The 72,089-nt window shown below is 39.0% G+C and overlaps 1 long non-coding RNA gene across 2 annotated transcripts; it reads right to left on the minus strand.

Moving 5' to 3' along the window:
• Window positions 1–10,111: 10,111 nt before the first annotated feature.
• Window positions 10,112–53,762, minus strand: LOC106557750. 2 transcript variants are annotated; one of them, XR_005378480.1, is made up of 8 exons: window positions 53,629–53,762; window positions 35,610–35,652; window positions 34,324–34,466; window positions 13,731–13,856; window positions 13,332–13,475; window positions 13,013–13,232; window positions 12,395–12,731; window positions 10,112–11,702 (listed from the first exon to the last, which is right to left on the minus strand). It is a non-coding gene; the product is annotated as an uncharacterized LOC106557750 (long non-coding RNA). The 2 variants fall into 2 exon arrangements; XR_005378479.1 differs by lacking the exon at window positions 13,332–13,475 and having other exon boundaries at window positions 10,115–11,702.
• Between the last annotated feature and the right edge of the window lie 18,327 nt (window positions 53,763–72,089).

Consider the following 72,089-nt stretch of genomic DNA (forward strand, 5'->3'; position numbering starts at 1 on the left):
TATTTATTCATGAGAGACACACACGCACAGAGAGGCAGAGACATAGGTAGAGAGAGAGGCAGGCTCCATGCAGGGAGCCTGATGTGGGACTCGATCTCAGGACTCCAGGATCACGCCCTGGGCCAAAGGCAGGCACTTATCTGCTGAGCCACCCAAGCTTCCCTGGTTTTACTTTTTAATAAAAATTTCTATTTTTAAGCGGAACAACATGCTCATGTGATATACACATACATAATGAAAAATTATTAGTCAAGCTAATTAACATATCTTTTCCTCACATAGTTATCATTCATTGTATGTGTATGATTGAAAGCACCTGAAATCTACTCTCTTAGCAAATTTCCAGGGCTCAGTACGGCAGTATTAACTATGGTCATCATGTTGTATGTACTGTAGATCTCTAGACATCCATCCTTCTTAACTGCAACTTTGTACCCTTTGACCAACAGTTTCCATTTCTTCTAACTCCCCACTCCTGGCAACCACCATTCTACTCTCTGTGCCCATGTATTTGACATCGCCACTATAATTGCGATCATGCAGGTTTTTTCTTTCTGTATCTGACTATTTCACTTAGCATAATGTCTTCCAGGTTCATCTATGTTGCTGGAAATGGCAAGATCTCTTTTTATGAGGCTGGGAGCAGTCCGTTATGTGTGTATAATACATCTCACATTTTTCTTCATCCATTCATCCATTGATGGGCATGCCCTTCATGTATTCCCACTGGTCTTGTTTTCACTTTTGTTGCCTGTGCTTTTGGTACTGTATCCAAAAAAGAAAATCATTGTCATGGCCAATGTCAAGGAGCATTTTCCCTATTTTCTACTAGGAGTTTTATGGTTCCAGGTCTTATGCTTAAGTCTTTAATCTATTGTGAGTTGATTTTTGTACATGGTGGAAGATAAGGGTCCAATTTCATTCTTTTGCAGTGGGTATCCAGAACATTTATTGAAGAGACTATCCCTTCTCTATTGTGTTCACTTGGTGCCCTTATCAGAAAGTAGTTATTCGTAGATGCTTGGACCTATTCCTGAGGTCTCTGTTCTGTTTCATTGATCTACATGTCTCTTTTTATATCATACCATGATGTTTTGATTACTATAACTTTGGAATAAAATTTGAAAGCATAAAATGTGATGTCTCTAGCTCCATTCTTTCTCAGATTGCTTTGGCTATTCAGGATCTCTTCCGGTTCCATACAAATCTTACAATTTTTTGTTCTATTTCTATGAAAATTTTCATTGGAATCTTGATACAGATTGTACTGAATTTGTGTATTGTTTGGGGTGTTATGAACATCTTAACAATATTAATTTTTCCAATTCATGAACATTTGATATGTTTCTATTTATTTTTGCCTCTTTCAATTTCTTTCACCAATGTCTTATAGTCTTCAGTGTACAGATTTTTTACCTCCTAGTTAAATTTATCTCTAAGTATTTTATCTTTTTTGGCTTCTCTGTCTGGAGTTTATTAAAAATAAAAAATATCTCAACAAAATTGAGCAAGATAAGCTTGCTTTACTTTTCCATGTTATCATAAAGTGTATTACTTTTCTGATTACCTTCTCAGATAGATCATTGCTGGTATAAAGAAATGCAACTAATTTTTGTATGTTGATTTTCTATCCTATAACTTTACTAAATCCATTTATTAGTTCTAACAGATTTTTTTTGTGTGGAATCTTTCGGGTTTTCTGCATATAGAATCATGTTATCTGCAAATGGAGATAATTTTATGTCTTCCTTCCCAGTTAACATGCTTTCTTTTCTCTTCTGATTATTCTTGCTAGTATGTCTGACACTGTGTTAAATAGAAGTGGTGAGAGTGGGCATCCTTCTCTTATACCAAATCCTAAAAGAAAACCTTTCCCTGTTTATTTTGATGTTAGCTATGGGCTTTTCGTGAGTGGCCTTTATTAGGTTGAGGAAATTTCCCTTTATATCTGTTTTTTTGAGAGTTTTTAATAATGAATGGATGCTGAACTTTTCCAAATGCTTTTTCTGCACCTATTGAGACAACCATGCAGTTTCATCTTTTATTCTCTTGATGTGGTGCATCACATTGACTAATTTGCACAACTTTGCATCCTAAGGATAAATCCCAGTTGGATATTATTTGACCAATTGAAATTATCTGTAGTAATGTAGAATTCTTGGTGATGAGTTTTTAAAAATAGACATGATTTATATTATTGTCTATCAATTGAGTGAAACTTGCATGCTTATTGTCTCAACAAATTAGTTTGCTGGAGAGAGGATCTATATTATCCTAAACCATTTTTTTATCAAATATTAATCCAAACTTACATGCTGGTTTGTTAAGTAAAAGATGGAATCCAGTGCCAAATATTATTGGGGGCTATAATTCACAAATTCTCCTAAATCTGACTTTAGGAGAATGCACTTTGAGCAAATATTGGGCACAATGAGTGCTTATTTGATATCATTATAGCCTAATAAGGGAAAAGGATTTTCCCTAGGTAAAGTCAAAATCAAAATGTTCATTTAAACACACACTTTCATGAAAAATAGAAGCAACATCAGAGCATTAGAAATAGGATATAGGATTCCACACTCTAGAGACTTTTCTCCCACGGATTTGTTGAACTTTAAAGTCAGGACAGTGGTACCTATATAAGTAATAGATAAAGCCTCTAAACATGAGGCAGCCTGGTCTTCATAGTCCAGAAAATTGTTTGTGGACTTAAATACAAATTCTGGCTTCACATCTAGGATGAATAGGTGGCTTAACAAATGACAAGACTCCAGTATTTTTCTTCTGCAAACAGGATCTTGATGAAAATCAGTGTTCCAGAAAAAAAGATATACCTAAGAATTTTCTAGGTTTAATGGGCACAGAGGGGGTCAATACTGGACACACCAAGAATTTACCAAGAGGCAAATACACAGAAAGGAGGACAAGAATGCAGTGACAGAGACACAGAAATAGAAACACAAGTCAGAGGCAGCCATAAAAAGAAGGAAGTTATATGAGCACAGTCCAGGAACTGAAGGTCACCTCACCACATATCACTGGCCCTGGGCTCCCTTGATAGCACGTATTCGCAAAGCTGCACTATTACCAGAATGGAGCATGAGAAAGTGATGTGAAGTAGTTGCACATGGTAATGAGCGGTTATAGGCGTCATTCCCCTCTACTGGCTGAGCTAATGAACTACACCACTCATTTCCATTTTATCACATAAAAAATACAGGTTTGTGACCAAAAGAAATAGAAAAAGAATATTAAAAATTCAGTTCATTTCTGGGAACTTGAGGTTACTTTCTGTTACTAACTTTTCTTCATTTTTTTCTTGGTTTAAAAATGCAAACAAAATAAAAATACAGCTTAAGCAGACATGGTTAATGTCTCCACCAACCGAGTGAACTCCACACACCCCCAAATTCCTTCCCATATATCATTGCTCTTCTCACCTGTATAACTGATGCATTTGGATTCAGTTAAGCCTCAACATAACTTTGAATTTTTTTTCTTCCACACAATACCCACAGCAAAAATGGATGGTCCTCTTGCAACTTAACCTAGAAGTCAGGTGGTTTATGAATAAAATGTTTAAAAGGACCTGTATTTAAAAGTGTCTTATCCTGAAAGAAAGGAGTGCCAGCTAGAGAGTTGTGCAACTGTTAGTACAGTCCCAGCGTCCTCAGTATTGAAATCAGTAGCATCCGAGATCACATCCCAGGATGGCCCAGAATTGGCCTTCTCCACAGCAGGCCTAATGCTCATTGCCAAGTCTTGGCAAAGGCAGAACTCAACCTAAAAATGTAAGATGCTAATCTTTTCCTCCCTCACAGCAATTATAATGAATTCATTTTCTTTTAGTGTTCAGAAATACCTTCTCCATAGTATTTAAGAGACATTATTTATACTTCTAATAGTAATTTTAAAAAGTCCTTGATCTTCACTTTATGCAATGACTTACTAGATCTTAAAATAAGTCCAGAAAAATCATGAGAAGCTAAAATAGACTATAATAATTGGACAGAAAGTGGTTGTAAAAGGGGTTATGCAAAGTTGTCCTGTTTTATATATCTCCAAGACAACTTTGAATTATATGGCGTAAATTATCTGGACAGTATCAGAGTAGTTGACCCTGTTAAAGAAGATGAAATACAATTGACATTGTAGTAAGGATTACTTATTTTTTAAGATTTTATTTATTTATTCATAGAGACACAGAGAGAGAGAGAGAGAGAGAGAAGGCAGAGACACAGGCAGAGGGAGAAGCAGGCTCCATGCCGGGAGCCCAACGTGGGACTCGATCCCAGGTCTCCAGGATCACACCCCAGGCTGCAGGTGGCACTAAACCGCTGCGCCACTGGGGCTGCTTAGGATTACATTTTTTTAAATGTAATTTTTTTCTAAAATTTATTTATTTGAGAGAGAGAGAGACAGAGACAGCAGAATAAGAGAGAAAGCATGAGCTGGGGGGAGTGGCAGAGGGAGAGGAAGAAGCAGTCTCCCCAATGAACAGGGGCCCAATACAGGGGCCAATCCCAGGACCCTGGGATCATGACCCAAGCCAAAGGCAGACTCTCAACTGACTGAGCCACCCAGGTGCCCCAAGGATTAGATTTATTTTAATCTGAGTTCCCCTTCACTGTACAAAATTAAGAATAACTAATATTCATGCAAATAAGTAAAAATATTACTATTGGATGTACATTTGTGATTGGAAATACTACAATGAAGATGTAGTCAGTTGACAGATATCTAAACTTATAATGTGTTCCAGGAAATATGAACAATGAACGTGTCTGCACGTGTTCTTCAAGGTTCTCAAAAAAGTGCCCTTAAGAGAGGCATACAAATTGATAATGCCTATAAGGATCTCCTTTGAGACAAAAGCCCAACAAAGGATGTTTTTTTGAACTTCTGGTGGACTCAGGGATAAGGCAACATGTACACAACTTGCTAGTGGCCCAGGTGGTAGCCTAGCCTAAAAATTTCAAAGAGGATAAGATTTTAAAGCAGTTGAAAATATAATGAGTTATTATTATGCAAAAACAAAAAACAAAGCCATGGGCTTTCTTTATCAACTCCCTGGGGGGAAGTCAAATCCACCCTACAAAGACTTCAGGCCCTTAATGGATTCATTCCATAATGTTTTTAAGATTTGCTCAGACTCTAGGTTTGAGACAATGCAAAGTTTATATCTACAGCTTTCCAAGGTTTCAAACTAATTCATGAAGTTCAGATCTATGATACAACATATTTCTAGATCATATGTCTGAGTCAGCCAGTATCAGACATCAAATCTTAAAATTCCTACCAGGAACAGTTAAAATATTTAAACCACACTTACATGTAATCACTCATTCATATAGTCATTCAACAAACAGTCACAGGACATCTTCTGTACTAGGAAATGTAGAAAGCATAAAGAGAAATCTGACATAGACCTTGTCTTTAAAGAGCTGACATTGAATACGAAATAAACTACAAGGTATGAAAAGTAGTGAGAGCTCCTGAAGAGAAATAATTTAGGACTGTGCAATCTCAGGGGAGGACAGATTCTTTCTGCCAGACATTGTGTCAGCCTACAAATGCCACCTCATCTAATCCTCACATTAAGGACTATTTTTCCATTTGACAGTGAAGGACACTAGCAGATTTATGTGATATGGCCATAGTCACTGAGACAGCGAGCAGGGAGGGCTGAGCCCCAAGCTCTGTCACCACCCATGGCTGTAGCCAGCAGCCTTGCACTCTGAGATAGCTCCCCAGAGTGTCTTCTTCCTGAATCCTGCTTCTGCACACCGACAAAGATGCTTGGATAAAATCTGTTCATTTCTAGGCTTCCTGTCAATTTAATTTGCTATTATTTCCTTTTTGAATTTGTTGTCCTCATAGTTAGCAAAAAACAGTCTAAATGAACATTAGCCTTAAATCGAAGTCAGTGTTTTTGAGGAAGGAATTCTCATCCCATATGTGCCTCACCATAAATTCTTCATGGACAAAGGTGAAAAATACTTACATTACTAAATAATACCCAATTATAGTCTGGTAAGGGTTATTTGAGGCTTAGGTGTCAAGATCTTTATGGAAAAAAATCAACTCAGGAGATCAGTAGGGTATAACGGGATTTCATCCAATAGCTAAAACCAGTGATAGCATAAACTAGGAGCTTTTCTTTAAGTTCAAGAACACACCAAATGAAATCAATGGGTCTAAGACACTGCACTGAAGGGATGAAGATCTCTCTATCAGGACAGAAAGGCATGGAACTCTGTAAGCAGCTCCACTGATAGAAATTAGAAAATATTTTTCAAAAGCAATACAAGAGATGAGTGGCCAAAACAACATTTGAAGACTGGCATATTGTATGGTTAAAATGCAATGGCATAATGATAAAGAATTGACTAAAACAATAAAAGAATGAGATGGTTGTAAGAACCAATAGATAAGAGAATTGTGGATCTCTTCGCACAAATCCATGATGTTCCAGTCCATTTTAGCTCAAGAGTTTAACACATATGTTTTCAAAATACTGAACTAATGCTCCTCTGGTACCATAGACCAATATTCACACAAAAACCAGGAAACATTATGGGGAGGATTTTTGTTTTTCTTTTTCCATCCAAAGTCAGGGCTGGATTTGGGGACATTGGAGATTATATTGTGTTGTGTTTTATTTTGTTTTATATCTGAAAAATAAAGAAGTAAATAACTGGTATAATTTCCTAATCGGTTCAAAAGCCAAAAGAGGAGCTTTAAGATAGTGAAGTTATTACCTGCTATTCAGTCTTAGGCTAAAGCAGTAATTGTATCAAGCTTATCTCTATTGCATGTAGCCATATCTTCTATCTACTCACATACACTCAAAATACTCATATACACCTTTAAAAAAAAAATCTGCTTATAAATAGTTTGGCCTTACAGGTTTTCTTTGAGATATTGCCCAATGATGTGAAGAGGAAGCAACTTCCCTATTTTAATTTAATCCTTGAGGTTTAAATACTTTCATAAATACTCTAAATTTAAAGTATTTAAAGTAAATACTTCGATAAAAACTTTCATTTAGAGACAAGCAGTCATGAAATAGCCTTCTCAAGATAACACAGGAGCAATATTTTTGCAAAGTAGTTATACGGTCTCAAAGACTAAATGCTATAAACTGGTAATAATTATTTTCCTATCATGCATTTCACTAGTATATTACTTTATATTTTTAACCTTAAGTTCTTTTTATTAATTGTTTAACAAAGCTATCATTTATGTAGCAATTTACAACTCAAAAGCATGTACTTCTTCCAATACAATGCCAAACTGAAAGCTACTACCATTATAATCTCCCTCTTGCAGGTGGGATATGATTGGTTTGCTGTAATAGGTCTCCCAACACCCCAGCTTTCTCCGTTGTCCCTGTTCTGAGTTCCTGCATCCAGCCCTATTGTAGCAATATGGCACCACCACACTTATTAGAGGATCCCGGGTATCTGCTCTCACCAGCTGGGGCTCCTGGAGGATGGGGGCCCTGTTCCCTTTGCTGCTTCAAGCTTCACGCAGCACCTGACACCCACCAGGCATTTCATAAATGTTGAAGAACTGCCCTGACACAAGGGGCTGATCACCCCAACACAGACAAGTTGGAATGGAAATAATAGGGAACAGAGAAGACTTTGACAAATGTCAAAGGACGAGGGTTTCTGAGAAAACCTATGGCAGGAACAGTTTCTTGACTAAGGGTTCACAAATCCCTTAAAAAGCATAGTCTGAATGTTAACCTCTGTGCCCACTATTTGCAGATGTTGTTTTTATGGTTGTCTATACACTGGAAATAAATGTTTATAAACAGTATATGGTTCTCGGTCATAGTGTGGTTTTGTCATCATTATAAAATCCTGAGTTAAAGAATGTGTTTAGGCGTTATTAAGATAGATTCCTGAACAAAGAGGACACAGTTGAAAATTGCTGGCAAAATCCAAGAGTTCAAAGAGAGCCAGAAAAGTCAAAATACTCCTTAAGACATGGCTCCTTGAAAAGGCTTATTATCCTAATTTAGCATATTACAGGTTGCACTAATAATCATTTCACTGCTCTTCAGAAATGATGAGAAATCAACTAGCAAATAAGAACAGGAAAATATCTTTACTCCATAAACCATGTGGTTTGTTGACATAACTGTAGAGATTGCCTTTCCCATAAAAGGCACAGAAAAAAAAGTCTAAAATCAACATGATAAATACAGTGTCTAAATAAATCCAATACAGATAAAAAGAGGAAAAAAATAATTAGCAACCCAAACAGAAAGATCTCAACTTCTCCAAATTCAAGGCAGTCATGTTAAAGAGTCACTTTTTGTAAACACAGCATCACAGAGAATTCAAAATCTCAGCCAGTGAAAGAAAATCCTTCACCAAACTACCTCACAATTTGGAGCAAAAAGTCATACACATAAATAGTTCATATGCCCCATTTTCTTCCTGGATGAATGTCACAATTTTGGCAAAAATGAAATTCATAGCACCAGCTATTTTTGCTATGCAAACACACTAAAAAGGATTTTGGCTATTTTTCATATTGAATCAAAGTATGTTTTCCATCTTGGCGTAACTTTATAACTAAATTAACTTTTTCTTCTCAAATCTTACTAAGCTACCTAATAACATGTGAAAATAAAAAATAAAATTCAAGAAAAATTCAAATTCAAGGCAAATCTCTGAGATACTGACTTTACTAGGTGGCAAGTAATTCCATATATATGCTAAAATACTCTATTCTGATTCAATGCACTTAACTGCATTCTAATATGTCACATATTATTTTAGAGGCTGCATTCCCATCAGCCCCAAATTATATTAAATTTAGAGATTTGGAAACAATGACCTTCCCATATAAGGTGGAATTCTTACTCACTTTCATGTTCTAAAATAGGGTTGTTGCCCACTTAACAAACAAGGTATTCACTTAAGGTCGGTCTTCACAATAATTTTATAAAAGGTCTTTACTGTAGCTAATCTCAGAAAACATTATTTGGTCCATAGTAGATTCCTATTTGTGTGGCTTAACTGTACTACATAATGTTAAAGAATGATTTTTAAAACTAGAAACTGAACACAATGTTCTTCCAGATTCTTTACCAGCTTAGTCATTTATAGTGAAAAATTTCTACTTCTTTCAAGCAATGATTTTATTTTCACAGTTAAGATTTTCTGACATTATAATTTTATGCAAAAAAAGAAAAGAAAAGAAAACCCTTTCTGATGGAGTGAAAGGGCATGAAAATTTTAACAAAAGTTTTAAAAAATCTGTAACACAAAAGGAAAAGCTGAACAAACCATCTCTACTACACAGTGAAAAGAGATACTCAGGCAAAAGACCTGCTCTTCCAAATATATGTAATCATCATTTGAAGATTTGTAACATTCAGAGACATTTCTGTATATAGATATGATCACATATGCACTTTGTAAATATTGGCAATATTCCTTGACTTATCAACATTCCTAAGTAGAAAAATGCAATGTGGATGTGAAACTAAGTATACGCCGAGAACTCAGCTAGGCTTTATATCTGCTTCGTGGTTTACAATATCTGCTTAAGTGCACAAATGTCTAATGGGTAGTCTCCGATTCAGTAAATCCAGTCTATAAGAATGTCTGTCCTTGCCATGGTTTGATCTTATGTTGCTCCCACCAGAGCCCATGGACACGAGTACAGATCAAATAGCACTCTGAACACCTATCAAGGCAAGGCAGTGTTACCAAAACATCAAAATAATAATTTTTGAAAGAACTTGATACTTGAATATTTTTTGAAGCATAGAAAAAAATGATAGAAGGAAATCAGAACTTTGGCACTTTAGAATTTAGAAATGTTTTTATTTTGATTTACACATTCCTGCCAAAAGGGAATGTGTAAAAGACTGGACATCAACCATAATCTCCTCACTACTTCAGGCCTCTCACTAATTTCTCACTGGAACAGGAAAAGCTCGTGATGCATTGTTAGCCTTGACCCTCAACACCAGGATTCCATCACTTCCCACAAGGAGCAGCAATATTTATTAAATGCACCAGAGATCATTCATCAGATATGAGTGGCAAATTCCATATACCTTAGATGACAATCACACCTTTACATTCTACCTACTGGGTGGAAAGAGAACTAAAATTATAATATTGATTTATTTTTAAAATATCACAACTCTGAGTCAATTTTTGAAAAGTATTTCCCATTAAACTGTTATTTAAGCAGCAAATACTCTTAGGATACATTTGAAGCCGTTAGGTATATTGAAAACGTCTGCTTCCCACTGGATAGAAGATACATAGAAACACTCACACATATACACAGCAAAGAAACAGCAAAAATAGTCTGATGTATTGCCATAATCTTTGCTAACACATTATAAATTACAGTAGTGATAATACACAAAAATTAAAGGTCTTTGGATCTCTACAACTACTTCAATTTCCTTCAGGTATAATTTTTCTAAAGCCAGTATTAAAGTAACTGACATACTGAATAAATTGTCAACATAAAGAAGCATAGCACTGAAGCTCATCAAATACATTCCATTTTACAGACAAGGAAACAGCCACAGAACTGAAGTGGCTTGCTAAAAGTGGCACTTAAATTACAGACAAGAATTGTGGAGGACTGTTAAAGTTTCATTGTAATTACAATTTTTGAATCTTCAAAAAATTCTCCTAATCATAGAATACATATTCCTTTCATGAAAAAATTTTTTTAAAGTTTAGAGAGCTGAAATAACTGGGAACTCCTCAAATTCCATTCCTTGTGATAGAATTGGAATGGACCTTTTACAGTGTATTACAAATTCCAGAGGCAGAAACAAGGGAAGAGCTAAGACATCTCAGAAGGAAAAGGGAAAAAAAAACAGTCTCCCAAAAACAAGCTACAGTCAACATGCCATTTAGATAAATTAATATCTTCACTCCCCAAAACTCAGCCAGATATTTTTATTTTGTTGGGGGGGGGGTGGTAATTTCTGATTTATGGAGAGTCTCAAGAATTTGTTGCTTAATTCTACTTTAGTAATAAAATCTTTGGATATCACTATTTTGAAATATTTTACATAGTCCATCATCAAAAGCCCTCACCTCCTAAAAGGCATTCAGCCATTTCCTACTTCTTATGTTTTGCCCTTAATCATCCCTCCGGAAGACTTTTGAACTGTAAACAATCAGGATTTAAGACCTTTAACATCAGGGGAAACATCAGTATGCAACACACCCTAACAGATATTTAAACTCTCATGTGCTTTCTATAATTTTCCTAGCTACTGCCTAGAGCGGTTATCTAGGACAACTGTAGTGTTTAAACAAGGGTGTGCAATATGGGGTCAAGGGGAGTCGGATGGGTTAATGTTTGTTCAGCACTTTGGACTAGACAAACTTGACACTGGGCCTATTGTACTAAATATAAAAGGTGCTTTATTTGACACAGGAGGCCAAACAATAGTAAAGCAAAATGTTAAGTGGAAGAGTTGAGGGAGAGGAGGAAAAAGACTACATCACTACACAATTGATGTACAGATCGCTCTATATTTAAAATGATCCACACTGAGTAAGCCTTTGGCTGCTGCTTTCCATCCCATGGAAACAGGCTCCAATTCTGCTTTCTGAACAAGACATTTACAACTTCAACTCTTGATGCTGTTGAAAATCTCTCACATTTTTGAAGTCATGTTGAAATCGTAGAATTTGCTGCACAGAAAGGACATTCTAAGATGTAAAGCTAGAATGTCAAATGACTAACTTGGATTATACCATTGCTCAGACCCCTGCCTCTGCTAAAAGTCTATGACTTACCTGGAATAATAGAATATGACTAGCTCTGTTTCTAATATTTCTAGACATCGTTCACTCACACATGTCATTTCACAAGTTCAGCAAACATCCATTAGGACCAGTGTGAAAGGGGCAGTGCGTGGTGCTAGAAGGTATGTGAAAAAGCTAGTGTCTACACTGGAGCTGATTGGGCCTTGCAAAAAGGATGGGCAGGATCCATCTCAGATTTGTCTGTGATGAGCCATTGAGGAGAGGTACTATCCCCACAAGTATGACAGAAATTCAGAAGAGGAAGGCATTATGAACTGAGAGAATCAGAGAAGCCAATGAACACAGAAACATTTTAACTGGACTTTTAAAGATTTCAATGAAGAATGATAAGGACTCTGTTCAGGCTGCTGTTAAAATCTTATGGGAGACGTAGTTCTTTAAATAAAACTCAATGTCTTCTAAAGTGAGGAAAGAATAACAAAGAAAGGCCTTCATTTTGCAAGAGAATATCAGAATGCAGCAACCCCTCTGCCAGAGAATGGGGGAGTGAGAAAAAAGCTATCCTCATTAAAAAGAAACAGCTGGGCCAGGAGTGGTCCAGAGCCTATAAAACTCACACTTTGTTACTTTCAGATTAATATTCTCTTTGGATCTAAGTCTTCAGCCAGCAAAAGTCCATCTTTAAAAGAAAAATAAGCAAGAATGTTTTCTAGCCAGAGAAAGCATTTCACTCTCATTGTCACATGAGGCTTTTCCGAACAATGTCGCTTCTGGTCCTCCAGTCTTCAGCTATGAGCCGTCCACTCATTCATTCAACAGTTGTTGTTTGAGGCCCTGTCTATTGGATGCCAGAGATATGATGATGGGCAAGCACAGCCCCTGTCCTCAAGTAGCTTACAGTTTAGTAGAGGTGGAAGACAAGCAGACACTCTTCCTTGTAACAGGTCCACTAATCTGGAAGAGAATGAGTCCATGGGCAACATCATTCATAAGCTTTGAGTGAGCCAAGAATTCATAGAATCATGACATTCAGAGCTGTGGGATACCTTAAGGACTTTGTCCAGATGTGGAAAAGGAGCCTCAAAAAGATTAAGAAATTTAGGTCAATGTCTTAAATCCACACCTGACTACTGTCCAATGGTCTTCCCATCATGCCACTGAGCTTTCTTCACACTACAGAGCATTGAGTGTCAATATCTTACTATTACCCAACCAATAAAGACTTTATCAATTACCTTTGACATGCATGTCAGTAGACTAGTAAGGCTTAAGTATCTCTGAGCACATTTCCAACTGTCAAGATCAAAGAGTACGGTTCTCCATGTTCCTGGACGGGAGTTTAAGGAAGTGCAAGTGGGATCCTGGGAATTGAGTCTGAATCTTCAGAGGTTTTATCTGCTGCTGTTCCAAGAATCCATTTGCTCTGGTTTTGATCCCAGTATAAATCTCTGTGCTCTATGAAGTGTGACAACATAAAATTTGTTTATTTCAATAGAGATCTGGTGTGCCAATACTATTGTCCAATATCTTAAATATAGCTTTGTATATGGTTACCTAATGATTTCTCCAATTGTGCTTCATACACCAAAGGTGCTATTTTGACTCATCTAAGTTAATTGGGTTCACCACATAGTATGAATGATAGCAAAGAGATTTCCTTTGAATGACGTATATTTCAAATGAAACAACTCATTTGAACTAAGTAGAAAAAGAAGAAATGATTATTTTTAAAAGTGAATACATATGCAGGACAGAAAATTATCCAAGAGTTTCTTTTACTGTGAAATGTTTTCCTATCCTAAATGCCATCAGGAAAATTATATGAAATTGCATGCAAAAAAAACTCTATTCTGCCATATTGTAATAATATAGTATTTTTTAAGGTGTAACTTTTCCTGGAGTTGTCAAATTCTGGTATTTCCATAAAACACTAGAATTTTTAAAAGTTTTTACCTCATTTTGTACTCTCCTGATTTCACAGCTGCCCCAGTTTCTTCCACTTGCATTTTACTTGTCCCAATTCAACTGCTCCTTCTCAGAGGTCTTGTGCTACTCCTGGAAACTCTGCCTTGTGGGAGGCTGGGAAAAACAAAGATCAGGTTTTGGAAAATGCAGCCAGAAGCAGAAATGCCCTCTCTCACTGGCTGGAACTGAAGGCTTGGGAGCACCCAAGAGGGCCTTTTCAGCCCCTAGGCCAATGGTAGTTTGACTTCCACCAAAGTAGAGAGGAAATGAACACTGGACAAGAACCCAACCCCATAAACATAATAAAAATAAATAATAAATAAAAATTAAATTAATACTATAGCATGAGAAAGGAAAAAAAGTAATAGATGAATACCTTTTTAATTGAATTAATGTGTTAAGGAAGAAAAACACATGTCTGAGAAATACTTCCAGAAGAGCCAACTCTCCAAAGTTAAGAAATTGATTTCAACATAGAATGAATGAACTGGAAACAGAGGTGTCGTGCCTGGGACAATCTTAAATACCTGACTCCACCCCAGGACTTCCTCCAGCTGAGTGGGAGCCATTTCCTTGCCTTTGCCATTATAGAAGGACGGGGTTCTGCAGTAGAAAGGATATGTACCCCGCCAATACCCCACCAGACCTGGAAAAGCAAAACTTTGGAAACCATGTGCCTGGGAGTGGAGAATTTGCCGAAGCTTTATAAAGTGCAAGTCTCAACCAAATGTTTTACTTGTGCCATTTAGAAGTCAATTTGTCAACAGGTCCTATCCAGTTTGTGCTAAAGGAAATCATTCTCTGCAATATCCTCTCAACTCCATCTCAACAAAGAAAAGTGACAGTCAAGTGATGAGAACACTGACCTACTTTCCCTAAGTTCAGTTCAGTCACTACCTGCCTCCCCATGTCTGATGTATCTTGAATGGAGGTTGACTCTTAGGAGTGGCTAAAAGAGAACTTGACATGCCTGTGTGCCACAGTCTCAATCATCTTTTCCAAGCACCAGAGCTAGACCTGCCTCTGTTGAACACAGGCCACTCCATCTCATTTGCTCTCTTCCTTCCTTCTGACTTCTCTTCTCTCTCATCCTCTATTCTGATGTGAAATTTATGCACTTGATTTATTCTCATTTATTTTATTTTTTCATCTCCTTGGCTTGATCCTATTCTTGCCTTATTCTCTTGGTTCCCATTTCCAGATGTAATTGTGTTGTCACTCACCTTGCCTTATACACAGTTCTACACAGATTGGCCTAGGCTGTAGAATCAATACTTTGAGAGAAAAGGGATCTGGTAGGCTTTTTTAAAAAAGATTTTGTTTATTTATTTGAGAGAGAGAGAGAGCCTGAGCAGGGGGAGGGGCAGGGGGAAAGGAAGAAGCAAACACCCCCCACCCCAGCTGAGCAGGGAGCCAGACTTGGGGCTCTCAATCCCAGGACCCTGGGATCATGACCTGAGCCACCAGGCACCAAAAAGGGATTTATTTTTAAAGAAATAAGGTAAAAGGAATTCTGAAATGTATTCCTCCATCAGTATTTTGTAGAACTCATCATGGCTGAGTCTCCACCCCACACTACCTGCAGGCATCCTCAACAGATGAAGCATCAATATCACACTTAACATTTGTAATTCTCTCTTATTTTATCTGACTATTCCATAGTTTTTTTAGGTGCAAATATTTAAGTCTTCTAAGCATAAATTCTCCTGAATTTCAACCTATAAATATCTGTTTTCCTTTCTGCCACCAGTTTAATGATAAAGGTGTTAATAAGAAAGGTATGATTATAAATCACTTTGAATCAAAGTAACAGTCTTGATCTATAAAAAATAAAAGTTACTGCCATTCATATAAACAAAAATTAGGATTTACTTGATGGAACAGAGCATCTGATTCCATGATGATATGAATCATTTGTTGTTGTTGACTGCTAGTGACTAAGAGGCACATGATTAGAAGCATATTATAATCATTTTAGTGGATTTTTTTGTCATGGATCCAGATTTTATAAGGGAAAAAATTATTTAAACCTTAAGGATGTATGTAATGAGGATATTATTACTGGAAATATACATTTAACATTATTGCTAATAAAAATAAACTTGGTTTAGAAGTAATGTTTGCATTTCAAAGCATTAACGGGATTTTTATGTGAATTGATTTATTTTAAAGTAAGTAAAAACAAAAAAATGAAAAAAATTAAATAATACATGTTTGAGATGAAAATTACAAATGATCCATATCTACACCAGTCTTCATTAGGTTACAAGTTTAGTGACAAGAATCAGTGTATAATTCAATTTTCATTCATTCAACAAGTGTCTGTCAAGAGCCTGTTATGGGCACCATGGAAATAATAAGGAGCGAAACAGATAAGTTCCTGAGCCCTCACAAAGGAGGGAAAAATAAAAATAAAATAAATTTGAAAAGGCAAAATAAAAATGCTTTGAGGAACTAAAAGCCAAAGTATGTAATAATAGTAAGAAATAACCTGTTCATTTAAATGAATTCAAGTCTCTAGGTCCAAATGGATTACATTCAGAATACTAAAAGAATGTGCAAATACAGAATCATTGCATTTCAACTTCAGAGAGAATGTGAAAAGATTAGAAACAAGATATTTCCTGAGTTCCAAACACTATGGAAAAGGCTAAAAGAGGGATCCCTGGGTGGAGCAGCGGTTTGGCACCTGCCTTTGGCCAAGGGCGCGATCCTGGAGACCCGGGATCGAATCCCACATCGGGCTCCCGGTGCATAGAGCCTCCTTCTCCCTCTGCCTGTGCCTCTGCCTCTCTCTCTCTGTGTGTGTGACTATCATAAATAAATAAAAAATTTTTTTAAAAAAAGGAAAAGGCTAAAAGAAAATAGGTTAAAATTATGATTTAAGAGCTTATATCAATCTCCAGAAAAATTCTTGAATAAATTACTAAATATAGGCCTGTAAACTCTTTCAACGGGAGGCAGAAATCACTGAGAACCAGCACTGATTCACTAAGAACACATCTTGACAAATGAAGCCCACTACAATTTATTGACTAAGAGTATTAGAGCAGTAGGTGGTGAAGAATGCTATAGACACTTGGTTTCTTAATTTCAATAAGGTATTTAGCAAAGTCTCTTGTGATATTTTTTTTGTATGTGGGTAAGAAGAAAAATTAGAAAACTAAAAATACAGCTTGTAGATTTCTAACTGATTGAATTGCCAAACAATGAATTAGCAAAGTAAGGTCAATTTGAGTTCCCAATGATATGCTAAAGTTTTAGTTCATGGGCCTGACTTGGTGGACATTTCTATTTAAAAAAAGAAAAGAAAGGGGGGCACCTGGGTGGCTCAGTGGTTGAGCATCTGCCTTTGGCTCAGGGTGTGATCTCAGTTTAGGGATCGAGTCCCACATCGGGATCCCTGTGAGAAGCCTGCTTCTCCCTCTGCCTATGTCTCTGCCTCTGTGTCCCTCATGAATAAATAAAATCTTTTAAGGAAAAAAAAGGAAAGAAAAGAAAACAAAACTCTCAGACCAGTGAGTGACCCTATACAGTATGTTGTATAACAGGATCTAGATGTAGAAGATCTCAATAGACCAGAACAAATGAGTCCAAAACAACAATATCAAATACACTAAGGATTAATCATATAGAGCTTCGTTTAAGGTTCAAAACATAAACTCGCCAACTCCTACAGATGCACCAAATATACAGCTACACGTGGAGTAATTTCCTCTGAAAGAAATCCACAGTAACTCCTACATGTTGGGTAAATGAGAAAATGCCTACATCAAAATGCATAAGAAAGACCAAGACACATTCTATTAACTCCATTCCTGGCAGAATGCCACAAAATCAAGAGAGAATCTCCAGTTCCCAGCATCTTCCTGGAGAGCAAAGGGTTTGGGCCATATATCTAGTATCCCAACTTTTAAGGCTCTCACCCAAGGAATGGGCTGCCAAAACATCAGGCTCTAAAAGCCAATAGGGTTTACATCCATGAGTCCCACTGGACTGTAGCGAACAAAGAAGCAGTACTTAACAGGCATACAAAAACCCATGGCTATCCCCCCAGTTCTCAGTGCAAAGGAAGCAGGCAAAGGAAGCAGACCAAGGAAGCAGACCCATGTCACAGTCTTTCCCTAGAAGGAGCTTGACTGCATCTTTACAAGCTACTATCTTAGAGCCTGGCTTCTAATTAGCACACATCTAGGGGATAGCTGTGATCCTTCCTAGAACCCAGGGAAGCCAATGGGCATGTTCCCCACCTTCTTTCTCCAGCTCACTCCAACGATCAAACCAGCACCAGCACCTCTCTGGAAAGAGGTCACACACATGTCTATTACAACTGCCAAAAAAAAAAAAAAAAAACCTGCCACAGGCAGGAAAAGCCTCTGAAACAACCAGCTCTGATGCAGCCAATGAGGTTGCATTCACAAGTTCCACAAGATTATAGCAAACAAAAAAGCAGTTTTTAAATGGACGCATAACTACCCCACCCTTGCCAGTGACTGTATATCCAGGCTCAATGCAAAAGGAGTAAACAAAAGTGCCCATCTCTCAGTTTCTCCCTGAAAGAAGTTTTAATCCATAATTCCCAGCTACAGCCAGAGGGTCATGCTCCAAAATCAGCCTATGTCGAGGTGCTGTGACACTTCCCTCTGGGACACTGTTGGGTCTTGGCACATTCTCAACTACTGGGAGTTACTGGGAACAAAGACAACAGTGTGGACAATCACAAAGGTATGAGACACAACAAGGAGCTTATACCAGGCTGATGATGTTCATCTCCTGCTTGAGACCAGTCTGTCAAGACTGGGAGAGGTAACTGTTTCATCTAATGCAGAAAAACAATCATGGAGTGTCAAGGAAAATGAAGAAATAGGGGAATATGTTCCAAACAAAAGAACAAGATCAATTTCCAGAAACCAACCCTAATGAAATGGAGATAAGTGCATTATCTGGTAAAGAGTTCCAATAATGGTCATAAAGATGTTTGCCCATATCAGGAGAGCAGTGCATGAATAAAGTGAGAATTTCAATGAAGATATTAAAGATATCTATAAGTAACACATAAAAATTTATTCAAAGAAATAATGGCTGAAAATTCCCTAACCTAAATAGACATCCAGATCCAGAAAGCCCAGAAAGTTCCAAATAAAATAAATCTAAAGAGATCCACAAGACAGATTACAATTAAATTGCCAAAAGTTAAAGACAAAGAGAACCTTAAAAGCAGAAAGAGAAAAGTGTACAAGGGAACCCTCGTAACACTATTAGCAGATATCTAGGCAAAAACTTTTCAAACAAACAAACAAAAACTTTCCAAGCCAGAAGGGAGTGCCATGATGTATTCAAAGTGCTGAAAGATAAAAACTGCCATTCAAGAATCCACTATCCAGCAAAGGTATGAGAGATGCATACACATCAAAGGAGAGATAAACAAAAAATGAACTTCATCACTACTAGACTAGCCTAACAAGAAATGTTAAAAGGACTTATTCAGACTGAAACAAAAGTATACTAATTAGTATTATAAGAACATATGAAAGTGTAAAATTCACTGGTATAGGTAAATATGTAGTTAAATTCAAAGAACTCTAATATTGTAATAGTAGTAAGTCACTTAGACCTCTTATATAAAGGTTAATGACAAATATATTAAAAAATCTATAAAATAATTTGTTAATGGATATATAAAAAGTGTAAATTGTGACATCAAAAACATAGAGAGGGAGCAATGTGAAAATACAGAGCTTTTGTATGCATTTGAGGTTAAGTTGTTCTTAGCTTAAAATAGACTATTATAAAATGTTTTATGTAAGCCTCACAGTAACAACAAAGCAAAACATACACAAAGAAAAAGAGAAAGGAAACATTTATAAACATTTCACATTCAACATTACAGCACCTAAATATATAAAGCAAATACTAACAGAATTGAAAGGAGAAATAGACAGCAATACAGTAACAGTAGGGCACTTCAATACTTCACTTTAAACAATGGGTAGATCATTCAGACAGAAAATCAATAGGGAAACTTTGGACTTAAACTACACATTAGACCAGATGAACTTACCAGCCATTTACAGAAGATCCCATTCAGGAGTGCCAGAAAACACATTCTTCTCAAGTATACATGAAACATCCTCCAGGATATATCATGTGTTAGGACACACACACACACACACACACACACACACCTCAATAAATGTAAGAAGATTGGAATTATATCATGCATCTTTTTTTACCATGATAGTATAAAACTTGAAATCAATTACAAGAAAAACATCAGAAAATTCACAGATACATGGAGAGTAATTAGCATGTTACTGAATAACCAAAGGGTCAAAGAGAAAATCAAAAGAGAAATTTTAAAAATCTTGAAACACATAAAAATGGAAATGAAACATACCAAAGTTTATGGAATGCAGCAAAAGCAGTTCCAAGGAGTTCACAATGATAAATGTCTACATTAAGAAACAAAAAAGATCTTGAATAAACCACCTAATTTTTTTACAGCAAGAAAATAGAAAAAGAACAAACTAACTTAAATTTAGTAGAAAGGAGATAACAAAGATTAGACCATATAAATGAAATAGAGATGAAAAAAATATTTAAAAGGTCAGTGAAACTAAGAGATTTTTTTTGAAAAGATCAATATAATTGACAAACCTTTAGCTAGACTCACTATGGAAAAAGAGAGAAGACCAAAAAAAAAAAAAAATCAGAAATATAAGAGGATACATTACAATTGATACCACAGAAATATAAATGATCATAAGTGACTACTATAGGTTAATAATTGGACAACCTAGAAGAAATGGATACATTCCTAGGAATATACAACCAAGACTGAATCATGAATAGATAGAAAATTCTGAACAGACCAATTACTAATAAGGCGGTTGAATCAATAATCAAAAATCTCCCAATGAAGAAAAGTCTGGACCAGATGGCTTCATTAGTGAATTCCACCAAATATCTCATTTAGAATTAATACTAATCCTTCTTAAACTCATCCAAAAAATAGAAGAGGAGGGAACATTTCTAAACTCTTTGTATGAGGCCAGCATCACCCTGATATCAAAGCCAGTCAAGGACACTACAAGAAAAGAAAATTAAGAGCTAATCTCCCTGATGAACATAAATCCAAATAATCTTAACAAAATATTAGCAAACCAATTTCAACAATGTATTAAAAGGATCATATGCCACAATCAAGTGGTGTTTGTTCCTGGCATGCAAGGATGGATTGACATTACCTGAATCACTCAATGTGATATACCATGTTAACAAATGGATGATCATTTTAATAGATGAATAAGAAACATTTGACAAATTTCAACACCCTTTCATGTTAAAAAAAAAAAACAAAAAACAAAACTTTCAACAAAGTAGGTATAGAAGGAATGTACTTTAACGTAATAAAGGCCACGAATCCCAAGCCAAAGCTAACACTACACTCAACAATGGAAAGCTGAAAACTTTCCTCTACAATCAGGAATAAGACATTTGCCACTTTTATTCCACATAGTTCTGGAAGTCCTAGCCAGAAGAATTAGGCAAGAAAAAGGAAAAGAAGGACATCCAAAGAGGGAAAGGAGAAGTAAAATTGTCTCTGGTTGCAAGTGAAAACTCTAAAGTCTTTAGAAAAACTCCAAAGAGTTCACCAAAAAAACCTTGTTAGAACAAATAAGCAAATTCAGTACAGTTGCAGGACACAAAATCAATATGCAAAAATCAGTTGTTTTTTTATACACTACTGATGAGCTGTCAGAAAGGGAAATTAAAAAATCCAATTTACAATTGCACCAAAAAGAATAAAATACCTAAGAAAAAGTTTAACCAATAAAGTAAAAGACCTATACACTGAAAACTATAAGATACTCATGAAAGAAATTGAAGAGGACAAAAATAAATGGAAAGACATTCCATGCTCATGGCTTGGAAGAAAGTATATTGTTAAAATATCCATACTATTCAAAGCAATCTACAGATTCAGTGCATTCCCTATGAAAATTGCAATGGTATCTTTCACAGAAATAAAACAACCAATCCTAAAATTTGTATGGAACAACGAAAAAAACCCAAATAATCAAAGCAACCTTGAGAAAGAACAAAGCTTGATGCATCATACTTACTGATTTCAAACTATATTATAGACACATAGATCAATGAAACAGAATAGAGAGCCCAGAAATAAACTCACACATATCTGTCCAATTAATTCATGACAAAGAATCCAAGAATACACAGAGAGGGAAATGACAATCTCTTTAATGAAAAGATTGCTGGGAACACCGGATATCCCTATGCAAAAGAATAAAACTTTACTCCTATCTTATTCCATACAAAAACTAACTCCAAACAGACTAAAGACTTGAACTTAAGACCTGCCACCATAAAACTCCTAAAAAAATACATAGGATATAATCTCCTTAACATTGGTTTTAACAATGAGTTTTTGGATTTGACGCCAAAAGTAAAGATAACAAAAGCAAGAGTAAACAAGTGAGACTACATCAAAGTAAGAAGCTTCTGTGTAACAAAAGCAGCCTACCAACTGGAAGAACATATTTGCAAACCACATATCTGGTAAGGGGTTGTTATCTAAAATATACAAGGAACTCACATAACTCAGAGTAAAAATATACTCAATTTAAAAATGGACAGGGGCACCTGGGTGGTGCAGTTGGTTAAACAACAGATTGTTGGTTTGGGGTCAGGTCATGATCTCAGGGTTGTGGGATCAAGCCCCTGGATAGGCTCTGCACTCAATAAGCACAGAGTCTACTTAAGACTTTCTCTCCCTCTCCCTCTCTGCCCTCCCTTCCATCTCCCTCTCTCTCTTTCTCTCTCTAAAAAAAAATAAATAAATCTTTAAAAATAAAATAAAATGAATAGACATGTCCCTAAAGAAAGCATACAAATGGCCACAGTTACTTGAAAAGGTGGTCAACATCACTAATCATAAGAGAAATAAAATCAAAACCAAAATGGGATATCATCTCACATCTGTTTAGACCACAACAAGATGTCATCTGACACCTGTTAGGATGTCTATTATGAAAAAGACAAGAGAAAACAAATGCTGGTGAGGGTGCTGAGAAAAAAGAACCCTTGTGGACTGTTGACAGGAGCATAAATTGGTGCAGCCACTCTGGAAAACAATATGGAGTTTCCTTAAAAAAATTAAAAATAGAACTACTCTATGATCCAGCAATCCTATTTCTTGAAATATATGCAAAGGAATGAAAGAGGATATCGAAAGATACCTGCACTCCCATGTTCACTGTAGTAGTGTTTGTATTAGCCAAGATAGGAAAACAACTCAAGTGTCCATCAAAAGATAAATGGATAAAACTGATGTGGCATGTACATACAATGAAATATTATTCAGCCAAGAGAAAGATGAAAATCTTACCATTCATAAAAACATTGATGAACCTAGAAGGCATTATGCTAAGTGAAATAAGCCAGACAAAGGAAGACAGTATCATTTATATGTGGAATCTTTAAGGAGAAAGAGAGAGAAAAGAAAAAAAGAAAAATTCCAGCTCATTAAAACAGAGTAGAATGGTGATTGCCAGGGTTGAAGGAGTGGGAAAAATAGGGAGAGGCAGGTATAGTGTTCAAACTTTCAGTTATAAGATGATAAGATTTGAGGATCTAATGTGTAACATAGTGACTACAGTTGATAACACTGTATTGTATAACTAAAATGATCTAAGAGAGTAAAACTTAAGTTTCCTCACCAAAAAATGAAAATAAATAAATATGTGAGATGATGGGTGCGCTAATTAACTCTATGGTGAGAATTCTTTCATAATGTGTACCTATATCAAATAATTATATTTTACACTTTAAATATATTACAACTTTGTCAATTATACTTCAATAAAACTGAAAAAAGGAACATATTCATATGCATATATGGAACTAGAAATACAAAAAGGAGCCCATTAAAGCATAAGCAGAGTAGTGGGAAAAAGTTCAAACAAAGTTGGAGAAGTAAGATATCTTTCAGGTCATTCTATTTGAATATTTCTCCCCATCTCTTAATGTATACCTACCGTGGAATTTATTAAGGTCAATAAACTTAATTGTATATTCCAATAAGCTTAAAAGCAAGCACCACTAATTTGAAAACGGGAAGGAAATTCCCATGGTAATAACTTTGCTTTCTAAATTAGTCCACGTGGTGATTTTCTTTCATCTTCCCATTAAAGATTTAGACACAAATAAACCCACTCTGAGAGAGATATTTTAATAAAAGCAAAACTAACTTGAAAAACAAAATAAACTGTACCAGAAGGCAAAAGCCCACGTACCAGTCACTGCAGTTCATGTCAAAGTAACGTAGAATGGTTTTCCTTCCTTACATTTTTGTTTTTCTTAAAGAGCAATGTAAATCAAAATTATAACACAGTGAACAAAAAAGTGAACACATTTTTCAGCCATGTGGGTAGATGTATTGCATTCAGTCTGTTCAGCCCAAATCTGGGACACCAGAGAGAATCCAGACAAGCAGAACTACATCCAAGGACACAATGAATAAACTGGAGCAAACGTCCTTTGTAGATCAGTGGGTAGACTGAGGAGTGTTGCCCCTGGGAGAGGATCCTAGGAGGGGCATGGAAGCTCCCAGCAGTGCCCCGGGAAACAATTTTATTTAGTTCATAGAGCTCCAGAAGGTACAACATAGCTCAGAGAATGGAAGTTACAAGGAGGTAAGCAGAATATTTTACAAATCAAAGCTATTCCAAAGTATAGTGGGCTTCCTCCTTTGGAGATAAAGCCTCCATCTCATAGAAGAAGCCAAGCAGGGGTTGAGCAGCCCTCTGTTAAGAAAGGAGAGTCACTGAATTGGGAAAAAGTTTCAACCGAAGTAGTGGTTTTCAAGATTTGTTTATTTGAGAAAAAGAGAGAGAGAGAGAGAGCAGGGGGAGAGGCAGAGGGGAAAGGAGAGATGAACTAGACACCCGATGAGCTGAGCGTGGAGCCCAATGAGGGACTCAGTTCCAGGACCCTGAGATCATGACCTGTGCCAAAATCATGAGTCAGATACCCAACCGACTGAGCTGCCCAGGCACCCAGAAGCAGTGGTTTTCAAACTTTATGGTGCATTGTAATCCCCTGAAGGGTTTATAAAACCCAGAATTTTTAATTCATCAGGTCTAAGGTCAGGCCTGAGAATTTACATTTCTAATCAGAGTCCAGGCAATACTGATACTGCTGGTTTGGTATCACACTCAGAACCACTGGCCTAACCAGTTTTCCACAACCCCCACACAACTCAGTTCCAATGCTAAGGATTCTTGTGCTTTTTTTTTTTTTTTTTTTTTTTTTTGATTCTCAATAAAGAGATAGGCACCTTTATCAAATATATTTAACCATTCACAATTACAAAACATGAGATTTAAATGTTCATTACAATGATCTGTTACTGAATCTCTAATTCATATTTTAGGGAAAAAATTATGAACTTGCATAGGAAATTTTATTAATTGGAATAAAATATTTTTTAAATAAAACTTTCAAAAACCTCAATTGTAATTATGTGTGTTAATGTGAAAAGAAGAATTGGATGTATCAATTTTTTTTAATTTTTATTTATTCATGATAGGCACACAGTGAGAGAGAGAGAGGCAGAGACACAGGCAGAGGGAGAAGCAGGCTCCATGCACCGGGAGCCTGACGTGGGATTCGATCCCGGATCTCCAGGATCGCGCCCTGGGCCAAAGGCAGGTGCCAAACCGCTGCGCCACCCAGGGATCCCTGGATGTATCATTTAAAAGGACATTTTCTATAAGCCTATGTGAGAAATTATAATTCTTGATATTTTTCTAACAACATTATCATAAGCCAGAATTATTTTTTTATACAACAACAACAAAATATATGTTGAAAGGGCTGGCTTTCTAGGGTTCAATCAATCAGCAAATGGTGCATTCTTTTTATGTGCAGTTAGCAAGAAGCAATACATAAGGAGAATGTAAGAAACTGTCTCCAAAAGCTTGAGATCCAACTTAAGAGAGAAGGTTACACTCCTAAAAAGAAAGATTAGTCAATTTCAAAGACATGGATAAGACCAATAAGAGAGATTTTCTTTTATTCATTCATTCATTCATTCATTCATTCAAAATATTTACTAAGTGAAACTATATTCAGTGGTGGGGACAAAATGGAAATAATTACATGAGTAGCATGCTCTGTGCCCTCCAGAAACTCAACCTAGCAAGTGAGATGGACACATAGGGTAATGATCACAGTCCAATGCAGTCAGAATGAAAAACAGAACTACTAGGTACAGTTGAAGGAATCACTGAGTTGATTAGAGAAGTCTTCATGGAGGGAGCTATTTGCTTGGGTCTTGAGAACATGTATGATTTTTCCAGTTGGAAGATAGGAGGCACAGATATTCCTGCCTTGAAAAACTGTATGTGCAAAGTAGAAGAGGGTGAGCCACCTCACAGAGTTCAGGAGGCTGAAGGAGGCTCTGGAGAGGGTGGAATGGGACAGGGTCAGATGCTTGAGGGTGGGGGAGGTGGAAGCAGATCCCCACACACAAGGAAGATACTTCAGCCTTCAGTGGAGGGTAGCATGATCAGATTCGTATTTTTGAGACTTACTCCAGTGGTAAGAGCAACTATCTACTTGAAAAAGGGCAAAACTGCAAACAGCAAAACCATTTAGGAGTCTATAGGAAGTGTCTATCTACAACAACATGATGAAGATGAATAAAGATGGCCCCCAAGGAGTTTGGGTAGGTAGCAGGTATGAGAATTATATAGAGGTAGACCCATATATGAATAGCCTCCACTAGGAATCCACCCAATTGCTCCAACAGCATCTATTCATCAAATATTTGCTGAGTTCCTCCAATATGTCAGGTGCTAGGTACTAGCTGCTAGTACTCAAGATACAAAACTCAGAACACCAGACAGCAGTCTCTGCCCTAGTGGAGTTCAGGCCAAATAGGGGTTACATAGATAATTAGATAATCACACAAACAAAAATAAAGTTGTGAGCAGGGTGGGCAAAAATGGGTGAAGGGGATCAAAAGGTACAAACTTCCAGTAATAAAATAAATCATGAGGATGTCATGTATAGCACTGGGACTATAGTTCACAATACTGCGTTGCATATTTGAAAGTGGCTAAATGTATCTTAAAAGGTCTTATCACAAGAAAAAAAAAGCTGTAACTGTGTGGGGACAATAGTAAGTAGACTTATCATGGTGACCATTTCACAATACATACAATGTTGAATCATGATGTTGTGTACCTACAACCAAAATAATGTTATATGTCAGTTGTACCTCAATTTGAATGAATGAATGAATGAGTGGATGAGTAGACTGTGACCACAGCTACAAAGGAAAGTACTAGGGATTATGAAGTTTGTAAGAAGGGGGTTGATTTTTACCTTTCCAGAAACATCAGGAAATGTATTCCCAAAGATGCAACATTGAAGTGAGATGGAGGGTAAGGAGGATTGTCTAGTAAACGGACATGCTGAACAAGGGTGAAGCATGAGCAAGTTCATAGCATGTGTGAGAGGTGAGGAAGAGCTGATCTCCCAGGTCTGAGTCGGCCACCCCTCCCTTTTATCCCAACTACAGTAAACAAAACTCTTGAGGACAAGATCTTTATACCATCTAGCATCTGGGGCTCCTTGGAACCAGGAAAGGAAACAAGCAATGGCTACTTCAAACAGGTGCATCAAACAACTGCACTCTCCCATCATCTCTTGGTCTTCCTCCAAATTCTGTCCATTTTTCTTGTACCTGTTGGGGTGTCACCTCCTCTGTGAAGCATTCCTGACTACTCTAGCCTGTGCATGAGGAAGCAGAGAGCACTCAGCTGGCTGATCAGTCTCGGATATGGGCTGTCTGATAACAACATTCATACACCGTCTTCTTTGACAAGACAGCAATGGTCAGAATTATGTCACATTTGTTCTTTGGCCACCAACCAACTGCTTTATTTTTTACCTCATAAAATTTAGGCTTATCAATTTATAATTAAACTATAGACAACATAGAAAAGTGCACACATGTTAGATTTGGAAGGCAAATAATATATTTACCAGATTTTTTCCTTTTTTTAAAGTTTCTCATTCCAACATTATCTCTGTGTATGTTCTACAGAAGTGTAGCATGGTTGTCCTTGAAACTTGGGAGCTCGATCTTGTAAATGAAAAATGAATCTTCAGGCTAAGGATATAAAAACCTCAGGTAGGCCTTCCAAATTGGTGTGGGAGTTTCAGGGTTTGGAGGCATTCCAATCTAAGCACAGAGAAACATTTATCATGCACTGCCCAAGTTCATCTTCACTGCCGTGTTAATATGAAATGTTCAGCAGTTATTTTGGTTGAGCTAGATTTATTACTACTTTTAATTTAAAAGAAAACAATCAAACAGAAGAGGGTCCTTTCTTCTCCCTCATCAAAACATTGGTATTCCAGAGACAGAGTGGTTAACGATAGAGAAATCAGAGCTACATTCCATTAGCTGGAAGGCAAGCTAGTCCTCATCACGTGAGGAATTATGGGGAGATATTTCTCTTCATATGTGGACATAACATTTTGAAACATTCAAAGCTGAGGGCAGGTGTCTTTCTAAAAGCGTTTGTAATTACTTATCTTCAGCTTGTAGGTCTTTGAGTCTGCTCCATCCCCAGCCCCGGCCACTATGGTTAGTCAGAAGCTGCTTGGAGATGCCTCTTGATGAAAGCTTCATATGGGTTTCATTTTGCTGACCACTCATCAAGTATTCATAGGGCAATAAAAGACTTGTTTACATAGCCAAAAAAAGAAAGACTTTTGAAGGCACAACAAAATTGTTGTGCCTGTTTCCAAATACAACCAAAGATAAAATTAGATGCTACCCAAAAAAGCATGTGTGTGCAAACTTTTACCAACTTTAGGGTAATCATAACTGTAATTTAACTGAAGATAGAGTTGGCCCAGTGCATGTGTCATGAAAAATCTATACTCTTCAGTACTTTGTGTTCTTAATGACATTTTCTGCTTTGAAAGTCTTCTGACCGTAACAATCTAGAAACCCATCGGTCATTCCTTACACGATGTTACAAACAAGACCTTATTTTCTGGCAAGATGTCAAAGGGCCTGGCCAAACATCTACTTTCTCCAAGTACAATTGATAGTGGATGACAATGTCCAGCTCTTCCCTAAATTCTGACAACTATGTAACAACAAATAAAAAACATTCCAATGATTTACTGTTTTAATTCTACATTGTTGTGTTCTGTGTTTCTTTAAGAAAGGTGCAAGTGTATGTATGAGATCGTGAAACACTGTGGTTACCATGGTAATTATCTGTGTTTAGAGAGCATGTGGAGTAAAGGTCCATGTCGTAGTTGAAGAAGAGTGCCTGTTAACGATGGCTTTTCACGAGCCTAAATCATGTTAAGTCCCCAGTTTCAAAGAAATGTTAAAAAAAAAATGTAAGCTTTTATCTGGAAAAGCCATAAGTGCCAAAATGTGTTTTGTTCCAGGGACGCTACTTTCTTTCCTCCCAGTGGTTAGATCATATCTGAAGACTGAAGTTAGGACCCAGAGGGCTATTATACCAGGGGAAGAGGGGATTTTCTGATCACTGAGCTTTCCTGGCTGATTTATGTGGGGACCCTTTTGCTCCCTGGCTTCCCACAACCTGGTCTGCAGCCCCTGTAAAGTTCCTGGGTAAATCCCAGGTAACAGGTCTATAAGACAAAGTCAAGTCCAGTCACCTGGAGGCTGGCATCTAAATAGACTGTAGGGATGCCTGGGTGGCTCAGTTGGTTAAGCATCTGCCTTCAGCTCAGTTCATGATCCCAGGGGTCCTGGGATCCAGTCCTGAATCAGGCTCCTGTCTCCCTCTCCGTCTGCCCATTCTTTCTCTCTCACACCCTCTCTCTCTCTCAAATAAATAAATGAAATACTTTTTTAAAAAAAAATTTGAAAAAAAAAAACAGAATTTAGCAGCAGTTCAACATAATGCTGCCGTCATAAACATGAGCACGTTGACTGATGATGATGACCTCTCTCAGGTCTGCAAAAACAAAGAGCCTAATAACTAACAAAAAAGGAAAGGAGGAAGGAAGGAAGGAAGGAAGGAAGGAAGGAAGGAAGGAAGGAAGGAAGGAAGGAAGGAAGGAAGGAAGGAAGGAAGGGAAGGGAAGGGAAGGGAAGGGAAGGGAAGGGAAGGGAAGGGAAGGGAAGGGAAGGGAAGGGAAGGGAAGGGAAGGGAAGGGAAGGGAAGGGAAGGGAAGGGAAGGGAACAACTTGATTCAAAAATGGACATACAAATGGCCAATGATCACATATGAAAAGATACTCAGCATCACTAGTCATTAGGAAAATGCAAATTAAAAGCACAATGAGAAAGTACCTCGGCACACCCTCACATGGCTTATTAAAGAAAAAACAAACACAGAAAACAAAACATTGGTGAACATATGGAGAAATTGGAATCCTTGTGAATTACTGGAGAGAATGTAAAATGGTGGAGCTTAGTAATGGGTGCATAATAATGGAACTACCATATCCCAAAAATCTCACTTCTACATCTACAGCTACATGAAATGAAGGCAGGGATTTGAGCAGATACTTGTACACCCATGTTCATAGCAGCACTACTCACAAAAGCCAACTGGTGGAAGCAACCCAAGTGCCTATCTACCGGTGAATGAGTAAACAAAATGTGGCATATACATAAAAACAGAATTTACATACAATGGAATTGAGCCTTAAAAAGGAAAGAAATCTTCTCACATTCTAAACATAGATTAACCTTAAGGACACTATGCTAAGTAAAACCAGCCAGTCACAAAAGGACAAATGCTGTCTGATTCCACTTACATGAGATCCCTAGAATAGTCAAATTTATAGAAACTTTCTGGTAGAATGGTGGTTGCCAGTTGCTGGAGGCAGGAAGGGGTAGTGAATGGGAAACTATTATCAATGGAGGTGGAGTTTCAGTTTGGGAAGAGGAAAGAGTTCTGGAAATGGAGAGAGGTGATGGCCTCACATCAGGGTGAATGTGCTTCATGCCCCTGAACTGTACAATTAAAAATGGTTAAAATACTAAGTTTCACATTATGTACATTTTACCACAATAAAACAAACAGACAAAGGGGCCTGTCCTGCCAGAGGAACTTGGGGTGAACCATGTCTGCGCTGCATTATTACTAACACAGCAACTGAACAGCCAGCACTGCTAAAGTTGTTCTGTTCTGGAACTAGGTGACCTAAAAATAAAATAGTGACTTTCCCCACACATGGTTTTCACGAAAAATACTCAAAGCAAAAAATTTTTCAGCCAAGTGATAGTCACAAAAAACTCATCCTCCAGGTTCCTCAGACCCCATTGCCAGTTAGACAACAATCGGTCGGGATTGTCCTGTAGGTCTGTCCCTAAAGAAACGCAGAAAGCATCAACATCATGCATGAGGCTCGGCTCCCAGGAAAGCCCATGCTGGGTAGCCTTTCCCCTCTCGCCTTCCTGAGGCTTCGGCAGATGTTTTCAGAGAGTTATTTCTAAATATTTCTAAGCTTGTGACAATGAAGATCACAAATTAATTTTGGAATATATACTCACTCAAAGAAGAGGAATAAAGGAATAGCAGAAGCCTTCCTTAGAAAATAAACATTGGCTCACAGGTCTGCAAGTTAGGAGAAATTTGTATACTACTAATCAAAGTCAAACCATGAGTTTAGAGCAAACTGGATATGTACTGACTTTTGGGGAAGGAGTGCGGAGAAGGGGTGGCATGGAGATTTACAGGATGTGAAAGAATGGAATGTTGTTATAAGCAGATTAGTTTGAATTATTGGCCCAAAGGCTCAGGAAACTCTAAAAAGATGCAAAATAATCAGGAAGCAGTGATAATGGTAAACTGAGAATGGAGGGAGATGCCTATTTTGTGGATTTGTGCAGGCTTTAAAATATTTGAAAATATAAAAGTACAAATTAACTAGGACACAAGTGTAAATAATTATATTATTATAATTAGCTTACTAATAAGTTTTTTGACCAACTGATATAAATTCTGCCACAGATTATATATAAATAAGCCATACCTATGTGTTCTATAAATGCACATATTTATTGATTCTGCCGCATGTTCCAAACAGGTGAGTCACAGGAGCAGGTTTGCTAACCTGGAACACAGGTTGTGAATCCCATCTCCATGGTGACATAGCCTGTCCTTGTCTACTCACTGATCACAGGAAAGCCATGGGCCAGACCCTATTGAAAGGCAAGCAGAGCGGACTCTGAACCGTATTCAGCACATGGTACTTAGAGAATCTGCTCAATAATAACCCAGGATCAGATTCACAATGAAAATGCCAGCTTCTCATAAGCAATTTGGAGCAAGAGTAGGAGAACAGTTGCAGGTATAATGCAAGCAGTTCATGCTGTCTGAAGTTAAAATTATATAGGATGACACTTCACCTACTTAAAAGAATCCTAAGAATTTAGGGGTTATTCATACAAGGTAAACTTATTTCTACAGATGGCAACAGGGTTGATTCCTTTTAGTGGAACTAAATAATGCCCCCAAGAGAGTGTGTTTCCTTCACATAGGGGAGTCCTTAACTACTAAAAGGATTTTACTCATTCTGGCTCAATTCCAGGATAAGAATTCGACCTCTAATTGTCAGGAGATCCATCTTTAAGAAACATGTTATCATGTATCAATCCTCTATCACCATGGTCTTCATGCCACCAAGGCTCGCTTTACAAATATTTATTTTAGAGGTTGGAAAAAGTCCACACCACATTTGGTAGTAGTTTTATTTCACTTACTTCAAAAAGAATAGTCAACTGCGTGATTCATTGCAACTTTCTTTGTTGAGTTGCTCTCTTAGAACGCTATAGAATTGAACTAGACAGATCTTTTTAAGACGAAGGTTCTTTGTAAATACAATCTCTTTGGAATCAAAGCATATTTAAGCCTCAGCCTGTATTGAAGAGAAAGATCTTTTCAAAAAGAGTGAGGGGAAGTTGGGCTTTTTTGTGGGCTTTTTTTTCTCATCGGGTAAAAGAGTAAGACAGCATATGGTATATAGTGGGTGGTTGTTCTAAACATAACATGGATGTTCAACCCAAAATGGTTTATCGCTTTCCGTACATGGAACCAGCAGCTAAAATTGATCAGTGACTTCTTTTACAGCTGAAGTTAGAAGGAAAAAGTTCAACATCCTGGTATTCCCCCAAAGCAATGTTTACCAATTAACCTTTGCTCTCAACACCACTTCATAAAACAGCATCTTCTGATCATTAATAACGATAGCTGCTCTGCACTTAGGATGTGCCAGGCACTGTGCTAAGTGCTTCATCCGCATGATATCTTTTAACCCTCAGACCATCCCTATGAAATAAGAAATATGGTCTCTATTGGACTGAGGAGGAAACCAAAGACCAGACCATTTATAACTTACTAACATCACATGGTTATTAAGACTGAGTCTGAATAGCAAATCCCAGGCTTCTAGCCACTGCCAAGTTTACCTCTCCAAAATGCAGTACTGGCTTTTTCCTCCATCCTTAGAAAGAAAGCCAGCTGAGTTGGCCCATTATTAAGATTTTTTCCACAGTAGAATTCAGCACGTGAATCATACGATGGACCAGCTTTTCCAGCCATTAATTGAATGTAAACGCTTTCTAATGGTGAGTCTCACATGTTACTCCTGGAGCACTGGTTAAAACGTAGGTTCTGGTCCAACATGTCTAGGGCAGGTCCCAAGACTGCATTTCCAAGAAGCTCCTAGGAGATGCTAAAGCTACTGGCCTGTGTCTACACTTGAGGAGCAAGAATGGGCCAAGCACAGGAAATCAGCCCATTAGACTCTAAAAGGGAATCTTAAACACCAGAACAAGTTAGAATATCCAGTAAGGCACAGAAGATATAGTTCAATACTTCAGGAAAACTCTCAAATGGCACCCAATCCCCCAATGCCACCTCCACTTCTGCCCCTAACTCCCCTAACTCCACGTCACCCCCTAGAGGTGAGGAGCAGTGGTCCCAGAAAGCAGAGAGCCATGCAGTAGTCATTTGCTCTCAGACTGGTTTGGAGCCAAATCTGAATGAGTATTTAGACTGTGGATTTATGATTTTCACAACCTGTACAAAAGTAGTACGTTAATTAAATAAATTCTGACTCCACCATATAAGAACTAGATAGCCAATCACATTGTAAAATACTTTAAAAGATATCCACAGTAAGTGGAAAGAGGAATATGAAAAAATATATATTATGAAGAAATATTAGAATGAACTGCACCAAAATTTTGATGGCAGTTACCAAGGGTTAGGGTTTTAAGATAGTTTCATTTCTTTTGCTTATCTATATGTTGTAAATCTTTTACAATTAATTTGTCTTATTTTTGGAATAAGAAGGAAAATCATTTTTTACTGTATATTTTTAAAGATTACTTTGAATCCATAATGATTCTTAGCAATGGTCAGATGACCAGATGTTGTGAGCCCTCCAATGTAGGCAATAGAAAGCAAACAGAGCCATTTATAAAATATTCTTGCCAAAAATTATGAGGCTAAACCTAATTAATTATCTATAACTAACCTCCATATACAGGAAATACAGTAGGTAGAAGACCAACTCCAATGACTGAACAAGGAAACCAATGGTTGAATGCAGAACGTGGACGTTCTATAGAACAAATGACTCAGCTTCTGCGACAATTACATGAAGGGAAGTGGTCTGCTCTGTATTAAAAGGAACACAAGAGACATTATAAATAAGTGCAATTGTGATATATTTATGGAGTTTTATGGGCTGACTGCTTGTGTCCTCTGTCCCAAATCTGTATGTTGAATCCCAAATCCCTAGTGTGATAGTAGGGGAAGGTGGAGTCTTTGGGAGGTAATTAGATGTAGATGAAGTCTTGAGGGTGGGGCCCCCATGAGGGAATTAGTGCCCTTATAAGGAGAAAAAAAAAAAGAAGAAGAAGAGACCAGAGCCCTCTCTCTGCCACATTAAGTACACAACAAGAAGACAGATTGCTGTCTGCAAGCCAGGAAGAGGTCTCTGGTACCAGATATCAAATTTGTCAGCACAATGATCTTGGACTTCTCTGCCTCCAGAACCATGAGAAATAATTTTCTTTTGTTTAAGCCACCCTGTCTACGGCATTTTGTTACAGCAGCCCTAACTAACGACGACACGCAGTCTCCACTGAACAAACCAAGTGCAAGAAAATATTTTTGAGACAATCAAGAAAATACGGTTATGCAAATACTACTCATTTTAGGTGTGCAAATGCCTTTGTGATTACAAAGGAAAATGTCTATACTTTTAAGAGATGTGTTCTGAGTTACATAGGAATAAAGTGAAATGATGGTACAGATTTTTTTTAAAGGTCTCAACAAAAATTTTATAAATGGATATTCTAGGTTAAGCAGCAAGTGTCAAACTGGGGCAGATATATAAGTGTTCACCAGGCCCTTTATTGCCTCTACGTTAGTGTATTTGAAATTTTTCACAATATGATATTCTAATGGGCTTCTAATCTTTCTACACTCAAGTAAAATACTACAGCAAACCAGGACACAAAGCCACCTGAAAGACACAGACTCTTTTTAAACTGGAGAAGGCGGGATCCCTGGGTGGCGCAGCGGTTTAGCGCCTGCCTTTGGCCCAGGGCGCGATCCTGGAGACCCGGGATCGAATCCCACATCGGGCTCCCGGTGCATGGAGCCTGTTTCTCCCTCTGCCTGTGTCTCTGCCTCTCTCTCGCTCTCTCTGTGTGACTATCATAAACAAATAAAAATTTAAAAAAAAATAAAAATAAACTGGAGAAGGCATCCTCTATGCAAATTGAACTTCCAAATATTTCACATTAAACTTACGTGAATAATCAGGATAGTTGTAAGGATGCGTGCGTTTCAGGAGCTGTGAAGAAAGAAAAAGAACATTGTAATGAAGCTGTATAGATATTGGTAAAGGCTGGCCTCTGAATCCAGCAAAAATTTGCCTGAATTATCAGAAATACAGAGAAAATAATGAGGATAGTAATCAGCACATATAGTGCTTAATGGCTTAAATAGTATTTTCAGGTACATCATTTTATTATGTCTTCTTTTAATCTCCTTCGATTTTAAGATGTAAAGATGATCTTCCACCTATGATAGAGATTTCAGCTATGAAAAACATAATAGAGGGATCATTCATTCGATGAGTAATTACTACAGGCCAGGCCCTGTGCTTGGGATATAAGAGAGATAGATATGCTCTCCAGCTTTGTTGGCCTAGCACTGGCAACCAGAGATTTTTTTCCACTCGGTATCTCTAAAATGTAAATCTGACTCTATCCTTCCCCAGATTAAAAACCATCGATTCACAACAACCAAAAGAGAGAGGCAGGCCAGTTATAAAAGGACAAATGCTATATGATCCCACTTACAGGTTCCTAGAGTCATCAACTTACAGACAGGAGTAGAGTGCTGGGTGCCAGGGACTGGGGGAGGGGGAGTGGGAATTACCTTTTAATGAGAACAGAGTTTCCGTTTGGGAAGACAAAAAGGTTCTGGAGATGGACGGTAGTGAGGGTAGCAAAACAATGTGAATGTACTTCATGCCACTGAATTATACACAAAAATACTAAAAATGATGGGGCGCCTGGCATTGGTTAAGCATCTGACTCTTGATGTTGGCTAAGGTCGTGACCTCATGCATCCCTGAGATGCGGCCCCAGATTGGCTCTGCTCTCAGAGGGGACTGTGCTTGAGATTCCCACCCTCTGCACCCCCCAGCACACACTCTCTCTCTCTCTCTTTCTTTCTAAAATAAATAAATAAATATATTTTAAAATGCTAAAAATAGTTAAATTTTGTGTTATGTATATTTTACCACAACAACAAAATTCCTTCTAGAACTTTCACCTAGAAAGGAATCCTAAGTGCCTTAAAAATGCAAACGCACGGCCCAGCCCCTACCCATTCTTCCAAGCTCTCTGTTCAGAAGTCACACGAAACAATTTGCAGTTTCCAGAATATGCCATGCTCACTCACTCCTCTATAGGAGGTTTGCACACAGACCTTATCTTCCTGCCAGGAGTGTATTTTTCTTCCTGGGCAAGGGTCTAGCATGGCGCTGCAGAACAACGCTGTGGCATGGCACTCCCTACACCAACCCCCTCCTCTGCCACTTACTGGCTGCGCATGTTTCCTTACCATTCAATCCTCAGTTTGCTAGTCTGCAGAATGGGCATAATACACCAGCGGGCTATTATGAAAGATTAAATGAATTCGCACATGCAAAGCACTTGAGAGTTGTGCCTAGCACATCATCAATCCTTAACAAAAAGTCACTTCCTACCCTGGGAATGTCTTCTGATCCTGCAGAAGCCATGCCTATGATGGGATCAAGCCTGTGAAGCCACCCATGTCTCACCTCAAGAAGAGTGGGGCACTCCTCCCTCTGCACTCCTAGGTGGAAATATATTTATAAAAAAAACAAATAGTGTCATTATTTGCTTAAACCTGTGACTCTCTTATTGAACTGGGAGGGGCTGTATTATGTCTCCTCCCTAAGTTCCACGTGGCATCCTGGGCAGGCACACGCCTCACAAGTCTCTGGCCCGCAGGCCACCTTGTGGAGAGCATTCCCACACGGGGTACAGGGTTGAAGGAGATGCCCCCAAGGCCCAGGAGCCTGAGTTTTCCTCCACCCACACCCAGCATCTACAGCTGACCCGTGCGTGTCTGCAGTGGGGCGGGAAAGGAAGGCACACACTTCCAAGGGCCATGCTTCCCTCTGCCTGAAGCGCAGCCCATCCCACCCGTTAAAAAGGCACCATTGCATCTTTAAAAAATCAGGTATTTTTGGTTCCAGACACAAGTGGGAGTTACAGCTACCAGTCCTCGAGGAGGTACCGACTGAGCACGTGCTTCGGGCCAGGCCTTGAGGATATGGTGGCAACGAGCCCCTGGGGGTCCCACCTGCCGCGGAGCTGGTGTGCAGCTCAGCCCTGCCCGTCAAGGGCTCTCCCGTTCTTGCCTATAAAGCACGTTCTGCGTGTGTACAGCCCACACAGAACCAGGGGCGGGGAGCTCAGCTACTGAGCACATCCTCCAATCACTCGAACGGAGGAGTCGCTCTAATAACAAGGTTCTCGTGGACCAATTGTGCATGTAAAAGGATCCCCGTTTCCAGCTTCTCACAAAGAGGCTTGGGTTTTGTTTTTATTGTTGTTGTTGGTTTGTTTTGTTTTGCTTTTCTGGCTTAAACCTCTAGTTCTGACATTACCTTGAACTACAGGTAGAGCTAACATTTCCATCTATTCCCCTCACCCCCAACCCCACAGGATATGTTAAGCCTCAGGAAGAATGCCTTAGTAAACATCGTGTTCTGTTTAAACATGTTAATAATTGTCGAATTTGGTTTGGGGGAATGTTTTATTACAATGGCTGGTAACAGGAAGGTCTCCAGCTGTCAGATCACCTCACGTGCTTCGTACAGAGAAAAGTCTAGGTGTCCCAAGGGTGGTCCAGTACACCTCTGTGGATTAACAGTCTAAATAGGGGGAGAGAGGGGAGAAGGGAAAGGAGAGAGAGCAAAGTTCATGAGAGAACAAAGAAGAGAGAATTTTCCATTCATGACGTAGTGGCACCTATTTATTCCCGCGCTCTGTTGGTCGCAAATCCTGCAGATCTCGACAAAAGGCAGAGTCTACGTGAGCAGAGCCTGCTGGGGACCTGAGATCCTGTCTTTGCAACACACTCCCACGTGGTACCGGTGCTGCAGCTCAGAAGAGTGGGGCCTCCCTCGGAACAGCAAGGGTCTGCAGTGGGCACAACTCTCCAGGTACATTAGTAAGCACTGAATCTTTCATCCTTTTAGAAAAGTAATAATCAACTTCAACTGATTATTTTTTGGTTTTGAAGAACTTTGGGGAAAATATTTTAGACCTCTGTTTCCTCAACCACAGCCGTACTGAGGCTATCTAAAGTAGGGCGCAGGCCTTAAATCTCAAGGGAGCCACTTAATGAAAGACGAGAATACGGACTTGGCAACAGGTGCAAGCGTGCTACCGGAAGAAAGAAGTTGGGTTCTGTGCTCAAATTAAGGAAGAAACACTTTTCCTTCCATTCACACCTCGAAAGCTTCTCCCAGTGTTCTCCATTTAGACCACAGAGGGTGCTCACCGTGAGAATAAGGATGGCCCTGGCCCTCATTTCCTAAACTAGATGAACACCTTCAAGCTAGAAGTTAAACCTCTGCTGTGTTTCACAGCCCCTGGAAAAGTCTTCCCGTCAAGAAGATTCCTGTTATAAATATTTTTATTAAATAACGAACATTCTTCACTTAACTGTATATAAATCTGAATTGTCCCAAGCTGAGTTGGATGATCTTGAATGAAAAACCACTCTTATTTTTCCCGTCAAATACTCAAGACCTTTTGACTCTCTCAAAGCTAAGATTCTACTAATCCAGACATTACATTCTTCTAAGAATTTGGCTGGTGTTCCTTGAACACTGGAGCCTTCCACGGCCTGGCCTTCATTTCAGCCTCCGCCCCACTAAAATATTACCCAAACCAAAGGTGAATGATAGCAGAAGAGCATTTCCCCCTCTGTGAGGAAATGAAATGACCGCAGTGCTGGGGGTAGTCACATCCACACGTGGCAGGTGCTGGGCAGGAACTGCGCCCCTGCACCCCACACCTGCTGGTGAGCAAGCATATAAAGGTGCCAAAAGAAACACAATGGCTTTTGCACCGGACCACTTCCTGATCCAATGTCACGGACACAAGTCCCCAAGTCTGATTCCGACCCTCGCACTCCAATCCCCTGATGCATCCTTTGCACGGCGGGTCTCCCAGAGGCCGGAGTGTTCAAGCGGGCTCCCCAGTGCAGTGGCCGCGAGATTGGGGGGCCTAGCCAGGCACACAGCAGGGAGAATAGCACGGCCCCCAAGGCTTTCACACGGCTAATTAGCCCTGGAGCCACATGTCTATTGTTCTCCTGCCTTCGCAGGCAGGAACCTGATGCCAAACTGCTTAGCCCACCAGGCAGAGCACACACATTCCAGAAATCTGGGCCGCCTGCCAAAGCCGCCCCGCCTGCAAGTCCCCACCCCCTGAAACCCAAAGCTGGGGACCAGTAGGCCGAGCCCTGGCGCTGCCCGGAGGGACCCGCTCCGGTTACGGACCCGCCGCAGCGCCAGCAGGCCTGGAAACCCAAACCCGCGCCTCTTGAATTGCACCGGGCCACACGGAGCCTGCTCGGTGCCCGCGCCAGGTGGCTTTGTCGCCTTCACCTTTTGACTTACTTCTGTGGTTTCCCGAGCCTTAGCCCTGAAAAGAAAAGAAAACACGCTGGGCCACTTTTATCAGTCGTTTGGTTATGTTGTCAAGCAGTCAAAGTTTGCCTTTGGGTTTGCCGAGGGGGGGGGGGGTGCTCTTTTTCCTCGCATTTGACAATTGTTCCAAGACCTGACCCCCTCCTGCAGGCAGCATTGACCTCTCCGTTGTGTCTCTTGGGGGGACGTGGGGTTGGGGGGGGCAAGTCCAGTTACTTGTAAATCTCGCCCAGTCTCACTCTGGGAAAGCACACCCCAGTACAGCTCTGCATCACGGCCGGAGGGCCCAGGCACCCCTGAGCTCGGCATCAAGGAAAAGGAGGGACTAGACGGATTTAAAAATGAGTTACTTCTCCAGGGTTTCCAAAGCTTGTCTTTTCCTACGTCTGGCAACACTGGCCTCCCGTCTCTCTCTCTCTCTCTCTCTCTCTCTCTCTCTCTCTCTCTCTCTCTCGGCTCTCCTTGGGTTTCAATGAACCCAGATCTGATAGGAAGGGAATCTTCTAGATCCCATCTGTCCTTCACCTTTTAAGGTTTTCTCGCCCCCCCCCCCCCCCCAAACTCACTGCCCCTCTGCATCTGCACAGCAGCACTGGCCTTGTCCAACGTTCCTCCTCCCTTCTGCCCCTACTTTTCCTTCCACTTTTCCCACATTCCTCCCTTCGCTCACAACAGAACCAGAGTCATCCTTCCTGTTCCCAGCCTTTGCTCCTTTGACTTCTATTTTGGCGAAATAATTCCTCCCTGGCATCCCTGTGCACTATCTCCACCACCAGTCAAGGATCACCTCAAGTATGGCTCCTCTGGAAAGCCTGTTGTGATTCTATCCTACTCCCAACTGTTCTCTCCTTCTTCTGAACTTCTCCAACACTTTTCTAGACTTGTCTTCAGAAGCAAGCATAAAATTCCCTTTGTTGCAGCATTTGTCCTACTTGAAATCATAGATTGCCTTGCTCATTTTTTATGCTTTAAGGAGTCTATCATTACATCCTGCACAAGAAATAGTTAAACTGAATAGCACTGTATGGCTCCTGCTATTTATTCTAAAATATGGAAGCTGGTGATGAGGTCCCCAGTGCCATTTTGGTCTCTGTTTGACTTCCCACCCCTGCCCAGGAATGATCCAGGGAGCTGAAAGGAAGAAAGAGTAAAATAACAATGAAACGAAAACAAGTAACTGTTCACAGCAGGAGTGCTGGAAAAGCTAAGCACCCCAAGAAAGCTTAAACTGGGTAAGGCCCTCTCACCCCTGATCCTGGAACACAGGCCTATGCACACTTGGTTCTGCTGTCCTTCTCCTCATGAGGAACAAAACCAAATGTAAGTCACGTTTTAGAGAACGTGTCATGAAGGCAACTAAACCAAAACCATGTCACGGAGGCTTGTTGTAGGCACGATTTTAACACTCTGTAATTTCCTTTTCATAGACCCAAATATTCTCCCCAGAATTGAGATCATTCTGAAGGCAAGGTCTCTCCCCCTTGCCCACAAATAGTGGTATAATTGATACTTTCTACTCTTGGGGCAGGGCAGTATTGAACAAACATGGGAAGGGCAGAAACGGCCTCCCCCTAGAAACAACTTCATAGCCTGGAATTACAGGAATTTTCTCAGGCTAATTTTTAGATATCATCTAAGCTTGGTTGATACTGCCATTAAACTCTTACATGGAAATGAAAAAGCTTTTTTTTTAGTGGTCATTTTTTTATTTATTTAAAAGGCTAAAAATGAATATTTTTTTATTTTCAAAATAATACTTTCAAATAATTTGAGTAGAAAAAAAATGAACAAACTACCTTTCAGATGCACTTGTAAAGTGCAAATATAGCTAAAAATATAAAATATTCTATCTCAGTCAAGCTCTAGGCATGCTTTTCCCTTGGTGAGGTGATAGGAACAGAGAGTAATGAAATGAGTTGAATAAAACCAAGAGGGTAAAGAGAGCATCAAATGGTCCTTTTAGCGTCAAACCGTCTCTCTTTGAAAATGTTTTCCACTCCACAAATGCACTTGTATATTCCAAATCCATTTCAAGTATAAGCAGACATTTCAGTCTCTTGCCTGCCAACTCTCTGGCTTCTTCAACTCACTGTGGAAAACACTTGACATCTGCAAGTAACAGACAGCATGACATCCATTTACTTCGAGGTCAAAGGTGAAACATATTTGTCATTAAAGTCCTCAGCAAACCCATAGAGCAGTGGTTTTTTTTTTTGTTTTGTTTTGTTTTTGTTTTTTAAATGGGACATCAAATATTTTAATATGGTCAGAGGCACAAACAAGAGAACAGATGTTAATGTCTGGTGATGTCAGTACCACAATATTTTTTTCCCTAAACTTTGTTCTTTCTCCTTTTGCATAATCAGTTTCTGAACATATTCAAAAGCCTTTGAGGACAACAGAAAAAGTAATAATTCATTGTGGATCAGTGTCAAAAAGCAGATCCAATGGAAGACACAAACCACATTTTAAATACTTTTCCCTTCCCCTGGGTACCTGGGAGGCTCAGTTGGTTAAGCGTCCAACTCTTGATTTCAGCTCAGGTCATGATCTCAGGGTCATGTGATTGAACCCTGTATCAGACTCTGTGCTCAGCATTAATCCATTCTCCCTGTACCTGCTCAGCACAGAGTCTGCTTGAAATTCTCTCTCTTCCTCTGCCTCTGCCCCACTGCACATGCGCATGGGGTCTCTCTAAAATAAATAAACACGCCTTTTAAATAAATAAATGAATAAATAAATAAATAAATAAATAAATAGTTTTCCCTTCCTTTTTTTCCTTATTTTGTGGGAGGCTCCTTCCAATTTTTTTTAATGGTCCCAAATATCACCTGTACTTCTTTTTAGGAAGTAATACTTTTTTTCTCCCCTAAAAATGGAACAAAACAAACAAAAAAAAAAAACCTTTAAGAATACACTATTGGAGTTTTGAGGTCTTTCTCTGTCCCTAGAATCAATTGTGGTGACTCTGCAGGCTTCCCCCTGCCCCTGACCAAAGAAGGTCAACTGCCTGGTCTAGACAGTTGGGCTGGTGACAGTGTTCTGGTTTCACAACCTTGAGAATATATTCAAAACCATTGAGTTACACACTTTAAAATGTGAATTATATCTCAATAAACTGGTATCTACTTTGAAGGTAAAAAAATCTCCGATAAATATTCCAGTTTTTCAAATCTCTCATGCTATCTAGACCAGGACACGCATGAGCTACTGGCCCCTGCGCACAGCTCTGACCACACCTTCTACTATCATTCTCTCTCTCTTTACTTTCCAGCTGTTCTCAAGTCCCTCTATAAATCTCCTCTTTCTCTATAGCTCACCACTACCACCACATCGTTCCCCTCCTGGAAAATTTTCTAAATGAATAATCAAAAAGACCCTTTCTCAGTGCAACTAGCCTATCTTACTCATTCTCCCCCAATTCTCCACCATCTTATCTGCAAGGGTTAAGCAATCTTCTAGCTCTAAACAACTGCCCTTTCTGCCCAGTCTTCACTCAAATTGAGCTGCTACTCTTGATCCCATGCTTCTAGTCTTCCATGGGGAAAACTGCTCCCTTACCAGTCTAACCCACTGCCACACATCTGCACTCTCCCCTCATTCACCTGGAAATCCCTACAGAATCAGTTACCAGGAAGTCCAAGTTTCCCAGCCCTGTTCTGACCAAGTACAGGGAGAATGGATTAATGCACAGGAGAATACATCCATCCAACCACAGGCTATCTCACTCTGAAGACATAATGAGAGCCCCTCACTCCTGCCTGTTCTCAGTGAACTAGCTTATATCCACTGGAATGTAGGGGCAGAGAGACCTTTCTGTCTTACCTTTCTGTCCAGGACCTAGAACAGTGTCTATACATAGTAGTCTCTCCATAAATATTTTGTTGAATAATTAGACAGGTGCACAGGAAATAAGTCTTCTCTTTCCAAGGACACTGGTGTATTTTGCTTCTGTTCCTTTCTGTGCAACGGGTGAATCTCTGTGCCAACTTGGCTATTCCTTTCCAACCCGTAAACCCTTCAACAAATCAGTTTGTCTACCTTTTCTTTCCTTTTTGGAAATGTTGCATGTTTTATGACACTAATAGATAGCTGAGAGACTAAAACCATAATTATAAGCCTACTCTTTGTTTTCTATTGAAAACAGCAACTCAATGCTCAAAAACACCTTTGTTCCATTTTTTAACTGGTTCTAGACTCTGATTCCAAAGAGTCAGTGGTTAAACTCTTCATAAGCACTCTCAAACCCCATAAGTTAGACTAGTCCCCCAATATATAGCAAAGTTGCAGCCTTTGGTAGGACCATTGGACTGACAGTGTTCATCCATTCCCTCTTCCCCCAGGAATGAGTACCGACAGCCCCTCCTGCCCCAGAGGTGGGGGGGAGGAGGGGGAGTCGTGTCTTTATCTCTTCCAAAGAGGAGCTATCTGACTCTAAGCTTTTCATTTCCCATCTCTGGACCTCAGTTCCTCTGCATAAGAACAGAACTTTAATCTAGATCAGGAGTCTAAAGACTACCACCCAGGGCAAAATCCAGGCCATCACCTGTTTTTATAAATAAAATCTTATTGGAAAACAGCCATGCCCACTCATTTACATGTTGTTTATGTCTGTTTTCATACTTCAGTGGCAGAGCTGCATAATTGCAAAGCCTAAAATATTTTCTATCTGGCCTTTAACAGAAAATTTTTACTGATCCCGATCTAGATCATCTCTTCTACGTCCTTTCAGCCTGATATTCCATAAGCTGAAACCTCAGACAGATTTTTATTTTCTATTTCCTAGCTCATGTCAGAAGTTACCTCATGGGCTCTCAAGGAAGTGACTAGAAAATCTTCCAGTCTCCAAACCAATGTAATATTTTTCTTATTTAGATCAAGTCCCTGTGACTCTTTCCATTAGACCATTAATTTTAGCAATCTTTACTGAAAAATCAATATTTGCAAGGGTCGTTGTGAAAATCCAGAGGCCAAAGGCAGAAATAAAATTGATCATGGGACATCCTGCTGCAGAAGGATGTAAAGCAAGTGGAGAATGGGATGTTCCTCAAAAGAAGGAAAATGGAGGCTAAAAGATAGAGCTCCATATCTGGGAAGGCCACAGCGTCCTGTGCACCCCAAGTACTACAAGAATAAAAGAGAAAACTGACTAAAATAAAAGAGTTTTTTAAAATAGAAATTTTTTTTAAAAACTGAGAAAGAAGAGTGGCATATCTAGGAGGTAGACTAAACAGCTAAGGCTTGCTTGGAGGGAAAGGTGGAAGAAGTGTAACTTTATCACTAGCAAGGGAGAAGCCAAGGGTTGGGCTATCAGCACTCCGTGTAGTAGCCAGCCCAATGGCACCTGATGGGCTCTTATCCCCAGGGCTGGAAACTGCCAGCATCCAGGGATTGGCACTGCACACTTTAAACAAGGCATTTTTATTTGTTTGTTGAAAATTTAGGAAATTTGTTGAAGCCACAGGGTACTCACTTTAAATATACAGGCTATTCTTTGAAATATTGAATAGTCATTCAAAAGTTTTGAACACTTATTATGTGTCAATGATAGAATTGAGAGGTTTGAGGGTTTTTGGGTTTTTTTTGATTTATGGTTTTAGTTGAAATATAGTTGGCACACAATGTTACATTAGCTTTAGGGGCACGACATAGTGATTTGATGAATTTATACATTGTGCTATGCTCACCACAAGTACAGCTCCCATCTATCTATCACCATACAACACTATTACAGTACCACTGACTATATTCCTTACACCAAGCAAGGTATTGAAAGGAGCCTGGTGACTCACAGCAATCTGAAACTGAGATACTGAATGGGACCATTAGTTTTCTTCTAGTAAGAAAACCAGTGGTCTCTTACTGAGCTCTCCTCTGTGATGAAGCTGAGGTGTGAGTTAGGGCAATAAGAAGGGTGTCTACTGGGGATCCCTGGGTGGTGCAGTGGTTTGGCGCCTGCCTTTGGCCCAGGGTGCAATCCTGGAGACCCGGGATCGAATCCCACGTAGGGTTCCTGGTGCATGGAGCCTGCTTCTCCCTCTGCCTGTGTCTCTGCCTCTCTCTCTCTCTCTCTCTGTGACTATCATAAATAAATAAAGAAAAAATATATATAAAAAAAGAAGGGTGTCTACTTTCACAGGGGTTTGGCCTCCAGACCCTTCACCAGGCTCTTCTGTAAGGACACATCCTGCACATGCACTTGCTATGGCTCTGTGCCTGGACAGGTACCCCTACACAGGTACCCATGGTAAAGGGTCAGAGGATGGGACAAAGGAGAAACAAAAAGAGAATGTGGGCAGGAGAATGTGGGATCATAGGCACAGCCTCAGAAGATGGTAACACCCCCTTTAGGTTGGCTAGGGAAGGGAGCAATTCAAGAAGCAAGAGGCTGCCCAGAGACAGGGCAAGCATCTCCCAGTCCTCCCATCCTCACCTCTACCACCCAGGACTAATAGTTGCTGGACAAAGCAAGAAATAAGGGGTTTGGAGCATTCAAGACAGGTATATAGCTACCAAATTAATTTTAGCAATGATAAAACCTATTGTCATTAAGAGAAAAAAAGAAGTGATACATATGCTCACTATATATGTTCAAGTTTCTAGGTGCTTTTAATATTTTAAGTGGAAGTAAATGTAATCTTTGCCTGAATATTTTTTTAATATTTTATTTATTTATTCATGAAAGACACGGAGAAAGAGGCAGAGACATAGGCAGAGGGAGAAGCAGGCTTCCCTCAGGGAGCTCTATGTGGGAGTCAATCCCAGGACCCCAGGATCATGTCCTGAGCCAAAAGTAGACGCTCTACCACTAAGCCACCCAGGCATCCCTGCCTGAATATTTTCATCAGTAAAAAACATAAGAAATCTCTATCATCTAAATAAATATTTAGGGCAGCCCGGGTGGCTCAGCGGTTTAGCGCCACCTTCAGCCCCGGGGCCTGATCCTGGAGACCTGGGATCGAGTCCCACCTTGGGCTCCCTGAGTGGAGCCTGCTTCTCCCTCCGCCTGTGTCTCTGCCTCTCTGTCTCTGTCTCTGTCTCTGTCTCTCATGAATAAATAAATAAATCTTTAAATAAATAAATAAATAAATAAATAAATAAATAAATAAATAAATATTTAGTTAAGAATTGCAAAATATTTGATAATATGCTGTATCGTTGAAGCATATTTATTTCTTGGCTTAATTGGGATAATTATATTTTGAGTAAATTACCATATGCATTGAAAATAAATAATTCTGTTGTAAAATATGAGAAGAAAATGGTCAATTGGCATAAAATATATCAAGCAAAGTAAGTGAAGGTGTAGAAAAATCCCTAAAACTTGCATCCATCACTGAACTGAGACTTATTTCTAGAACATTTCAGGTAGCATCTCTGCACTCAAGGAGAGAACCAGGAAATGACCATTTTTGTCGAGAGGAACTTCGTGTTTTCACCCTATGTGGATTGGTGGGAGGAGCCTGGGACTTGGGGCTCAAGCTTAGGTTCAAATCCCATAGTAATTTTTTAATTTACTAGCTATGTGACTTTAGTCAGTTTGCTTAATCTCACTGAGCCTCCATTTTTTTGAACTGTGAGATGGTATAATAACGGTATTACACTTGCTTCTTATGGTTATTTCAGGCATAAAGTGAAATAATCCAAAGCGCTTGTCATGCCTGGTATTCACTCAATGTTGCGTCTTATTCTATCTCTTAGGACGATAGTGGGAATAAAATGAGAATTATCAAGCCACCGGCACATGGTAAGCATTGAATAAACAGCAGCTCCTGTGAGGAATAGGTGGTTATACACACAGAGGCATGGAAGAAGGATCCTAAGGTGCCCTCCAGTCCCTGGGAGGATACCATCTCCCGGTCCACAAAGGGAAGTATTTGGGATGGAAGTCCTGGGATAGTGTCTGTAACTACCAAAGAATGATAAGCACGAGCCAAGAGGGACTGAGCCCGAGTGTTTAGTATACAGTAGAGAAAAAAACCCTGCCATTCAACCACCCCATTCTCTAGGAGAGCCCTAAAGACTACACAGCTCCATGGAAACGATCGCGGACACAACACTAATTGCCCACAGGAGGAGTGGCCACGTGGAGTTGCTATCTGCACAGCTTGCATTTTATGACTCCCTCAAAGTGAGGTCCAAACAACAGCAGATGGGTCTTGTATCCCCAGTTCCCCTCCCCCATCCAACATAAACTCTCACTACCGTTCTCATGAGAAAAGTGTTTCTTCAGTACGGTCAGTTGGTATTTTACATTTTGTTGTCCCAAAGCAGGATCATTGAATAAACAGGGGGAAGAAAATGTTTTCATGAGAGAGCAGAGCAGTGATCTTTAAAATCCTATCAAGCTCTCTGGGCCAAAAGTAGTCACTGGGATAAGAGGTGGTCATATACCCTGTTGGTCGAGGCGGACTCAGATGGCATTTCTCAAAGCCACATCAACAGACTCGCATGTATCTCCAGCTCACTGGGCTTCCCGGGTGAGTTCTCTGTCAAAGGCCTAAGCCCCATCATTTATCTGAGAGTACTGACAGCGGGAGAGGGGCCAGGTTGGCAGGATTTGTGTCTGGTATTTGATGTGGGGGCTGAGCACCTGCTTCTAGAGGATGCAGTTCAAGTGTGCACGTCCCTCCTTACACACTCTCTAGCTGACGTTGGAATGTGCAGAAAGACAGTCAATAACCACAAAAAAGCGTTGGATTTCCATGAAACAGGCTCTTCCAGCCTCTTGAGCTATTTCTATAGAAATATAATGTGCCACAGAGTATAAATAGAATTCACGGCTGCCAGGAATTTACTTTTCTTCTCTTTGTCCTTCTATAGAAGCTAAAGATATTCACAACATAAGAAGAAAAATGAGTGAAGAATAATTTAAGACACCTTTGAAAGGGCCGCTGGGGCTATTTTTACTTTTTCTCATTCCATTGAAACAAAAGGTTCTAAAAATGGACTTGGCAGAGCTAAGTTTTGATACAACCATTTGGTAAGCTCCTTGAGAGCAGGAGCCATGCATTATATTTCTTTGTGTCTACCACAGAGTGACAGGAACAGAACATAGTGTCAGGAAACAGTATTGAGTGGAGGAAGGAGGAACAGGGCAATGGTCAGCTAAGGAGCAAAAAGCTGACGTGGCAGGGGGGGACCCTCCCCCACACAGGGCGTGATCCCATGTGATTCCCGTCTGTACAACTGGCAGTCATTATGTGGGATGAGACTGAGAGAACTGAGCTGCCTTTAGGGTTAGCAAACAGAAGAGAAGGTGGAGGTCGGCCTTACAAGGCAACATTTTCAGCAGACTCTAAGCAATATTCTTGAGACCAAGGTTCCCCTTCTGCGTAGAATGAACTCCAAACTCTTCAGCAGTGCATCATTTGCATCCAATGATGCATCAGTTGCATCATTGCCTGTGCTAACCATCCCTCCCAGAGGGACAGGGAGCACATTTACAGAGTTTTGCACACTATGCGGCAGGGACTTTCTGAGTGCTTGAATGCATCACTTCATATAATCTGCAGAACAACCTTTGGGGTGAGCACATGCTTACCACCCTTTATACAGAGAGGCAGGCAAGCCAAAAGGTGTGAATCAATTGGCCCAACGTCACAGAGCAAGCAAATGGGAGAACCAGAGAGAGAATTTGAATCCATGCATTCTAAGTCCAAAGCCACTCCTTCTGAGACCATAGCTTCTCTAGAAGAGCTGACCTCGGTCTGTCTTCCTGTCTCTCTCTCGATCTCTTCCTGCCTCCCCAGCTTTCTCTGTCTCTCCGTCTCCTCACCCCCGCTCCCAGGGATGATCACCAAGCTCACTGCCATGTACTTATGCTCACACTTTTCTCCCACCTGGAATATTCATCTCTTTCCTCCTTCTCCTGACCACTCTTTCCCAGAATTTGTCCAAAAGTGTGCAAAAAAATCAACTTAAAAGTTCTCATAGAAGGACTCGTATTGCTACTAAAGTCTTTCAAGTAGCTTGCTTTTGCACAAAGCATTAGATCCTTTAAGAATGCAGACTATGTTTTTATTCTTCCCCAAATGCCTTGAAAAGTGCTAAACATAAAGTATTGGCTCAGTATGTATTCACAGAACTGAAAAATAAGAGCGATTACGTGTACCCAGTTCATCAAGGATGGTAGGAATCATCAGTGCTTGCCAGCATCCAATTCTGCTCTCCTTTGGGACACACAGAAGACTCTATTTCCGGCCCTTCAAAGTTAGGCAGGGCCATGGGGTCAGTTCTAGCCAAACAACATTACTTTCGGGCCAGGCTCATGCTTCCTCTTCCCCTGGTGCTGGGACAGTGGAGACTGCCGTTGAAGTGATCAGACATTTCTGTTGAAATGACAAGATCAGCCTGCACCAGCGTCCCGTGCAGGGGACAGCTGCTTTCAGGAGTGGCCTCAACACTAGGTAGAAATAAACTTTGTTGTAAGCCGCTGAGATTGGGGATTGTTTATTCCTGCAGTATAACCTGGCCTCTCCTGACATGCTAATTCTCCTTATGGCGAGAGTTCCATAAACACACAGCACAGGAATCATGCTTCCGTTGGCTCTTTCCTTTCAGAATGATCCCTGCTGATAAATAGAAAATCAAACCCTCTGGGTCATCACTACCTTGGGACACACTGGCCATTCCATAGTGCACAGTGTGAGCACAAGCAGGGTGACTTCTCTTCAGAACCATACCAGAGCTTCTGGCCTGAAGGAGCAGCAGCCCTCTCAGCCACTCCCAGAGGACACCGCACGGCGTTATTCCAACCGCGCTGCCGTCACCCCCACCCGCACCATACTCCGCTTCTGATCCACCTGCACAAATTATGTGCAGCACATAATTTTGCATCTTCAACAGCAGCAAAAATCACTCAAACTATGCAACTGTAACAAGATGTGTAATCAAGATGAAGGACACCATTTTTTGTTATTGTTAAAAATGAGATTTAGTTATAAGGCAATTAAACTCTCTTGCATGATACATAACCTGGCTCTGAAGGCATTTATTAAAATGTTTGGAATAATAGCAGTCTTATGATCCAAAATGCCCAGTGTCTCCTAAGTGTAGCTAGTAACAAGTAAAAAAAAAAAAAGCTTTTCTTTGTTGTTTCCTTATAAGTGAAATTGTTTAAATAGCTGAACATAAATATTAAGTAGTACTAATACACTTGTTTTATTTAAGTAGAATATATCTATATGGTAATGTTTACAAAAAGTATCTTTTAAATCTACAAGTTGGAACCTAACTTCATTAATTCATTCACTCAGCCCTTCAGTCCTTTGAAAATATGATTGATATTAAATAAAAACTTGAAAAATTAATGAATTAAATAAAAACATGATTGAATGTCTTTATATAGGGTTATTAGGTACGGTTGAAATGACAATGACTAAAATGTTATGTGTTGCCCCCAGGAAATTATAATTTATTGGGGCAAATAAGACACAGTACCACATAAATATATGTCATAAAGTTTGTCAGAGGGCTATAAAGTGTTATGGAAAACAGAAGAGGCAAAGTCATTTTCAGAGTTTCAGGATGGCAAATCCACTTTCTATGGAGGAATGAATGCCCCTTTATCTAGGCCCTAGAAGATGAATGGTATTTCAACAGATGAACTGAGTCAAGGAGAAAAAGCTCTCTGGGGAAGCATAGACAAAGCTCTGAAGACTTGAAGAGCCTAGAATGGAGCAGGTGACTAGAGATTCAGGCTGGAAGAATAACTGAGACCCCTTCACAAAACTCTAAGAGTGTGCATGATAACAAGAATGACTTTATTCACTGTGCATTTGGGGCCAGTGAAGATTTTTGAAGGAGGAATTCCATGGTGAAAGCTAAGTGAAGGGCGATTAGGCAGGCAATAGTGCACAGGTTGGAGAGATGAGACCAGGAATCAGATTGGTAAAGAAAGCACTGCTGCCTTCCAGGTGAGGGTCACAGATGGGGAGCTCCAAGGACATCATCAATGAAACACATAGGGGTCAGTAACTGATCAGATGTGAAGGAGACAGGTGAGACAGGTGAGACTGGAGTTACAAAGCCACAGATTATGAAAGGCAAAGGAGCTGCCTTGCCTGGGAAATCGGGCAGGATCTCTGCTTTGGCTACTCTGCCTTTGAAATCTCTAAAGGTACTGCACTGGGCTGCACATTGTAGTGGGGGTGAATAGATGTGAAGCAGGAGTGAACTGGGGAGCCCCACATCAGGAGAGTCATCAGAGTAGAAGTCATGGATGATAAAGACAGGCAAGGGCAGAGAGGAGAAGGGAACCACATGGAATGCTGTGAACCAAGCTCATCCTGCCTGGTGCTCTGCCCAGCCTTGGATGGAACCAGCTCATGTGAACCATTGCCTCTTCAAGTCCAAGTTCCCACTCTGGACCCTGGCCAGCTGTGTGTAAGGACACCTAAAGGTGCTTCTCTCTAGTCTTTGGTCCTCTCTCTAGCAAAGAAGCTGATTAACTACTTATAATGTGAAGGAGGAAAAGGCTCAGTTTGCCCGAGTTCCCTCATCCTTGCCAACCCATTTCTATGATCAGCTTGAATATAGAAGAGAAAGGTCATGAAATTATGGAAAACCAATGACCTAAAACCTCACAGTCATTTCCCCCACTCAGTTTATCTTTTCATAAACCTTAGAAATTGCCCTTTAAAGCAAGAGTTCCTGGTATTTCTAACCAATGTCAAATATTCTCTTGAACAATTACCACATTTATGGGAAAATATTTTCGATAGAGACAGCTTTCTGCAATGTGCTGGGAATTACAATGAAGTAGCTATATTTGAGTATGATTTTTTTAATGCATCTATGCATTAAAAATGCAAAGCAATATGTTTTCTTTAACAATGTACATATTATGTAGTAGTATTACTGGCCCTCCTTACAATGACTGGATGGCCAGGGATGGGGTATGGAAAGAAGAGGAAAGCAAAGGAATTGTCTATAAAAACATGCTCTCAGCCATGTGTAGGCAGAGTTGGCCATTGCTAAGAAACTATGACTCAGGACTCCCTAAAGAATCAAAGAGGTTGACATCACAAAAGTCCTCTGTGAGTCACAGTACGTGTAACCAGGAACTCAGATTCCCAGGTTCCTGCCTTGCTCTATTCTGGTCTGGCTTCCTCTGACATCCACCTTCTGGTCTCTTATATCTGGTCTCCTAATCCCAATTCTGTTTTCTAATTGCTATATTGACTTGACCTCAGAATAAAATCTCCATCTCTATCTCCTAAGGGGTATCTTGATCCAGCATCCTGATAGTAGTTCCTTCAGTTTGTACTTTGTTTTGGCATTTCTGACCACAGCTCGTCCCTGTCTCCAACTACCCCAGTAAGAGCTGTTGGCAAAGAAACAGCCAGTGGCACCCCCTCCTAATACCTTTAGCACATTTCCTCTATACTGGCAGAGTCAAGTTTCATGGCTAAAGTCCAAAGGAAAGAGAATCTACAAGTGGGGAAGACAAAAAGCAACTTATCTTCTTTTCTGGGGGAAAAAAGTGACTTCTCTCACATAAGAGTGGAGAAGGATATCAAGGATTATTAAGCACCACCCTATCTGGGGAAATGTATTACATACCTGGGAATAGCTATTGCTTTACAACCCGATCGGACTTTGGACTAACAAGGCAGAACTGAAAAAAAAAGTAGTCATAAAGCATCTAGATGAACAAGACATAATTCAGGAATGAGATGAAGCTCTGTCATCCACTCCACTTAAATGCCTTATGAAGAAACAATAGAACTTATTAGCAGAAGGACCTCAAAGGGACGATGCTAGATTCCATCATAGAGAAATGGAAAATTGGGCATCCTTTAACAAACCCAAGTCCTGGCGGAATGCTAAATAGCCCTGCTAATGCAGCTGCATGAACAAGAGAGTTGATGATCAAGGTGACAGTCAACTTCCATTCCAATTCAAAAACCAGAGTATCCCAGGCAAGATGAAATACAATTAAATTCATTTTCCTAAAATGAAGCTGATTGCCACAGTCTCAAGATAAGATGGATATTCCCATTTAAAAGTTAGAGTGTGTGTGTCTTTAGTTGTTTTTTGGGGCAATGGGAAGAAAAGTTAATGAGTGGTTTTGTTAATCACTACAATCATTTCATGCCCTCTAGAAAATATAAAAGTAGACACAGTTTAAGGCAGAGCAAACAGATGTAGTGCCTGCCTCTGACCCCTTCAAACTTGAAATGCAACAACTTACTTGTTACTAAAACAAGAAATCAAGGAATCATATTGGACTACTAAAACAAGATCCCATAAGTCAAATTTATGAAATAGTGTATAGGGAAGTATTTTTGAAAACTGTAAAATGTGATTCCAATGTTAGCCAACTTTATTCATATAATCCTAGTTATCCATATTCTTTTTTTTTTAAGATTTTATTTATCTATTCATGAGACACACAGAGAGAGAGGCAGAGACACAGGCAGAGGGAGAAGCAGGCTCCACGCAGGGAGCCCGACATGGGGCTGGATCCTGGGTCTCCAGATCAGGCCCTGGACTGAAGGCAGCGCTAAACCACTGAGACACCAGAGCTACCCCTAGTTATCCATATTCTTAAAGCAGCAAAAATCCAGTCTGTTTTTAGATATTCTAGCATTTATTTTTCTTTTTTAAAAGATTTTTACTTATTTATTTGACAAAGAGAGAAGAGAGAGTGTGCACAGCAGGGGGAGAGGCAGAGGGAGAAAGCAGACTCCCCTGCTGAGCAGGAAGCCCAACGTGGGGCTTGATCAGAGAACCCTGAGATCATGACCTGAGCCAAAGGAAGACACTTAACCTACTGAGCCACCCAGGGGCCCCTTAGGTCTTCTAGCATTTAAACTTTTCCCTAATTTCAATAGAACTTCCTCTCCAATTAATTTTGTTGGACTCTGATAGGATCATATATCTAAGAGACTTTATTATTCTGAGGTCAAATTATACCACCTATCCAAGGTCAAATAGCAAGTCAGTAGTAAAACTAAAACAAACATTCAAGTCTCCTGATGAGTCAAAAAGTCTCCTTTCCACCTATTCTGCTTTGTTTGTCCTCTACTAGAAAATCACACTTAGAATACAAATTGCCAAGAAAAGCTTGGTATCCAGAGTAAACTGTTTAGTAACTATCCCCCATCAGCAAATAAGAGAAAGTCAAAAAAGGAAATGAAAATAGTAAAAGATGTCAACAGGTGAAGCACAGAAGAGGAAATATAAATTATCGGAAAAACATATGAGAAGGGGCTCCACCTCGATAGTATTCAGAAAAATGAAAAATAAGGCAAAACACATTTCACACTCATAAGCTATGCAAATATGTAAAGTCTGGAAATACCAAATGAGGGCTAGAATGAGAAGTGAGAACTCTACATCTTGTTCATAGGTTGATGGGAGCACTGATTGGTACAAGCACATTTGTCAGCAATTTGACAATATCTACTAAAGCTAAAGGCATCATTACTTAAGACCCAACAATTCCACTTCCAGGTATGACTCCAAAGAAGTTCCAGACAGGTGCACAAGGAGACATGGGTAAGAATGTTCTTTGCACTGTTTTACTAGAGAAAATACTGGAAACAATTTAAACATACCTTGATACATTTGAAAATAAATTGGGAATGGATAAATACATTATGGTATGTTCCTACAATGACATAAAGAACTCTTAAAATGAATTAACTAGATCTACATGTATCTACATGGCTAGGTCCCAAAAACATAACAAGACACAAAAAATAGTGCAAAAACATACAAACTGTACAGTAGGGTATTATTCGGGTAATTTTTAAATGCTCAAAATAATACCATGTATACGTAGATGGTGGAGATGCAAAGAGATATTTGCTTTTCAGTGAAGGCATTAAAGCACTGTCAATAATATATCCCTACTTCCAATAGTGATTACCTCTGTAAGAAAAGGTGAAAAACTATCCTGCTGGGGCAGGGAGGGGGCAGGACTGGTGGGCATTCAGGTGTACCTCTCTGTTTATTTCCTTTAAAAAAAGATATGGTAAAATGTTATATTTTTGTATGCTTTAAATATTTTGTAATCAAATTTAATTTAAAAAAGTAATTTTCATCGTTTTGACTAGTACACTATATATAAACCCAATATGCCATGCAGAATGTGATTCTAAACAATATGTGAATGATTGTGGGGAAATTTATCTTTATATAATTCTCTGCCCATTTCCTGTTGGGATTAGCAAATTTGGATTAAATTTAAAGAGAAATCTTTAAGCAGCTTTATAGATTAACTTGATTAACTTTGCCTCTTAGTGAATTTCCTTTCAGAACACAATTTTCCTAGACACTTAGTAGCTGTACCTAAAACTTCCTAGACTCTTATTAGCTGTCCCATAGTGGTCTTTTAACCCTGTCTCATAGATGATCAATGATAGCGAGCTATCTAGATGATGATGATAGATAGATGATAGATGATAGATGATGATGATAGATAGATGATAGATAGATAGATAGATAGATAGATAGATAGATAGATAGATGATAGATAGATAGATAGATGATAGAATTACCTCTTCCATAAGGTTCTCTCTGATGTGTGACTTTTTCTTCTAATAGTTTATAAGATATTGGACTTTGGTGGAGGGCTTGACATGACATATGAAAGAGATTAAAGAAAAAGGTGAGAGAGTCAGGAACTTTTCCATGACCATTTATCTGATCACCAGTTTATCCTAAACTTCCTCTCACATATGATTTCCTATGAAAGCCGCTTTCTCCCAAAATGCTAATTGTCATGCTACAATCACGTGGACAGAGTGCCAATTTCTGAGGTTCTCTTTTCAAATCTTGAGACTTTCAGTCTCTCCACTCAAAGTTCCAGTTCCATCAGGAACTGTCTAGTTGGAAGAGCTGCTACTGTAGGGATTAGAATTGTTCACAAAATTCCAGTCAAATTTTCTGGTGCTTGGGTTGGAAATGTCTTTGGAAGCTAACTGTTCCATAAACTATTGGGGAAGCTTCCTGAATAAAGCTCACTTGTTTATAAGCAAGCACTGGACACTGCTGCTCATAGGAGCCAGCCCTCGAGCAGGAGAGAAAATCAGTAGGCACACATCCCCAGCTTGCACCTGGTGCCTGCCAGCTCTTCAGCTTCATCTGGGGCTCCCTCCCACCCCATCTCTCCACTTCAGCTCTCCTTGGTTTTTCCCAGTTAGACAGTCACATCCCACTCTGTCCACCCTAGAGCCTCCAAACTGCTTCTACACTCACTCCACCCTGCTCCCACCCAGATGTCTTCTTAGGTCTCAGTGCATTGTCTCCTCCTGGGCAATCTCCTCCAGCAAGACCCGTGCCTTCTCCTCCAGCACCCTGGCCTCCTCATCCCCCTGGTCACCACAGTTTGAACTATATGTTCCATGTCTGCCTTTCCCATTGATGAGAACTCTGCTTTTGTTCAGCCAACCAACCCCAGGACCAAATATGCTGTCTTATGGTACCCAGCACATAGCACACATTGAATTAATATTTGTTGAATCCTGCAAGGCAGGATGCCTTAGGTGCAAATGGGCAGTGTGAATGGACGGCAGAAATGGGAAAGAGATCATTTTAGTGGGGAAGCAGTGGAAAGGTCTCACTGAACTCTGTCATCTGAAAGAGTTAAACCCACTCTGAAGGCACCTTGCTTTGGGAAGGGAAGGCAGGGGACAGATTAAAAAGCTTCATCTCTGGGAGAATAAATTAAGCATAGAAGAGGTATGATACTTATGACAGGATTGGCAAAGTAAGATGAAGTCCCCTCCACAATTTCGCTCCCCTTTGGAGCACCAAAGTACTCTACAATATTAAGACGAAAAAATTGGTCAGAGTCCAGCGGACTGTGAGAGCAATGGTACCAAAAGATGCAAAAATACGATCGCTGTCCAGAAACCATTACTTAGAAACCATTACTGTTTTATTCAAACCAGGACAGAAGGCCCAGGTCGAATATAGGCTGTGACAAATAATCTGAGTAGTTAAAATTAAAAAAAAAAAAAGTGACAGTTTTAAGGACCTAACTTACATATAAAACATATTAAAACTCAAATATGTCATGGTTAAGAAAAGATTAAAATTTTTTTTAATTTAAAAAAATTTTAAAAAGAAAGATGATCACCTTGGAGTATCATTTTCAGCATATGATGCAGCACATATTGTAATAAAGCATCAAAGCAGCTATGGAGGGTCACAGAATTTCCATCCTATCTTGTCTTTCATTGCCACAATCTTTAGAGGAGCAATTCTCAGTGATGTCAAACTTCGATAAAGACTGTGGTTTTGACTAGAAATTTTTCACAAGTTTCTAAACGCCACCTATCCAATCTCATTCTGGTTAGAAATGTTCGTTAATATTAACCAACAAACGCTATACCTTTTAGCATACAAGGAAAGACATTTCTTGTTGCCCAACAGCCACATACCAAATAGATTAAATCACCAGGACTCTTAGGAATACCACTTGGGAGAAATTTCCATCACTGAGCACAGATTGCACTGTCATTTCTTCCCAGACTCTAGCAATACACTCACCAGTCTCACCATCGGGCACCAGAAGGACCACTGGACCAGCTTCCTCTGAGGGTTAGGATATATAAGAAGTTTCATCAACTCAGAATACCATCTGTGCACTTACAGTAATTAGCTACGTGATAACACATTATCCTCATAACTACTTATCCCTAAGTGTCCAAATGTACAGAAAGTTCTGTCCTTTGTTTAATTTTTGTTTACTTTCCTTATTTTACCTATTTTGCTGTTATTTATTTTGTTATTATTCGTTCTGATGTTGCTTATCTGCAAAGACCTTATTTGAACTCCTGGTTTCAAGAACAAGTACGCTGACCGCATCTACACTACTGCACAATGGTCTGTTGGATTAGAAGCCAGCCTTCCTGATGTTTTTCCTGCTTTTTACCAACACTGGGCTCACATAATGAAAAAAATTTTTTTTTCTTTAAGTCTCTGGATTTCTCTGAATTTCTTTTTAATTAATAAAGAGGGACTGGTCTTTGGGCTTTTAATTTACACATCTTCAGTTTCCATCCCTTAGAGGAGAGAACAATAGAATCTTGCAAATCTGATAAAGTGAAAATTGTTCCAGCCAGAGCTTTTTCCAACATTGGACACTACTGCTCAATTCTGAATAGGGAAGTTATAATGACTGTTGATCTTGTTTAAATGACCTTCATCTCTCCAGCCTTAGTTTCCTCACCTATAAAATCAAGATAATAAGCTTTATGTAAAGACTTCTGTAAGTATTTTAAAAGAGGACACATTTAAAAGCACAATGCATAATACATAGAAGACACAATACTTGACCCATCATCCCTTTACCTCCATCTTCTCAAATGTACCCCTATCTAGGAGTCAAGAAATTCTCAACAAATTTCACAACCTGAATGCAAGTCAAGTGACTATTTTATACATAGAATAAAGCCGAATTCATTTAGACCTTATGAATTCACATACTGTGGTTATTTCATCAAGAATCTCCCTTAGAAAAAATGTTTTTATTAATTTTTTGTATAAATATAAGCAAAAATACTTTGTTTATAATTATTATTACAAATAACACCAATTAAAATGCCAAGAATATCAAATACAGGATATTTTTAAATCCTGACAGTGTCTTCCAATATCTTTACAATAGCTCAGAATCTCTGCTCATATATACTGATTATAAATCTCTCATATCAATCCCTTAATGCAGGTGATGAGGAGTGAACAGTGGATTAATAAGCAAACCAGATTATTTGAAGAATGCTAAAACTGGAATTTCTAATAACTTGGTCTTATTTTCTCTACCAGTATTCCAAATAAAGGATCATATTAGACAGCTCAGGCGTCAGTTGAAGGACAAAGAAACCAAGGACCAGTCTCTCACCTTAACACAACATTGCTGTTGTCCTGTCTTTCACCAGCTGTGAGCTGATGCTAATGTGCCCCCACATGCTCCACCTGAATACAAATTTGCATGTCACCTTCCCCAATCCTTGACCTACTTGTGCAACCAGATTACCGCCTTAAACTGTTTACCCACGATGTGTTTCACCATGCATTTTTCTCTTAGGCAAAACCCTCTGTGATTTATGGGAAACTGAAATCATGTGTTTCTGGTTAGTTTATACTTTAAAGCACCAAAATGTTATTTTGTAGAGCTATTTCGATGTCCAAAGAATTCTTCAAAGATGTTTTTCTTAGAAATAGAGGTCAACATTTTGCCCAGGAAAAACAATCCCGAGACCCTAAGGACCAGGTTTGGCTTGAGATCTCAAGTCCTTAAATTTTCAGAAGACATTCAATTCAGCTAACTAGATGTCATGTCCACCAGAAGAATCCCAAAAATCTGATCAGCACGCCATGTGGGGAAGTCTGCCATTACCTTTGGGGTATGCCACAAAGAGTTTACATTCATTCCTTTAAGGAATACTGGGTTTGGGAAGTCATTTTGCTCACAAGACCAATAATCCAGAGTTTATTTTCCTACTCAAATACAGCATCTTTTGAGCATTGCTAGACAATATATGAAAAGATGCACTTGAAGAAATGCCCGTCTTGTTTTGAAATTTTAAACCTGACTACAAAATGTTTTTACTTAAGTGTTTGGGGAAAAAAAGTGTTTGGAGGCTCCTATCTAACTCAAATTTGGTATTATTCTGAAACCAGGGAAAATCTGAAAATAAGTTATGTCCCTCAGAGCTCTCCAAGAACATTCACTCTTCCTGCCTGCTCCTTGCTTCTCATACCCTCCCTGTCTCCTTAACTCTGACTGTTACTTACTCTCCCACCTTGGCCCACCTCCACCAACACAACTAACTCCCTGAGTCCAAAGGAAGCCATCACCATCTTCAGGAGATCATCCAGAATCCAGGGAATCTAACAGTTGATGAACTTGGGTGCTTGCACTTTAATATAAATACTGTGGATAATGTATACACCATTTGGACCACTTGATGGCCTATCACATATTTAGGAATCATTTAATTCTAAACACAGATGCATTTTAAATTCATAACTTGTGGTAAGTTATGAGATACATCTTAGCATGTTATAGAAGAAGAAGGGTTATCTAAACTAAAATTGTAACTGGAGCATCTGGGTGGCTCAGTCAGTTAAGTATCCAACTCTCAGTTTTGGCTCATAGCATGATCTCAGGATGGTGATATTGAGCCCTATGTCAGGCTCTGAGCTCAGCACAGAGTATGCTTGAGATTCTCTCTTCCTTTCCTTCTGCTCCTCCTGCTTGTGCTTGCTCTCTCTGTCTCTCTAAAAAGATAAATAAATTTCTAAAAAATATAAAATTATCACTATTACTACTATTACCTATATATGTGAGCTATTATAAATAGATATAAACTTGTACTTTTTTTACAAAAGCATCAGAATGTATGCATAGAGTATCCATCATAGAAGCAACAAGTAACGGCAAAAGCAGCCATAAAAAGCAGAGACTCAGTAAAGTTGCCTTGAATGAGGCAGGATACTAAAGAGGAAACGTGGAATAGCCCCATCTAAGGATGTTCTATCAGTTCAGAAGTAAAAGGGCAGAGCCAAAAGTTGGCCACGTGAAAATCTAGCCGGGTGTCAACTTACCATTGAGTAACACTTTTAGAACTACACCAAGATACCACATGCAGCAGGCATTGTCATCAAGATAGTTCAACTTATTTATACTGTGTCTTTTCATAGCAGCAGTCATATCTAATTTTATACGGTAATAATTTCAGATGGAGAGAGTTGATAAAGGTCGCTATGGTGACCACACAATTTTTGTCTCCATGGTGACACTCACAAATGGTAAAGACCCTTAAATTTAATTTTTCTAAAGTTGCAAAAGATTTTTTCTCCTCAGACTAAATAATATAACAAAACTAAAATTTAGTTGTCTATCATCTTTTATTCTTATGAAATCAAAAGGAGAAGAAAGTTTAAAAAAAGCAATAGGTAAAAATTATTTAGAACAGATACAACATGGACTTGTCTTTCTTGCCTGGAAAACAAACAAATAAATGGCCTTTGATAAATAATCATAACAGTGTCCAATAGTTAAACATCCACTCTTTTGTATCACTCCTCCTATTCAATCTCCATGATAGACATTTGTCCTGTTTCTTCAGGTAAGAAAACTGAGAAGATAAGAAATTGGTTTTCTTAAGGTCACAAAGCTGGTAAAGGGTGGGGCTGGGATCTAAAAGGCTGTCTGACTCTAAAACTCCTACTAGGCCTAGGAATATATTCCATTTATTAAAGGGTGTCAGCTGAGTCGACACTTACTCAACTTCATAAAAATTGGTCGAGCTTCAGGAAGAAGTCAAGTAAGACATGAATTTCACCTCCCATTGTCCAGATAGGAATTCAAAAAGACTCAGTCACACAATTGCTAGGGAAATGTAAGCAAACGAAAGAAAGTTTAGAGGGGAAAAAAATGGTGAAGAAAGTTTAGAGCTCAGAAGTATGGACAGCAGGCCAAGAAGATAACTAAAAGGTAACGTGACATGAAAGTATAAACAATACAAGCTTAGAATTCTTGGACAGGGTTTAAAGTATCTCTGTCTTTATAGAGTAGATATATAGTAGAGAAGCTGAAAAAGTTTCCTGAAATAAAATCCTATTTTTCATTACCTTCATTTTAAAAGTACAGCTATTTTACCCCAAATTTCCTTTGATGTGCAATGGAAACATTGAGGACCCTCAGTGTTCCCATCAGCAGAGGTGAGTCTCAAAACATTCCAGCTCTGCCTTTGTTCAAGGGAGAGTGGCCAGATGGTAAGAGCCGGACTTCTTCCAGGAAACCCCTTTTAATCCAGGAGTCTCCACTTGACCATCACTTACATCACCTCTGAAAACCATGTCACACCCCCGGTTTCAATCATTCTGGCCCCTTCTGGTCCTTTCCGTGTGCTTGTGCAGAAGGTCTCTCATTGAGGCAGGTACTGTATAGCCTTAATAAGGAGGAAGAGCCACCCCTCACGAGCTATTCCACTCAACACTTCCAATGTGGTAAACTATAGTGTATATTCTATCCCATAAATTCTGCAAGGTTCATATTTTATCAAAACATATTCATTTAAAAGGAAGGTCACCTAGAGAATATGCCCTCGTGCTTTTCAAACTTACACTCTTGAAAACCACTTAGTTCAATAAACCTCCAGGCAAAGAGTAGCAGCAACATGAAAATAACAGTGGTTCTCACAATTGCCCTTCCTTGCCCCTATTTTCCAGTGTTCAAAACGGGGCCATACAAAAGTGAACAGTAAATAGTCACAGAGTAGCATATGTATGGCAGGCACTTAGGACAACCACTGAGGAATAAGTGAACAGGGCATGGCCAAAGTATACAGGAAAGCACTCATGGGAGAAATTATGTGAGCAGCTGGTCAGCAAATACATGGGCAACCGAGAGTTTTACAAATTATTCTTCAACAGGAAGTAAATAGCCAAAACTAGTGAAGGTCATTTTCCCGCTACACTATCAAAGTTAGTGTGGCAGCATGTGTGGTGGTATGTTTAGACATTTGAAATATGGTATATATGGGCACTCCAGAGAACAGTACAAATAGGAAATAGAAATATACGCATAAAGATATTCAGAGAGGGGAGGAGATGGGTTTAGCAATTAATTACGTGATTATGGGGCAAGTCTGAAATTTGCAGGCAGCCCAGCAGCTAGAAACCTAAGCAAGCATTCATGTTCCAGTCATAAGCCAACATTTGCTCTTCCCCAGGAAACCCCAGTTCTTGTTCTTTGGGCCTTCGACTGATTAGATGAGGCCCACCCATGTTATCAAGGATACTCTACTCAAAGCTACTTGATTGTAGATGTCAATCACATCTACAAAATACATTCACAACAATATATGGACTAGTTTTTGACCAACCACCTGGGCACCAAAGTCCAGCCAAGTTGACATAGTATTAATCATTACATAAGGAAAGAGTCATTTTCTTTAAAAGGGAAGTGACCTAAGAAGGTAGGGAAATCCCTGTGGGTGTGGTGTTCCTAGGGACAGGGACAGAAGCAGAAGCAGGTGAAGAGGGGAAGGGAAGACACTTCACACTAAGTAAGTGTATGTGCTTCCTCCATAAAGTAAACAAGAAACAAAGTCAACAGGCAATAGATTTCTTAGGGTCTAGGAGGTCAACATGGTGTATTTCATGCCTTTAATGGATATTTATCTCAAATAGCCAAGCAAAGCATTATTCAAATAAAACATTGATGAACTTTCTGATTTCCATTGCCTGTTTCACTCTCTATCAGAAAGCTGACCTTCAAACCAAACAGCTTTGTGTTTTTCTTGACAACAATTTGAGCTCTAATTTTTCAGTCTCTGTAACTTCTATCTCAGTGAACAAACCCAAGAGCCCTAGAGCTGCTGTTTTGTGTGAAGAAGTCAAGGCTGAATTGTAGGGCCACTTAGAGAATGGTTAGGTAGTGCATGAAATGCATTCATTCTTTAAAAACCATTCTGTGGGAAACTTCATTGAGTTCAGGCAGGTTTAAATGCAAGCTATTGAAATCTATATATATTAACCAGAATAGCTGCATTACAATAAGAATGCCTTTATCATCCCAAATTAGCTGCGAAAATCCCTTTAGAGACTTGACAGGAGGTAAAAAAGAGATTTCTCACAGCATCACAGAAAAGAAAAACCCCAAGATAAGAATATTCGTACAATTTTGTTTCATAACACATTCACACAGACTTTTAATACCCAGCAATTACAGCAAAGGATAAGAATGAAAATTGCTGCAGGAAGTGAGAATGAAAGACGGAAGAGAATTCACACAAATATTTAAGAAACAAGAATCTTACTTAAAATCTCTTAGGAATTCCCAGACTTTCAAGAGGTCAACATAAGGTGGTGTCAGCAGGATGAAATTTTTTTCAAGGTGGGCTTCATCCTGCACGATCCAACCTTGTTTTGAAGCATATCTTTTTGCCTTTGGCTTACCAGTCAACACACTTTCAAACATAGGCACACCTGGGAGATACTGCGGGGATGGGTTCCAGACCAACACAATAAAGCGAATATCACAATAAAGTGAGTCAAATGAATTTTTTGGTTTCCCAGTGCATATAGAAGTTACATTTATACTATAGTGTAGTCCATTAAATGTGCAATAGCATGATACCTGAAAAACAATATACATACTTTATTGCTTAAAAATGCTAATCATCATCTGAGCTTTCAGCAAGTTGAAATCACTAGTCACAGATCACCATAACAAATGTCATAATAATGAAAAAGTTTGAAGTTTTGTGAGAATTACCAAAATACGACACAGAGGCACAAAGGCAGCAAATGCTGTTGGAAAAATGGTGCCAACAGATTTGCTCAACAAAGGATTGCCACAAACCATCAATTTGTAAAAAGAAAAAAAGGCAGTATCTGCAAAGCACAATAAAGTGAAGCAAAATAAAATGAGGTTTGCTGGTGATCCAAACTATCTGTGTGCAAGGCAGTGTGTAGCTACTGAGTGGGGCATTAGGATGAACATAAAATAGTCCCTGCCTTCAAATATCTTAGAATCTAGTAAATATTCATTTTTTTCTGAGCAGTTTTATAGCTTTTATGAAGTCTTCCATTTCTCCCAGAAAATTGAGTGATTAAAAAAACAAGCAAAAATTATATCTATAAAACTAGACACCTACTTATCCTACAGGATCATAAAGCTCAACCCTACACTTAAGGATGATCCAGTCTTGCCATAACATGAGCCCATTCAGGTCAAATATGTAGAAGATACTGTGTTAGCCCATGAGGATTACATAGAAAGAAATTCAAACCCATCTGTCGACCTCAGACAGCTTGCATTCTAGTGGAAGATACAGACATGCACATAAATAGTGGTCAACAGCAAGAAACTATATACAAAGTAGAACGGAACTCAAAAGAGAAAGATTAACACCAAGTTAGCAGTTGGGGAAGCTCTCTTGGAAAATAAGGATAAGTAACATGGATTGAGATTCTACTATCCATGCAGACATTATGCTGGCTGGTATCTATGTTAGGACTTAAAAGAGGAACTGGATTTCAGAAAGTAAAAGAGGGTGTTCCAAGCAAAAGAACACATCAAATAAAGGTTGCAAACAAAGTGAGGCAGGCAAGATGCCATGAAAAGATTCTAGGCTCTCAAGCCAAACAGGTTCAAATGGCATCTCGGCCTCATATTAATCATGGAAAGCTCCTCTTGTAGCTCTTTGAAATTAAGTTTCCATGGGACCCCCGAGTGACTCAGTGGTTGAGCATCTGCCTTCGACTCAGGGTGTGACCCAGGTCTGGGGATCGAGTCCCACATCAGGGTCCCTGTGAGGAGCCTGCTTCCCCCTCTGTCTATGTCTCTGCCTCTCTCTCTGTGTGTCTCTCATGAATTAAAAAAAAAAAAGAGCTTAAGTTTCCTCATTTGCAAATTATAGATAATACCTATGTCAAAACGGAATGATTCCATGAGATGTTTGCATGCTGCCTGACACCTAGTAAATACTATATTCTTGTTTAAAAAAAATAACAAAAACAAATAACTAAACCATGTTAGCTAAATTAAACTCCTCTAACTTAATTTCATTCTCTCCTCTTCAGTATTCCTTGGAATGATTTATTCCCTATTGACAATATTCAGATCAAGTGCCCATGGATATTATTACAGTTTATACATTTCCAAATTTCACAGCCATTTCTCTCATCATCCCACTGTGAGGCTAGCATACTAATGTCCCAGCCTATGCACTAAATGCTCAGTAATATTTGCTAGATATTACCACTGTCTGCTGGGCAATTAGAAGAGAAGCAGAGAGAGGTCTTTAAAAGCTGCTAGGCACTTTGTTTTCCTTGGAAGTAAAAATCTGTATATAGAAATTCCTAAAATGCTACAGACAGAAATTTATGCGAGGTGTTAACAAGGTCTCTGAAAGCTTAGAGATACCACCTCGTAGGCTAATGTCCAAACTTACACTTAGGAAGACTCTGTCCCATGAGAAGAAGGAGCTATGGTTAAGCAGGTGTAAGTCACCAATGTAACTGCTGCAGTAATAAAGTAAGAACTGCTATAAGCATGTGCTGGTAGTTTAACAAATTCCCTCATTTTACACATGATTTTTGCAGTGTTTGCCCCAAACCCTGAATAAAAAAAAATGTACTTTACTAAACAATCTGTTGATGTGTTTCAATAAAGATAAATCTCAAATATATTTTAAAATAAAAAGATATGAAGCCTGATGACTTAGAGAATACCTACTAGCCTAAAGCCACTTTTAAACATTTAAGCATTTTTAAAACATTCTGCTGATTAAAAAGAACAACAAAAACTCCTATCCATTCCAAAGCTAGCCATATTTATCTTCTCTCTGAGACTATTAACCATTTGAACCATTTCCCTTCTCATATCTAGCAGAAATTGTTTTCCTGTATGTATAATGATAGATAAATACATAGAAACATAGATATTGTATAAACTTTGGTTTCCCTATATAAATTTACATTGATTTTTCTCCAACTGTACAGAGTGAGAAGTGTGACCAGAATGAGAAAGTATTTGCATGAAAGCAGTTGGCAAGTATTGGATAAGACCATCTTTAGCACATTCAGATGCCATGGGCAGTTTAATGAAAGAATAAGGACTTCCTCAAAAATATAGTAGGTAGCATCCTCCTAAGATCTCACTTAAATGACAACAACAACAAAAAAAAAAAAACTGAAGCCAACAATGATGCAGAAAAGAAGAGAAAAAAGAGAGTTCATGGAATTCATGGGAGTGAGAAGTGCAGAAGATGGAACTGATGATGGAGCAAGATGCAAAGAGTGACAAATCAACGCAAGCATATGAAGCAATTGAGCTCAGGAGGGCAGTCTTCCAGATAGAACTCCAGAGGCTCAGTATCTAGAAATATCAGGACCAATAAGGATGGCACCTGAGAGACAGCACAACCAAACCAGGAAAGTAGAGGGGGAGAGGAGAGAGCCCTGGGGAGGCAACTGAGGAAATAATTGAAAGTTATAAGAAGGAATCAATTTCACATGCTCTAATTTTCAATCAGGAAAATACCTCCAGGCAAAAAAAAAAAAAAAAAATCTAGAACTTCATCACACTGCAGAAGAAAGGACTATGGATTCTAGAATATAGAAGCTCCCCAGGAAAAATATTCCATGACCACCAACCACCCTTAGAGCAAACACCACCAATTCACAAATCCCATTCATACATACAGCATTTGGCATGAGGCTTTTACTGCCTCATCTTAAAATTAAAAGGTCAGCCAAGGATCACCAATGTATAAGCCTCCATAATGGGGGCAGGGGCGACCCTGAGTAAATAAATTTAAAAACAAAAATACAATGAAGTATTGAGGAATAATTTGAATACTCCCATTTGTTTACTCGTTAGAGAGATTTTGTATTCATAAAACAAAAACAGAATGCTATAAATAGAAAAATCAGAGAAAAATGAAACTTCAAGATTAAAAAACATAAATTAACAGAAATATTGGAACCTAAATTGGGAGAAACCTCCTAAAAATAACTAAAACAGAGAAAAAAGTGAGATAACAGATAATAGGTATATAGAATTAGTCAGAGAGGCCCAAGATCCACTTAACACCAATTCAAAAGAAGGAAAAACAGAGAGGAGGAAATTATCAAAAAATGTATTCAAAAGAATTTTCTAAAGATTTAAAGATATCAATCTCCATGTTTAAAATGCTCCCATGTGCCTAGCGTTATAAATAAGAAAGGATCCACACTTGTGCCACACCTGCATACAACATTGTGAAATTCAGAATACCAAGAATGAAGAGGAAACTGTCTATAGGGAGAAATATCAGACTCAGTATAAAGTAAAAGGCATCAAGTTGCCTTCTAATCCAATAATAGTTAATGCAATGATGAGCTATACTCTCAAACTCTGAAAATTATTTTCAGCCTAGAATTCTATTCATAACTATGAATCAAAAGCAAGAATAAAATGTAGACATCTTCAGAAATGGAAGGACTCAGCAATTTCTTCCCACACTCACTACATCTAAAAGTTATTTGAGGAGGTGCTAGAGCATGCAAAGGACAAACGAAGAAGAATCAGATCTCAGGATCTAGGAAGCAATGAAACCAAACTCGAGAAGCAATAAAGAAAAGTCCCAGGATCACAGTCAGGCAGCAGGCCTGGGGAGAATTAAGTCCAGATTGGAAAAGAAGGAGGTAGGATGTCAGGACCCTTCATCTGGGATGGGGGGAGGCCTCAGGGAAAAATCAGATTGAATAGATAATTAGATAGGCTGGGCAAAGTTGGTTAAAACTGAGAATGTGATAAAGGCAAAAGGATAAGACAAAAGAAAATTCAATTAGAAACGCTAGGAAAAACAAAAGGATATACAAAAAATAAAATATAAAATTTCACTTGGTTCTGCAATAGTCACAATAATGTATCGTATGTTAATTTTCAACTTAGATATAATTATTATTATTTATGGTTATTAATCTTGATATTTTGAAAGTAAGAAGAAATAGGGAAACCTTGGTAGCTCAGTCAGTTAAGCATCAGACTCTTGATTTCAGCTTAGGTCATGATCTTGGGGCCATGGAATGGAGCCCCTTTTTGGGCTCTTCATTCAGCTGGGAGTCGGCTTGAGATTCTCTCTTCTGCCCCTCTCCCCTCTCTAAAATAAATAAATAAATCTTCTTAAAAATTAAAAATACAAGTAGGAAGAAATGACAGTAGAGAGAAAGAGAAGAAAGGGAGCCAAAGAATAAGACAGGGTGCAAACAGAGATAGCTTGGGGATGTACAATCTATGCAGTCACACACAGCCCGTGCCTGGAAGGGCCCCATGCAGTGGTTAATGATCTTGTGTCATCATCATTTTATTCAGGGTAATTTTTAAACAAGGGGCCCTGCATTTTTATATTCCACTGGGCCCTACGAATTACAAAACCAGTACCAATACTGAGTGTAACAAGAAACAAAGGTCTGTCTATACTTACTAAAGTTATAGAATAATCCAATAATGAAAGTACACAAAATGTGTTATGACTATATTGAGGTATTGGGAGAAATAGTGAGAAGGATGTATATATTAACTAAATCCTCATATATTCCATCAGAATAAAGAAATAAGAGTATAAACACCATATTTAGGGACTGGCAATGATTAATATAAGAAACAACCAGAAGAGATAAAAGTAGTTGCTCCTGAGAAGAGGCACTAGGGATGGGAAAGGGTGGCCCAGAGACCTCTGCTTTTTGTTATAGGCCCTAATATGTTTTATCTTATTTTTTTAACCTTGTATGTATATATTAGTTTCATTTTTAAATTAACTTTTAAAGGATATTTTTAAATCATAGTATAGAAAATAGACATTTTATAAATATGTTCTAAAAAATAATTCCATAAAGCAACTAATCATATACATAAACTTTCTAACTTATTTAATACAAATGTTATATGATTTATATCTTAAAACAGAAAGTGGCAAGCTCAGAACATGTATGACATAGTTTCTGTCCTCTTGACATTCACTTATGTTGTAAATCACATTCTCTCAGCCAAGGTCAAGGCTATATAGAGAAAGAAGAAATTATCAAAGCTAAGTAGCTTACAGTGGTCATGATTGTTTTAAAGGGCTGTTTGTCTAATTTTTTTTCCATAACATTGTTTGCAAAAGCTGAACACTTGCAAATAACGATAAAGTCTTTAATGACTGGTCCCTATTTTGGTTAAAGACAAAAGAAATAGCATTTTTATCCTCTGAAAAAATGACTACTCATTTATTAGTGTCAGAATAAAAAGGGAGGTTGTGGAAGGTTTGAGGAAACCACCAAGCACTCTTATCCATTAGCTGCTTTCCATGGACTTTTCCCACTACCTGGTGCAAACACAAGAGTTTATTTTAAGCAAGACTGGATAAATGGCCTTCAGCAAGTGGGGTCAAACTACCCGTTTGCTGATGTAGATATGAAATAAGAAAGCAAAATGTTTGGAAGAGGGGACCCTGGTATTCTACTACACATCCCATGTCATGAACAAAAATATTGTAGTGGTTACTGCACAATCATCAAGTCCTGAATACTTTTGCTATAGAAAAAAGGACAATTACAGCAATATCTACAACCCTGTTTCCTGATAAAATAATTACATAACCTAATCAAGTCTTAAGGGGTCTCCAAGCTCCATCAAATTCTTCTTCCCAACACAAGTTTAAAAAAAAAAGACATAGAAACCCTAGTATGAAATCTATAGCCCATTAGGTGCATAAACCAAAACTTGGCATTTTTCAGATCTTGCTTTAGTTACAGCATTTTCACTAATCATCTTAATGCCAAGATGATCAAATTCCCTCAATGTGAAAGAGTTATTACCAATCACACGGTAATCTTTTAATGTTGTTTTAAATAGTTGATCTCATACCCAACCAATGACAGGCAGAACTTTGTTAAGGTCTACAGTTGGGCCATATTTACTTAATGGGCAGAGAGGAGTGAAGAGGTACAAGTACTAAAGCAAATGCTCTGCCAGACTCTGGTGGCCTTTGAAGTTTTAGATTTTTGAGAATCTAGTTTTGAGAAAGAGAAAAGCACATGGTGAGATTGTCTGGTAAGTCCTGAAGAAGTTATTCTCGATCCACCTAAATGACAATGCTTCCTGGGGGGAAAACAAAAGGCCTGTCCACCCAAGTAGCAGGTCAGGAAGAGATGGATCATCTAAGTGACACCATACAGCCTAACTGCATCTGCCCACACCATGAAGGAAGGTAACAAGCCCTGTGTTATGAAACAATATGGTGCAAAGCAAGTGAACAGAGAGGAGGGAAGGGAAGGCAGGCATTCACTCACCTGGAATTCGAAGAAGGGGGAGTTACTGGCTAGGTGGGAGGAAGGCGCCGCCAAAGCAACAGCTATAGAAAGAACAAAAATAAGACGCAATGTGGCAGAACAAAGTGATAGCACATGGCTGGTCTGCAAAAGCAGCAGGGCAGGGTCGACTTTCTTGCTTACCTCCTCCCAAAATTGTGGCAATATTAGTAACCTGCTTTTCTTTTAACTTTTTATTTGAAATCATTTTA

Source organism: Canis lupus, chromosome 25 (genome assembly GCF_011100685.1).
Source record: "Canis lupus familiaris isolate Mischka breed German Shepherd chromosome 25, alternate assembly UU_Cfam_GSD_1.0, whole genome shotgun sequence".
NCBI lineage: Eukaryota > Metazoa > Chordata > Mammalia > Carnivora > Canidae > Canis > Canis lupus.